This window comes from Pagrus major, chromosome 8 (genome assembly GCF_040436345.1).
Source record: "Pagrus major chromosome 8, Pma_NU_1.0".
NCBI classification, from domain to species: domain Eukaryota; kingdom Metazoa; phylum Chordata; class Actinopteri; order Spariformes; family Sparidae; genus Pagrus; species Pagrus major.
Window position 1 is genome coordinate 12,207,818 of NC_133222.1, and position 60,948 is coordinate 12,268,765.

General features: G+C 43.7%; 1 protein-coding gene across 1 annotated transcript; it reads left to right on the forward strand.

The window, feature by feature from the left end:
* Positions 1-35,097: 35,097 nt before the first annotated feature.
* Positions 35,098-54,864, forward strand: tle3a (TLE family member 3, transcriptional corepressor a). Its single transcript, XM_073472222.1, has 20 exons — positions 35,098-35,554; positions 36,059-36,211; positions 36,753-36,853; positions 37,035-37,098; positions 39,179-39,223; positions 43,323-43,385; positions 43,600-43,674; positions 47,299-47,529; positions 49,436-49,558; positions 49,869-49,919; positions 50,016-50,168; positions 50,635-50,767; positions 50,878-51,053; positions 51,388-51,461; positions 51,551-51,800; positions 52,170-52,417; positions 52,541-52,688; positions 52,776-52,926; positions 53,144-53,220; positions 53,511-54,864. The coding sequence occupies exons 2-20, from the start codon at positions 36,188-36,190 to the stop codon at positions 53,616-53,618; spliced, it is 2,295 nt and encodes a 764-aa protein (XP_073328323.1). The 5' UTR covers positions 35,098-35,554; positions 36,059-36,187; the 3' UTR covers positions 53,619-54,864.
* The last annotated feature ends 6,084 nt before the right edge of the window (positions 54,865-60,948 follow it).

A 60,948-nucleotide genomic window follows, 5' to 3' on the forward strand; every position in this document is an offset into this window, starting at 1 on the left:
TATTTTCTTTTCTTTCCTCCGACACAGGGGATCTGTCTCTGTGGTCCTTTGATAGCTACACAGTATTCCAGTCTGTCTTGGTGAGCTTTTAATGCTGTCTTCAGGGGTTTGTACCCAGCGATGGCTAATATAGTTAGTCCCAGTAGTTTGGAGGCAGTTGGGCTGTAAATTTGTACTTACTCTAAGGCATAACGGCTTAGAGTGACCGACCCCTGCTGCTTTGTTGGACATCAAGGCTTGTTTTTATCATCCTCTTACTCATCCATCATTACATGCTGCTGCTGCATATACAGTGGGCAGATTAATCTGCACAGTATCTGCACAGTGTTTCTCAGCTCTAGTGTGTCATGTAGTGTCCCCCCATTGCCCCGGTACTGCTGATGAAACTGGTTTGGATGGAACCATTATCAGATTTAGAGAGCTAATTTGTTCCAGCAGCAAAAAGGCTTTTCAGGCTGTTAAAGGGATCTCTTTTTTTTCACTTGGCCGTGCCGAGTATTTTTTTGTGCCCTTGAAACATTGCATCAATGTTGAGCTGTAGGACTTTTCAAATTGATCTCGGCTTAAATAATCTCTCTCAAATTCATGAATTCACACTGAGCAATCCCCTCGTCTGAGCATTCATCACTTTCAATAAACCCCGGAGAAGCTGTCATTATGCCTCAACCTCCTCATCCCGCTCTAAACTGCTGTTCAAGGGCTGCAAATTGGAAATGTGATTTAAATATTGCTTGAAATGGATAGCTCATATTCACCTAAGCCCCCCCGTGCCAGGCTCTGTCATGCGATGAAAGCCGAGGATGTCGGCTGATGATCACTGTAACTTCCTGCGCCATGAGTCGGAGACATTAATTGCTGCTAGCAGAAGGTTTAGCCCTGACCTTTCCATATCACAAGGCAAACAAAATTCTCAGTAGGCCTGCATACTCTGCACGCTTTTGTCACTTGTTCTTCATGGTTGGATTTCTCGGAGATGAGAAGGATTCTCTTTGCTTACACTTTTAATCGGCTATAGAGCAGTGAAATACTCCAGCTGGAATGAGAAGGAGATAAATGCCTTAACTCTAGACTGCAAATGAACTACAAATCCTTGAGCTGGATTGCTGTTCATTCTTCAATTATGTAAGCCCCCATCTGTTTTTTTTTCCCCCTACTCAACGGTGTCAGTGTGTATATACAAATATATTCTAGCCGGAGAAGATTTATAATCTCTTTCAACTTTCAAATACAAGCATTAATAAGAGCTTGAGTCCATTTTACCGAGGGTTTTTAAGCAATACAAACATTTAGTAAGCAATACATTCTCTGCTGATGATCTCCTCTCTGAATATTCATCGCCACTGATTGATTGGCTTCATATAGATTTGTGCAAGGCTGTCTTGCAAATACACTTTAGAAATTCCTCCTCAGCAGTGTGCTTGGATGTGGATTATGTGTTGAATCTCATCATTTTAAAAATGCTTGCCAAATGCCATTCATTCCAAACAATCCTCCGAGCCTGTAATGTATTCTGAACTCTTGAATCTGCATATTTGCATACTGTAACAGAGTTGCAGCTGTGGTCTCAGAAGAGTTTATCATTATTTCACATTTATTTTGTCTCCCTAATTACCTAATTAATTCTGTTGTTTTGATTGTGGTGTTTACCGTTTGCTTTGTGGAGGCGTAATCCTGTTCTATTTGTCTGTTTGAAGAAGGAGCAGTCTCACTGAATTATTCATGCTGCGCTCCAGCGACAGCACAGCCGTTTAAATGATGAAGGCATTCGTGAAATCCTCTCTCTTTCACACACACACACACACACACACACTCTCTCGTTCCCTCTTTCTCTTTCTCACTCTCGCCTCCCTTTCTCTGCGAGTGCCTGAGGCGGTGGAAGTGGGATGTAAGGAGGGGAGAGGATTTCATGAGGCTCACAAGCGCGCCTCAAATGAGGCGATGGGAAAACATGTCCCTCTAATGTGTCTGACCGAGCTCTGAGAGGGCCGGACTCAAAGCCATGTCTAATCTGACACCATAATGTGACCTTTCATCTCCACTTCTCACAGGAAACATTGCTCCACCCTGCACATTGTACGTGTGTGTGTGTGTCCCCAGGCCGAGCGCCCACTGAGCAGGAATGTGGACACTTGAGTCGACACAGGCCCTCTGGAGTGTTGCTGATGTGTCAAAACGATGTTCACTGATTGGATATCGCTGTGTCATGTGGTGGCTGGGTGTCCACTTCACACCTTCAGCTGTGACTTTTTCCAGCGTTGAGGACACTTGATAGAGCACAAGTCAGCAGAAGCAGCGGATCTATTCGAGGGTTACTGGCATCTGGTTTGACTTTTTTTAAGAAATGCTGTGTCTTCACCCTCGGCGTGGTCTTAATGGTGTTCCCTCTCGACGAGCTCTTCCTCGGAGACGCAGGGAGGCAGAGGAGGAGGAGGAGGAGGAGGAGGAGGAGGAGGAGGGAGGTGATGGGCCTCTCTGGAGATTGTCTATTTGTAGTGTTTACTGCCAAACCCTTAAGGACTTCAGGCACTTTCATCAGCACTAAGTAGTACATAGTACACTCTTCCCCGCCTGTGTTCCTCTGCTTTTAATGTCTTGTTTTCCTCTCACGCTTTTGTGCATTTTTTAAAAACTATTAATGACACCTTTGAGTCCCAGGCGTCACATATTTGTGCCTGTACGGGCTGATTGGCATCTCCTAGTGGCAACGCGCTCACATTATAAACTCATTTTCATGAAGAGCATCCTACACCAGCCGTCATTTGTTCACAGCCTCTTTCATGGTTTCCCCTCAGGACGGCATTGTCCTTAAAATGCACAAATCACAACCAGTAGCTGCGGTTCTCCGGATGTCTGTTTCTTTTGATGATAGCAGGCTTGATGGACGTTATCAGCCGCCTCGACTGCAGGCTCAGACAAAGCCTGGAGCATACAGTATGTATGGTTTTATTTAAAATCTTTTTTAATGTGTTGTTTTCTCTCTGTAGGCCGTGTGGATTCTGCATTCTATTTGATCTGCCCTAAACATACATCTTTAATCTTTGCTGCAGGCTGTGTGAGAGGGAGTGTGTCACTGCCTCCCCACAGAGGCTTCAGGTCTGGCTTTTTTAACAGTGCTGCAGCCCCTGTGGGAGGCCTGCAGAGGGCAGCATACGAAACACAGCACCACCTCCTACAGCTACAGCGGCTCGTTTTTACACCTGCACCAACACAACCATCTTTATTAACATACATCTTCATTAACTCACTAGAGGAAGTCAGGAGGAAAAAAAAAAAAAAAAAAAACACAACAGGCTGAGAATGAAACCATCATGGGCCCGCGGGGTGTTCTACTGTTTGTACTGACACAGAGGACGAGTTATGCTAATTGAGAGTTCTTTGCATAATTAGGGAGAAAAAACTTTATCATTATTATTAGTGGAGAATAGCCAGACAGAGAGTAATTTCAAGTTTCCCAGCAGGGTGCTGCCAGAGAATAGAAGAGAAAAGGACACACTCTCAATGTTATTCATGCTGTCTTTTGATGCAGGGAGCATAATTCATCTAAGATACTTAGCCTGAGTACGCTTTAATGATGATGACTTTTCCCAATGTGATTTTTCAAAGTGTTTTAATGTATTGTCTTCACAGCGGATGTGTTTGCCGTGCTAAATTCGAGGACTGCATATTAAGTTATTCACCTAAATGAGTTTTTTCTCTCATGTTTAATGAGCTTTCACTTTTTGCAGACGTCTTCATGCTGCTCCATGGTGGTGGCTCTACATGTCGTGCGTGTAGTGACGTCAGGTGTGATGCCACCGAGACATGGCCGGCCTCACAAAGCTGTCAGTAAGTGGGCACGCAGTCGCAACTGAATCCATTAGTCCCTCAGCAGGGTTTCAGCAGGTCATTAAAGTTCAATAAGCCTCTGTGATATCCTGTTATGCACTTTTCCTCTTCACCTAAATCTGATGAAGCCGCAGCCAGTGGATGCAGCTCGCAGGAAGTTCCACAGAGCCTCACATGCTTGCTTTAAGACTGTGAACGATAGTTTATGCCGCAGTAAGTATTCCTTTCAAAGGCTTTACAAGGCACTGGGGATTAAGAGACTGTACCACACTCATCTCATTTGTGTCAGGGCTGGGAAAAGGGAGCACTCTGAATACACGCTGCACCAGTATGGGGTGGAGTGGAGACGAGGGCTCTCAGATGCGAGGGAGAAACATTGCACCTGCCCCAGTTGTTCTCCACCAACATGGCCGTCTGTGCAGCGCCTGCTTCGCGAATGCAGGGAACATTCCCTCGCTTCAAAGGTTCCCCTGCCTTTTTTTCATCTCTGTGCTCCAGCCCACGGCCAGAACCACGGATTAATATTTCAAAACATGTTTCTTGCTTGCACCCCTCCCCTCCCCCCCTCTCCCTATACCTCCCCTCCCTCCTCCTTTGCCCCCATGATTCTCCTCCCCCTCCTCAACATCATCTCTCACACACAGCCCATTCCCTGTTCACCACTTATTCTCCCCCCACCACCATCCCCCCCCCAAACCTGCCTGCCTGCTTGCTCGCCGAAATGTGTGATGTTTTTCCATATCTCATGTTTTGCTGCTCCAGTGCTCCCTTCAATCCAATCACCAGTGCGGTATGTTTTATGGATTAATAAGAAATGATCCTGGAAGGTCCAGTCAGGCAGTTGAGGAGCCAAAAGCAGAAGGATGAAGCAATGAAACGGAGGGGGGGTAGGGGCAGGGTGCCGTCTGCAGTCGAATTTTAATGAGTACCAAGGGGAATATCCTATTTTTTTTTTCTTGGGGTATCCTTCTGGTGCATCGCTCTAAATCACTGTCACACAAACAAGGTATTTCCCATCATGCCTCTGGCTTGGCTTGGTAACTGTGTCATCCTGTGGCACAGGCGCCTTACCGGCACACCTGCTCTGCTATCCTAATTGAACAGATGATCTGCCAATTTGTCATGTTTATCTTCAGAGGCGTTCTGGCGTCAATGCCCTGCTCTGCTCAGCCCCCTCAGAACACCGTGCAGATGTTAGCAGAGCTTTTTTTTATGACAGATCTTGTAGTCATTACTGAATAATTCATCGCCGCATTCATGTCTTTAGATAGCATCTCCAGCATCTTGCTCCGCTTTTTTGGCTCCCTCTCTTTTTCTTCCTTCTGCAGCTCCTCACAAGGGAAAACTTTATTATTCTCTCCACTGACAGCAAAGTATACGGATAAAAGATAATTGCCTGGCTTGACTCAGCCATTGATATGAAAATAGGATTGAAATTATTCACTGTGGTTTAAAGGTTAGTTGAAGGTTATTATTCAGGGAGAGGCGTGGAGGAGAAGAGTCCCCGCGTACAGCCTGGTGGCAGGCCTGACAAGACGTCTCTGAAAGGCTAATATGCTGCGCATGCTGCAAAGGCCATTCAATGAATAAGCTGAAAGAGTCTCCTGAGATCTTAACATCGGAGAAGTCAATTATTTAGCAGCAAATTATGGCTCACTCTGCGCATAAACACAATTCGCTTCCAATAAGATTGTGAGCTTGATTTCCAGCACACTCAGTGTCTTTTATTCAGATTATTATTTGTCCCTTCATTCAGCCTGCCATGCATGGTGGAATGTAATATGAACACCATAATGAAGAGGGAGAGGGCTTTCTCAACCAGTTTAATGTATTCGATCCATTGCATGCTTATAGGCTTGTTATGGTTCGGATGGACTTTGAACATGGGCTTAATAAATCACCTCCACCAGCAGCCGTCTGATGTTTCTGCTTAAGAGCCGCTCTGATGTCTGTGGTTGGCCCGTCACTACTTACGCCGGTCTCTATTACCATGGCAACTGGGGGGGATGTATGCAGGTAGCGTGCTGTAAGCCGGGAGAAGTCATGGTGTGCTGTTTGATAGCAGCCATACAGCAGCAGACGGCTCTCACCGTCTGTCTGTCTGTCTGTCTGTCTGTCTGTCTGTCTGTCTGCAGGCGGACGGGCATATCTGCTTCTGCACCAATATGTTGAGGCAGCAGAGTAAATATTCACACAGATTCATAATTTAAGTGTCTCTTTACAAAGATTTACAGGCTTATTTTGTTTTCATGTGCTTCCTTTTATACTCAGTTGAATAAAACACATTCAATTTTTTGGGATTTAAGCTCAGGAATCATATTTTTTTCTCTAGTCGCCCTCCAAAATGTTCCTTTTCCTCTTTGTGAACAGATGTCTTGTTGGATATTAGCATATTAACAGTAAAGTAATGTAAAACAATAACTTCCTTAATCACTTATCAGAATTTAAACCTTCATTTGGAGATTCTGACTCTGCGTTGGTGATACTTTCATGTGAACACATCAAAGAGAAGGGAGATGAGAGGCAGAAGTGATCACACTCCTCCGGGGAGAATGCTATAGTTCACACCTCCTCTTCACCTGTTTCCTCACTCTCTCGCTCACACTCTCCTTTTTCTGTCCGTCGACGTTCAGTGTCTTCATCCAAAGATGCAGGTGTGATCACTCACCCGTTCGTTGTTAGTCAAAAACCACCTCTTCTTGCTCTCAAAATAGACAATTATTCAAATTTCCCTCATCAGAAAAAGCCTGTCAATTTTTCCGTCACTTTCCACAGACATTCGCAGTTTGTTGAAGCCGTTGAGCTGCACTGATCATTTTTTAATAAAAACGCATGAGTGCACATTCAGACTGCATTCTCTCTCTCTCTCTTTGGAAACAGGAGACCCAGAATTTCAGGAATGTGGCGTCTCATTCCTCCGGTTGGTTTTGATTTTTTCAGTGATCTCCGTCCTCTTTGATGCTCCCTATGAAAATACTCTGACATATTTTGGCATCGGGTACCAGTTCCTGAACAAAACCGATTTGGCAGCAGGAAACTGTAAGGATTGGTTATTTGACTGTGTGCTAAAGATTCAGTGGTGATGAGGTCTCGCACAAGTGTTTCCACTGGGTCAAACAGGGGCAGAGTCAGGCCTCCAGTGCTGATGATAGACAGCGTGCAGTCGATATCTGTCTGCTCTTCTGTTTGAGGCCCGTAGTAAAGATCACTGACACTGTATGTCTCTCCCTCCTTCCTCTCGTCCTCTCCTGCACTGGGCGAAGAAATTGGATCCTGTCCTTAAATCTAAGCTCTTCAGGATGAAGTTTTTCTGAAGCCCAAACTGCTCGTGTGATTACAGACAGATCGATACCTTGTGGTGTCCCCAGCCAGCTCACCCTGCTGGCACAGGAAATGATGCGATCCATGCGGCTCTGACATTGACAGGCCCCAGAGAGGCGACAGCTTCACTTACTAGAAAAATGCTCTCCATTAGTGTGGCTGGGTGGCTCTGCCCTGTCATTGTTATGCTAGCGAGGCTGTGACATTTGTGTTATGTGGACGGCAAATGCCTTTCTAATCATCTGCTCGCAGCACAATTTGAATTTTCATCAACTTTGATGGACAGCTCCTGAGGAATTATCATCAAGAAAATGAAATCTTCCCTGACCCTAAATGCCACGGCTGCTGCCACTCCCTGACGGTGTCCCACAGTGCTGGTGACAAAGGCTGTAGACGGCCGCACAGCGTCTCCCTCCGGGCTGCTGCCCTTTAGCTGTTGTGTTGCGGCTCAGAGGTTAAACCTCATGACTTTTCTCATAGTTGTGGAGAGGCCTGGTGATAGGCCACGTCCTTTCTCAGACCTCACAGGCCCTCTGCCCTCCCCTCTGCCCAGGAAGTGGTGCTTATATCCATGTCAGAGAGCAGCAGCACTTTAGGGCACGTGTTTTTTTTTTATGGCTGAGCCAGCGTCTCTTAAACCCAAGCACTTGTATTGACCCACCTCCCATCTCTCTCTCCTCTCTCCCTCTCATCCCCCACTGGTTCCTTGTTTGAAACAATATAGCCTGCCTGTTGTTATTGATTCCAGAAGATTGGGCCCCTGTAAGTGCTCCTTTGAGTCTGGTGTTATATTAAGCAATTGTTCCAACAGCAGATGACAGGGCTGGGAAGGTTTTGGCTGGCTCTAATAGGCCTGGTATTACCCGCGTGTTAATTGATTGGGCAGCAGAGGGAGGGAGAAATTGGCTGCACTGAGAATTCAAGGCTAAGCAGCTGATAAATAAACACTAACTCAGAACATTCACTTACATAATATGACAAAATAGCCCAAGCAGCTACACTATAAATATGCCTCATCCTGATAATCTTGAAAGCACAAGACTACAACAAGCATGCAAGTAAACAATGCAAATCTGAAAGTTTACTAGTCTTGGGACAAATCCATTGTTGGCATTAGTGAAGCCGAACGTGATGCGGCTGGCCCCGCAGAGCGTATTTGCTAAAGTGTCTGAGCTGCACAGTCAGTAGCCAGACAGTGTCAGCAGTACTAGGGCAGTATTGCATGGAGGGCTGTTTTTTATGGGAGCCACCAGAAGTAAATGCTCCATTCATCCTGTCTGTCTGCACTGGCTTCCATTTCCTCCTCTGTCACACGCATGATTAAGACCAGCTTGAAGCATTTATCACAAGGCCAGAACACGGGGGGTGAGGGGCAGGTGGTGTTGGAGTGGTGGAGTTCAAGCGAAGAGGAAACCGGGCCAACCTCGCTTTTTGTTTTTCTAACATCCAAACATGTCTCACTTCTCTGACTTGTCAGTAAAACGTCAACAGTGAGTGAAATCCCCTCCCTCGGCTCTCCGGTCGGTGCTGCACAATGATTCAGGATCAGCTCCATGTGATGACATTATTTTGATAGCCAGAATCCATTGTGCATCTAATTCCATTAGCAGTGAGTGGTCATCAGTTGTTTTTTAAATGAATTCAGTGTGTATGTGTGTGCGTGTCATTTTTTTTTTTTTCTGTTTTGGTCAAGTGAATCCCATTAGATTCCATTTCCAATAACAGCATGTTTAGCTGCGGTTGCATTTCAGTAGAGAGGTAATTTGCTAATGGCATGGCCCTTATTAGAAAGCAATTATTATTAATTACCAGTGGGTGATACAAGAGCTGATTTAGTCCTTAAAGCCCGCTGTTTTTCTGCCAGTGTGGCCAGTGTGTGTGTGTGTATATTTGTGTGTGTCTGCGCTGTCTTTCTCAGAGATGATTGCCAGCCCCACACCATCGCCCTCACCTCCCACTGGCCTGCTGCCAAGCAGCGACATTGTCATTATCAGTGTGCCAGAGGGCTGGGTAAATGTCATTATTGTAGCTGGTGGATTCCTCCAGGGAATCAGCAGCTACCCGATTAATTTCTCTAACAGCCCGGGAAATATTTGTTGCATCACCAGCCCGGTTCATGGCAAACATCTATCGCTGCTATGCAATTAACGACATAGATCATTTACATAGTCACAGAGCTAATTTTCATAATGTTCCCTTTATTATCAGAGGAAGAAATTAACCCAGGAATTTATTTACACACCCACTGCAAATGGTAACAGTGTGCTAATTGGCTGTTAGATGATTAATAAGCTTATAGCACATGCTAATGAATGGTGCACTCACTGTTTCAGAGGTGCTCCAGCACTGTGCTTGTGTTTTGGCAGCTTAATTAGACAGATAATTATGTACTTGTTGCTTTCGCTTTCAAGCAAATACCATCAAACATTAAAAAAGATTAAACTGGCTCACATTGCTATGAGCTTATGTTGGTTCTCTGTTTCATTATAAACAGCCACGTTACGCCAAGGCAATGTCTGTAAAGTAGCGTAGGCCTAACAGTGTTACTAAAGGCCACCATTCAGAAAACAGGCACAGTTTAATATATTGATCAATAGTACGTATACCGTGTGAGTATATATACATATATACTAAAAATGCTCCCTCCATACATATTGATATAAAAAGTATATTTAAAAAATGCTTTGCTATGACAGGCAATCATGCACCGCCGTCCGTTAGCAAATGTAATCATAACTAAATTAAACCAACTTCTATTATCAATACAACTATTACCACTAGTAACACTGTACTGTATTTCTATTTCATTATTTTCAAATGTATTTAAAAGTGGAAAACTTTGTAATATTAGTGTGACATGGGCTAGCTATCTAGCACACATTCTGTGTATTAGCAGGCAAACAGCACATTCTTCCACCACATCCTAAACGACTGACTGTCTGCGTGTCTCCAAAAGGACATATGTCACCGATCCCAAAAAACAACATGGCCGCTGCAGTGTAACTTCATCGTACAGTCGCAGTTTGGTTACATTTTGACAAGAAAAGTACTTGGTTAAGGTTTTAACAACAAAACAGCACGGTTTGGCCTTGAATCACAACATTACTACTGTAACTTCCGTCACAAACTACGTTACCTCGGTCACTTGTGTCATGTCATGTGTGTGACTTTACTTCACTACGTTGGTAAGTTAAAAGGACTCACTGTTGACTTCTGGTTTCACACTGGACAGGAACAGCGGCTTCCTGAGTGAAAGTCCTGTGCTCGCTTAATCTGTCCACAATCCATGACCCCCTTTCTACAAGACATTGTCTCTCTTTATTCTACTTCGCCTCACTTCCTCCTCTACAGCTGTAATAACTACTGCAGCCACTAGCTGCTGTAGAGTAAAATGTAAATATTGGTTGTATTGCATGTACTTTGCATATTCCACTCAGAGTTTGCTTAAGTTATCATTCTTTAATGTTCCGATCAGTTGTTGATGGGACGTGAATTGTTGTTTAACACCATACCAATGATGACACTTCACCTCAGCAAGGACATGCACGAAATGGTAATGCTAATATAAATACATGGTCATTTTGCACTGGAATACACTATTAGACATTATTGTTAAAAAATAAATAAAAAGAAGTTCATTGCCATGTTTTAGTTCATGTTTTAATATTTTAGAACGGCCAGAGATTAGTTTATAAATCCCTAGTTTTCTCTGTGGGGCCCCCTGGCAGATTTGGCCCCATTGAAGGTCGGCCCCATGGCTACGGCCTTGCAATAAATGAAACAGCCTTAAATGCCTCCTCAATTTGCTGATAGCACTTGAAGAACCAGCAGGAAACATCTACCGCTCTAATCCTGAAAACTTTCTCATTGTTACACTTTGGTAGTACGGTGATCATTTATAATTCATCGTTCTGTTGCACTTAAAAGACCGTCCACTGTAAAATTATGCCTCAGTTCTTTAGAGGGAATCACGAAGCAAAGACCAAACACAATCTGACGACAAGGCTGAGTCTGTCTCAGGAGACTGCTTTCATTGACTGTATAATGCTGTTGTGTAACCATGTTTAACATGGTGTTGACTCCCTATCCTGACGCTGGTTGCAGGGGGAGTAGGATGGCAAGGATGTTCTGTTTCCTTTAAACATAAAGCAGCACTTTGTAGATAATTACTGCAGTTTTCAACTCTCCTTACATAAGCCCCAATTTGGAGCAGCTCGGTCTTTACAGGGAATTCACTCACTGGTTTTGTTTTCCATCTGCTTTGTATAGAAAAGTCAGTGGTTGTCTGTGGTGGTGAATCCTCTGGGAACGCTGGCTATGAATATTTGATGTAAATCCTCCTTTTTATCACTGACACGGCTCAGAGCAGGAATCCTCATTGATCTGGTGTTATAATCACAGATTAAAAGAACTCTCCCCAAACAATTCCCTGATTAAAGCTCTGTTTATACGCTCCGCTCATGACCAAGTGAGATTCACACGCAGGCATTGAAGAAAAGCCCCTGTAGGATGAGCAGAGCTGCGAACACACAGTCTTTAATGTGGCTCCCACTGGCTATTGTGAACACCAAGTCTCTGGATCTGTTTCAACTCATTAGCTCCGAAACTTGGCCTGAATCTAACATGTCATGCTTATGAATCGAACCCACAGAGAGATGAGGAGATACGACAGAAAAGAAAAACTGAAAGAAGCGTTTTTCAGGGTTCAACAGATCTGTTTCCTGTGGATCTTTTTATGTTCATCTTTCACACGGCAAACTGCTCAACAGATGATACAAGATAGAGGCTGTGAATTAGCTTCTCTTTCACATGTGGCGTCTAATCTTACGGAAATGTACAACTGGGTTAATTTGTGGTATCTTTCCCTGCGCCGAATTTAAAATTCAATTACAGCAGACATGTTTTCTGGTTTCTCTGATGTGTTACTCTTTGACCTTTACTCAAAGGTTTAATCCTGAAGGCTGATTGAAGAAAACTCAAATACAGGCTCCTCCATCCTGCAGAGACAGATAAATACCTAAACTGCAAGCCAATGGTATTTCAATGGGCTCTTGGCCTCCCTTCAAACCTCCATTTGTGAGTTTAAATGATTGGTGAATTTCATCTTAATTACACCAAAGACGAGCCAAGCCCAGAGTTCATTCTCATCTTGTTCGCTTTGCCAATTATGGATGTGGCTGGCAACGCAGTGGCTTCCACCTCTCATTTCTCAAACTCATATTGTCCCCAGAGCAGAGAAGATTGCTACGTGCCCAGTCTCCCACTGCTGTGCTCAAAATGAAGCAGATGAGATTACTCTGTGTGCATGAAGATGGTTTCACCTAATATCAACTACGAGCCTGCCCCATGCATACTAATCATATGGATGTTCTTTCATACGCACTAGCTCTCACCTTCATTAGTGTCTAAAATGAAACATCGTTTTTTTTAACGTGATTGATATTCTGCAGAAGTTTAGTGAGAGACTTCTGAGACTGATAACTGTGACAAAGCCAGACTCACCAGCTTCTCCTTCACAGGTCTGTCAGTGCTGAGCTATAGAGCACATTAATATGAGGAATCAGGACAAAGGGAGGTATTTCTGTCCCTCCACCAATTGCTCTTAGAGGGACTATTAATTCATGTTTTCCCATATCAGATTAAATTTGCTTTCTTCATGCATGTGCTAAAGATAATCTGTTCCAGTGCTCAGAGTTATGATTATCCTGGTGGCAAGGACAGAAAGATAGAGAGGCTATAGCAGCCCCAAGTAATTAAATTAGCCTTGAATGGCTAATTGGATCAATTTGGAAGGCAGACACTGTCAAGGATAAGAGTAATCATCTATGCAGTAGCAATCTTTTATTGCTCAGACGCGTCTTGTAAAAAGACAAGGTGTGATCCCGAAGGTTAATGTAATTACTGTCCAATTCTCTCACTCACTGTGCACAATAATGCTAATTAATCTAAGATTTCTGGACTATAATGAAGCGCGACAAGCCAGGTAATGCTGATTATAGTATTTAGGACATGACTGAATATTCTGCGTTATTTCCTCATCCCAGGCTCACTGATGATGCTGCAATTAGCCCACTCGTTTCTCACACTTTTACAAGACTATTGGCTTCAAAGCGTTCGATCTCCTGCGAAGTGAGTATATTTTGTTCTCATCTGCATGGCGTTTTAGTATGATAGTCATGCATTTTACTCCAATAAAGCAGTGATTTACATTTCATCCAAGGCGAGCTCTCCGGGCTCAGCGAGGTGTAAAGCAATGTAATGAGAGAGAGACTTGGCTTATGAACAGAGCATTCATATTCATTAGCAGCAGGCATTAACATATGATGCCCGTGACAGATCTCTGATGCATGTTTTATGAATGCAGTTAATGGCACGCTGACAGCACGGCAGGCCATAAAGGACCAGAGCAATCCACCAAATGAAAGCCACAGAGTAGTGGGACGATTATTGATTCTCCCCTGTGTCCTATTGATCTCTGACGTTTTCATCTGGCACAGAGCTGCTAATCTGCTGTGTATCAGAGAGACACCCACAGTGCAGCCCATTGACTCTGCTATCAATAGCCACAAAGCTGGATATCATTAAATCCTCATCACTTTGTTTCCCCCGGCCAGCCGCCACAGACGACTGAGCACTCAGCGTGACCTCTGAATAACCACTGTCCACTGGCTTGTTTATGGCCCCGGCTCCCGGTGTGTGACATTTACTGCCTCTTTTTTAATAGGCCAGTGTAACAGCTCTGCTGTACACAGAGCTGATATTGACCACTGCTTCAAAGTGTGTGACTGGACCCGGTTTTATCCCATAAAGTGAGCAAATACAGTAGGTCACCCACCCTCAACATCAAGCTTTGTCAGCACACATGGGCTGTATCTTTTTATGTGTCATCAGGGTAAAAAATAATGAAAACTATTTGGCCCATTCTACAGGATTTGGCGGAATTTAAAGGGACAGTCCACTGGTTTTAAGATGAGTTTGCAGGTCGTAGTCTGCCTGTGAGAGCAGCTGAATAATGCCTTCTGTGGATGTGGAGCAAAGCTACCCAAAGCGGGGACCAAAGGCCAAAACTGGCCCGTCGTAAGGTTTCATTTGGCCCGCCAGACAAAAGCAAAACAAAAAATAAAAATAATATGAATGCTGTGTGTGCTGTTTTATTCTGTGTGAGGTAAAATGCTATTTAAATATGTAGGATCACTAATTATTAATAATTATTTTTCATAATTTGAGCATAGCGGGTGACACTTTGAGCAGGAAGTGAGTCAATTAAGAGAACTTGGGATCCCATGGAAGCCCTGAGAGGCAAGTGGGGGATATGATGATTTTCCTAAACCTAACCAAGTACTTTTGTTGCCTAAACTTACAACTGAGAACAAACAAAAATAATAAGTCGACTAAGTCTAAAAATAAGTCAATCATATGACTTTATGTTCCACATGGGACACAAACCCAAGTTTCTGAAAGTGCCGAACACATTCAACCACCAAGACCAGGCCCCAATGTGGACTTAATTGTCACTTTTTGGCCATTCATATTTTTATCTGTCTTTGACATGCCCCTACCTTTAACATGATGAGTAACCTTTAAGATATAAAGAGGAAAATTATGACTCCGTCTCGCTGGCTAACTTGGGTATGCTATGCATGAATATGTCAGAGGTCAGAGTTTGATGATACGCTCATCACTGTTTCCAGACTGCAGTTATCAGGGTGACGGTGGTTTCTAAAAGAACAGAGGAGAGACTCATCAGCAGGGCGACACCAATGAGAAACATATTTCAGTCCTGACAGTCCAGGAGGAGCCACCCTCCCCCAGAGAGTGTGGCACCAGGGAGCAAGGACGGGTGATGTGGGGATCGATGGTGCTTAAGGTGTGGTGGTGACAAGGACAGGTGCAGGGGAGCGCCGTACCATGGTCCATTAGAGACGGAGGCTCCCTGTTGAGAGCAGACAGCATGATAAACAGCTTCAGCTCTGATAATAGTCCAGCTGATCAATAGCCTGTCCGCCCGTCGTCCCTAAGGGACTAGCAGGAGCAGCAGCCACGACAGCTGACCCCCAGGTCATGTGTCTGTGTGTGTGTGTGAGGGGGAGGGAGGGAGGTCTGAGAGAAAACTATCACTGAATCAGATGGAGCATCGTATTGCCCTCTTGACCTTTCTGCCTAACCTTATCTTCATAGTGTAATAGAATCAACCAAGCATATCCAATTAGTATCTGCATGTCCTTCACTTAAACTCTAATGGTTTATTCATAGTGGTACATAGGAGACATTTTCACATCCTCCCCTGTCATTCTCACTGGTAGTACTTTCTTCCAGCTGCCTCTGTCCTGCACTCCTTATTCCCTTCAGGGCATTCATCCCAGTGAGCCCAGAGTGAACGGATGGGTGATTGTTACTCTTACGTATTACAACTAGAGCTGACATGTTAAGTAAAACAAAAAATGAATCTGCAACTATTTAAATAAACAATTCATAGTCTTGGTCATTTCTCAAGGTACACTATGCATGATTTTCCTAAATCAACATTTATTAGACCCATACAAAATAATCCCCTGAGTTCTGCCAGTATTTTCTTTTTTTTGTATTCTATCTTTCTTGCTTACTTCAGTTTGAATAGTGTCACTACCTTTAAGCAACAATGCTAAAAAAATGATCTTGTTCCAGCCTCTCAAACGTGAGGTTTGGCTGCTCTATTTTGTCTTTTGTGACAAAAATTAAATTAAATATCTTTTGGTTTTGGATAAAACAAAAAGCGAACGTGCTTTGTACTCATTTTTTAAGCAAAAAGAAAATTATCATCACGTTAAGTGAAGATGACAATTAGTTGCAACCCTAACAGAAGAACATGACACGTAGCAGCACTGATGACGAAGTTGCAACATGTGAGAGTTGGCCACCTTTTAAATTCATAGTCAAGAAATACTGGGCAGCATATCGCCAATGTAACTGCTATATGCAGAAAATTGTAGCTACTGTTAGCTGGTTAGCTCAGCAGCTGTGCAGCTAGTGGTACTGGCAGCTTGGAGCACCAGGCGAGTGTTGGTCTTTATATTGCTACAATTCAAAATACTTCATTTGTCCCCGGGGGGCAATTTAAGAGAGCAGAAGCTTTGGACCGGGATGGGCCGAGGCTAGCTGTTTAGCATGCTATCTTCAGTAGAAATCTCTGCAACACACAACATGGACGTCACAACTTCAAAACTATTATGTCTTCACATTCTGTTGATACCTTTAGTTAATTTGGATAGTTACTGAAAAAAAGTAATCCATTACACATTACTAGTTACTTTTTAAAAAAGTAATGCCTTACTTTACTTTGTTACTCGCTGCTTAAAGTAACTAGTTACACTACTAGTTACATTACTTTTGGATTACTCCATGACATCACCTGAGATGCACCATACCTTAATTGCCAATTAACACTATAAAATTAAACAAGATGCCTAAACCAGCATGAATCTTTCCTAATTTCTGCTCAAAGTCAAGCCTTGCCTGTGTTGTTGGTGTCGGACTCGGCAGCATCTTCTCTTCAGCGTCACTCTCGGTCCGATCTTTAGCAGCATGCTAGCATGAAGCTAGCATGCTGCCGCTGCAGGTGCTCGGTCAGGTTGGAGGTTGTGTTGGCAGCGGTGGATATCTGTTTCTGCCCCGGCACAGCCTACTTTTTTTATTTTCTCTCTACAAGTTCAAAGTTGTGGCCGAATTTCCATCTCTCAAATGATCATGTTTCCAGTCTGTCGCCTCCATGGACGTATTATATAACTACTCTCCTTCCGCGTCTTCTGCTCCTGCTCGAGTCACGTCTACATGTGACGTGACGTGACGTGACGTGACGTCAAACGAGCGTTGCGTAAGCACGCGTAGAAAGGGACGTTTGATTTGTGTTTTCAGTCCTCCCGTAAAGAAGCGCAAGTAACGAGATCATTTTTGATTCGTAACTGTAATGTGATTACTGACGTTATCAACAGTAATGCGTCACATTACTACGTTACAGACAAATGTAATCTGATTACAGTTACGCGTACTTTGTACTTTGTAACGCGTTACCTCACAACCCCCAACACTGTTTGTGAATGCTCAACGAGAAGTCTTATTATTATATTATTTTTATAGTCTTATTATTATTATATTATTATTATTAGATATATTTATTATATATATTATTATATATTATTATTATATTATTATAGTCTTATTATTTTATTATTATTATTATTATTATTATATATATATATTTATTATATATATTATTATATATTATTATAGTCTTATTATTGTTGCACCTTTGACGTGAACTGTGGCTAGCACTGCTAACATAGCCGATGTTATCATCACAACTCTCCACGTAATGTAGGTGCTAACCACAAATAAACTCATTACGTCATAACAATGTTATGTGTTGAAAACTTGTATGTTGAAGTAAACATGTATGTAACGCTGTGGTCCTGCCCTCTCACTGAAGTTACATAGTGATAGGGGGCAGAGTGGCTGAGGCAGAGACACCATTCATCCTAATTCAAGACACTGTACCATCAAAATGATTAAAGCTGTTATTTTAAGGTAAAAAAAAAAGTTACATAATGTTGCTTTCAGTTTATTTTTTATTCTTGGCTTTTGTAGCTTTGCTGCTTTTAAAAGTCAACCCTGAATGCTCCATCCACTGCCTATTTTTCTTTATGCTTTAACAAATAGTTTTTCTCGTACTGTCCATTAAGTGTGCTGTGGGCTGTAAGCTGTTAAGCAGTAGTTGTTTGTTTGATTGAGGGTCAATCTTGTGACTGAGAGGGAATCTGAGGGATTAGTCCCACAGTGCAACAATGAGGGATTACAGAAACATATCAGAGACAGGAGCAGTGGAAACACGGGGTGTCTGACAACCTTTGACCCATTGCGGTTGAAATACAACCACTCTAATCACTGAATCACTGATCGGAGCCAAGATTTTCAAGACATTATTGAATTTTAGAAATCAAAGGAGCTGTGTGGTTTGGTGGCCTTGTAGTGGAATATGAAAATGTCCCTCGTCTGTCACACAGAAACACAATTACATATCCATTTTTCTATTCATTATTCATTTTGTTTGTCTGAGTATAAATAGATTAATTTTGCTAGTTTGTCAGGGCTGCCTAAATTAATTTACTGTCACAATGAAAAAGGAGCATAAAAGTGTTTTGTCATGCAGGAACTTGGCAAGTGTATGTACTCGTAAAAAGTGGCGTGTTTTTGGATAAAAGGAAAGTATTTAAAAGTAGAAGAGGAAGCAATAGTGTTTCAGCAAGTGGTTGCAGCTCTGCATCCGTAGGCAGATGTGGAAAAACAACATGAACTGAGGCTCACACACACGCACACACTGTAGTGTTGTCACTCACTGAGTCAAGACCACATGTCTGCTCTGAAGTCCTTTCTTCTCAACGTGCCTGCGTTATCTCACAGCTACAGTTGTGGCTTCAATGGCGGTGAGACATCCTGACTTGGAAAGTGAGACTCCATATCTTGAGCAACCCCACAAGCCATAAACCACAGGCAGCAGCTTCTGCAGCCCAGCTTGCTGTGACTTCAAACACTAACAAGCTGGAATAACATTTTGCTTGGGGTGGCTTCCCTTGACGGCTCCCAGCTGCTGGCAAGCTGATGGAAGGAAGACAAGATTTATTACAGGCCTTGTCGCATTTGGATAAAACCTAACCACATCGTATAGAAACTGTGGGATCACAGAATGTGTCATTACGGCTTCTTTCTCTGTAGACCAGCACAAGATCCGGGGTGGAATCAATCCGTTGGAAAATCAATTTCCATGTCTGAGCTTGCATCCTGCTGTCAGTGGTTCTTGAAAGCTGTGTGTGGAATTAAATTGACATTTGAGGTTGATAGCGAATTGCTTTAAAAAACCTGCTTCAATTTAAATGAGACCATAAAGCCAGGATAAAATGCTTATGCATCAGCAGTTGAGTTAAATCTCCCCACTGTGAGATAAACTTCCATCCTACGTAGTTTCCGCTCTCATGGTTTGCTAAGATCTGCTTTACACTGTGTCGGGTGTCATGCTATTTCATAACAGGAAATGTGAGGTGATGATGAACCAACGATCTGACCCAAAAACACCCTCTCTGTGGGACTGCAGGAGTACAGATGGGATGACAAAGTGCAGATAATGTGGGAGTCTGGATTTGAAAGATTTATACATTTTGGCCCGAGGACAGCTGAATTGTCTCGTCTGAATCACCCTCTTAGGAGTGAGTGTTAAATACACGAAAAGGATACTTACCTTAACCCAACAAGTCTGAACAGAGTGGGCCGTCGCGGTTCACAGTGTTACTTCATACCTGCAAGACGAGGAAGTGAAAACGCAAGTGAGCAATGCTGTTGCACCACAGAAAAACGAGAAGTGGGTGGAAAGTATATGAGGAGATTTTCAGTTACTTAGCTGTCAACACTGCTGTTGAAAGGTCAAGTAGTGTGTGTGTGTGCGTGTGTGTATGTGTGTGCATATGCTAAGACATCAGCTCTCCTCAGCTGCAGCACAGCAAATCTATCACAGATCCACCAGCAGACAAGCAGCTCAGGGCTGTGGGATGATACGACCCTGTGACCCTGCCTCCATATTGTTTTCTACATGAATCTGTTCTACCTTCTCTCACCCTGCCTCGAATGTGTAATTCAATACAGCAGTGGATCAAATTACATTAGAGGCCATAGCTGCACATGTCTATTTTAAATAGCACGCTGGCTTGTTTCAATTTTAATGCAATTATAATTAGGCGGTTTGTTTAAAACAAAACACCGGGAGTTGATTGTTGTAGGATACGTGCTGTTTATCCTCCTGAGAAATGGAGATGAGAGGACGCTGAAGAAGACCACCCACCTCGAGTTGAATACGAGGGAGGCAGACTGTGGCCGCAAAGCAACGAGCCCTCTCTAACCAGATAAATCTCTGCTTTCATGAACCACATGAGAAGGCTGTACATCTGCAGAACATTTCAGACGACATTTGGACTTAGTGCAACGTACAATTTAAACATCAGAGAGCTGTGAAGAAGTGGAAATTAGGGATTTGGGTCTGCGTGATGGAAAGTTTTGTGGTTACAAAAACAGGATGAGTGAAGAGCGGTTATTCATCTGAGCTGGGTGGCTTAAACAGGACACCTGCCTGCCTTGGCATCCTGTCTGTCTGTTTGTCTGTCTGCCTCACTGAACAATTTTAGTCAGAGCTTGTCTTTGTCATCAATAACAGACACCTACAGTATGCAGAGTGCATTGGGGGTGAATCATCATCTCAGACAGGCTAAATGAAGTTAAGAAAAGGAAGTTGATGTTGCTGCTTTTTTTCTCTCTCTCTTTCCACATTAGTTTGATTTATAACTGCGAGTCAGACTGCGTTGCACTAAAAATAACAAAGGAGCAGAAGCAGCACTCGCGGTTCTGTGATTGTATTGATTTTGATAGCCGTAGCCCGAGTGTTTGTGTGGCTTGGGGCGTATTTTATCGAGAGCAGTAAAATAACAAAGGAGATGGGCTGGAAGTTCTCTATGTATACCAATCAGAATTTATAAATTGCTCCATTACCTTTATTTCCCTTGGTTACTCTGGGAACATTAGCAATTATTCTCTCATGGGCTTGGCTCATAAAACTAATAATCTGGTGATTTAGTGCCTCGTGGCACGGTGCACCCAGTCTAGCCCACTCTAATCCATTCATCTTGCCACCTATTAGTTTTATTTTGGAGGGACAAATTGCTTTCCAAGAGAAAATGGGTCAATAGGTGTCCTCTATTAGAAATTGCTAACAATGTAACTGTTTTTTTTTCTTTCTGAGCATATGTGTTTGGTAGAGAGTCACAGGCTGATTATCATTCTATTTGCATACTGGGAGGTTGCCTCAATTATCTTTCTTGGGCTGCATGACAAATTGCAAATAGCCAAGGTTATATATGCAACACTTAATTTATTCTGTATTTGCTTCTGTGCAAGTGTGCGTGTACATCGACGTGTGCTGCAAAATGAAGTCAACACTGTTCTATTTTTTCTTTCCTTTTGGTGTGTGTGATCATGGAGATGGATGTCAGGCCCTGTGAGCTGAGAGGACTCCTGCTGCATGGTGGCTCCGTCCCACTGTACCATTAGTGGCTCCCCAGGGAGAGAGAGACCTGGAATCTGGAGAGACAGACCCAGATTAGCTCATAAATCACTGCCCTGGGGACCGAGGCAAAACAGTGACATCATCACTCTGAGACCCTCTGTCCTGTGATCCGGCTGACGGTGCAGTCCAGCAACAGTCGCTTTCAGCTGATATGAGCTGGCAGCGGACTCTGGTACAACACATTCCTCCCAAAACTGCCGGGGTTGTTTAACATCTGTATCACCTCTAGTAAGTTTGTCATCTCAGTGACTAAATCTATTTATTTTAACCATGAAACAGCAACGTTTATTTTTATTTTTTCATGCAGCCATATATTCAAGTATCCATTCAAAACACCAGATAGTAGATATGTGTGTTTGTGATTGATAGGAACACACAAGCATACATTCCCATGCTGTCACAGAATAAATCCTGCAGTGTTTCTGCTGCTACTCAGTGGCTGCTGCTGGCTGTGAAGTAGCTGTTTGTGAGGCCCAGTGTGTAGTCGGGTCTGTAATAAGGCCTGTGGATCCCTCCCTCCCTCCCACATACACACACTCAGAGGTCTGTGGTCGCACAGCTGGCCCCGTCTGGCCAACCACTCCAACCTCACCACTTCCCCTCTCTGGGTGGGATGACAGACGCAGGGAGCAGGGAGAGACGAAGAAAAAAGGGGGACGGCCTTCCATTGGTCGCTCCCCAGATGTGGCCTGTCTGTCTCTTTGGCTGGAATGTGCTGTACATACAGTAGACGGATAGAGAGACATTTAGGCAAACAGGGAGGGTGTGTTTATGTATCCTAAAATGAACCTCTCACAGTCACATGGCACCTTTGTGGCCCCTGGACCGCAGAGGGCCTGTCCCACGTCAGCTGGTCGGCTCTTCTCCCGTCAGGACACACACCGTCACACAGCTGCAATACAGACGTTTATGCAAAGTGAGGCATGCTGTCCACTACTATCACTATCACTGCGAACAGTGTGCAGCAGCTGACAGTGAAAACAAATGCTACGGGGTGAACGTTTTGGACTAAATGGAAGTTGACAGTTTTAATTCCGGTTCCTTTGGGGACTCACTTTAACTGGCTGAGAGGAGTCGTCTCCCACAGTACACTCCGGTCCTGCTTTGTTAGTCCAGGAAGGGTGGAGGGGATGCATTTGTCGCATGAGGGGAGTCATCATGGTCCCCCAGCGGCCAACCTCTGTCCCCAACAGGCTCTGCTGATGTAATCTGCCAGACTAAAACTTACATTTACACAGGATCCAAAGATGAGATAAGAGGCCCCAAGGCCGGCTTATCTGCTGCTATCACAGGAGAGGAGCCGAGCCAACTTTCCTTCTCCTTCTCCCCCGGTGTCCTACAGCTCTGTTGCTCTGTCAGACTGCAGCAGATTTGTGTAATGACATCAGAGGGAGACTGAGGCCTGGCGACAGTGGCCCAAAGGCGCCCGAATCGTAAACCTAATTGGTGGCTGTCGCAAGTTAACTACATAGCAAATTTCCACATTCTCCCTGCGCTGCTTTAGTATTTGAATGGCTGTGAGCTGGGAATAGCTATTTTAAACAGCTTGTATCATTTGTAAGCAGCTTCTGTATATTGGGAAGTTGTATGTAAGGCAGAGATATTTTTTATGAGTAAGAATGCTGTTAAACCTTCATTTCTTTATGATCTGGAGCCTTAACGCAGCTTGTTGCATGGTTAACTTTGCCTTGTAGTGAAGTTTGGGGAGCATGAGGAAAGGTAACTAGGACATAATAAGGGAAATGATGTGCACATTTATGAAGGATCTTTGGCTTCGCAGCCTGAGGAGCCATTATAATGATGTGTAGGCTGCCTCGGTTACACAGCCATAGTCATTGCACGCAACCACAGTACCTCTGCCGGAGGCACCCACTACGCCACCACATTCAAAAATACTGCGTTTGTCCCAACCAATCGGCTGGCTCCACAGCCCAGGGTTAAGCGGCTTCCCGACCTCAAAGCAAGGGGTCAGTGTGGAGGAAAAACATCACACAAGAGCCACAATTGCAGCCCTCAAACATGAAAAGTCTCTTTTTATTTTTGACAGGCTTCCCACTTTTAATGGCCGGGTCTACGTGCTGCATAAACAAACAGTGAGGCTTGGTCTGCGCAGGCAGCCAACAGCGGTGGCTTTGGTGGTGAGCTGGATTACAGGCTACGATGGAGCTGTGGTCTAGATGGCACACACTGAGCTCCACTCAGACTCTGTGACAGTCAATCGAGCGCTCTCCCACTTTCTAACAGCTCAGTGGTGATTGCAGCATTTCCAGATGTCAGAGCTGTGGCTTCTGCAGGAGCCAATCCACACTGAAGGCTCAGTTAGGTGTAAAATACTTCCTGCATCTGCTGTTTAATAGAAGCTCTGTTGACTTTATGTGTTCAGGCACCTGATATACTGTTGTATGTCATATGTTTAAAGGTGCAACACATAAGAATTGACCACTTTGAATTAATTCTCCCAACAAGTAGAGGCAGCGTATCACCAGAGTAACTGCTGACTGCTGCTGACTGTGTTCTGTTTATACATCCATGACTGTAGCTACTGTTAGCTTGTTAGCTCAGCTAGCCATTCAGTTAGCGTGTTGGTGTTTACACCACTGGCACAGGAGCTTTGGACCACTGAGAGAAAGAGGGTTTCAGGCCTGGGGCTAGCTGGTTAGCATGCTAACTTCAGTAGATAACTCACACACACATAATGTCATAACTGTTATTTCTATACATCTGGTAATTATAGTTGTTTTTTGAATGTTTGAAGTACAATTCTTACACATTGCACCTTTAAATCCTACATCTCATATCACTGTTTTTTACTGTAGTAGTAGTAGATTTTATACTGTTAATCTTTTTATAAGAAAGCGGCCTCTGTTTTTTAGTTAGTCAGCTTTTAGGAGGATTTATATCACATAAAACTTTAATGCAAAGTCAGGAGTTCCCTGTTTACAATAAAGTTACATCAGATCTGCCTCATCATCACACATTCCTCCCATGTGTGCTCATGTTTGTGTGTTTGCTGCTCTGATTGATCTGCCTGTGTTTTCTCCTCCCACTCCTGCTGCAGCGCCTCCTCTTTCCAACACTGCTAATGACAGTAAGTTTAATTAGTGCCAGCAGGTTCCCCAACTAACTGTAACTTCATTAACCGCTGTCAACAGGCCAAGCTACGCTACACATAAACACAGCTCATTATGACTCTGCCCTGTCTTTTGTCTCCTCCCTGCTCCAGAATCCCACACTATTTATCTCTATCTATCTCGCTCCATGTATAAATATATAAATCTCACACCATAATGAGGGTCCTCCAGCTGGGATGGATAGGAAGCTGTGAGGTCATTTTTCACTCCCTGTGCCGACTGTGCAGCAGCAAAAGCATGCAGAACCGAGGCTTTTGTTTTAGTTTCCCATTAAAAGGTGGAAACAGCTGTGATGTGGTTAGTGTTTCGTGTGGAAAATCCAACATTTTGGGTTTATTATCCAAACGGTAAATGTGATGGTTCATATCAAATGAGTCACTCAATTAGAAACAATCAGGCTTTTGAAAACACGAAGGGACCCATGTGAAATCTATCTCATATTGATTTATTCTCTGACCCATAAATCTGAAGCATATCACTGTTAAGTTTACAGCTCACATCAGAATGCATTGATTGACCCCAGTGCAATCTTTAGCAACAAGATCAACATTCCCTAATAAGGATCTGTGATGTTCAGCGCAGGTTTTATGCATCCCTAGCAGTTGTTCTGGCAGTGTGTTAGCAACACTGTGCCAGTAAATCCAATCTTAGCCCACAGAGGAGTGATTTATGAGACTGCAGAGGGTAAGCTTTCATGACTTCACTCTCTTTTCCTGGAGAGCTGAGTTATATGACATGTAAATGCGATCATTTGCCTGGTCAATTATCCTCTGTCTTTTCTCTGTTTGGCTGGCATTGTGCAGCGTTTCAGCACTGTTTGGCTGCTGATAGAGAGATAACCCCAAGCCTTGTTAGATTCCTGACAGGCGCAGCTTGTCAGTCTGTGGTTCTGAAACCTCCATAATCAAAAAATCTCTTGGAGCGAGCCACTGGATTCTGCAGGCGTGAGCGTCATCAAAGCCTTTCATGTTCACCGGCTAAAAGGAGAGAGAGAGAGAGAGAGAGAGACAGAGAGAGAGAGAGAGAGAAGGGGAGAAAGCTTTAGCAGGTACACTGTGCTCTTTGTTTACCCTTTCTCTTACCAATCTGGTGCACAGATGGCCAACAATTATTTCTCTGTGTGCGCATTGCCGCTGGCGAGCCACCAGCTTTTCAGAGATTGGTGTAATCCTTTATTATTTATGATTGTCTGGGATTTTTGGATCAAGATTGAACACAATCTGTTGAATAACTGAGAGGAGCAGGAGGCAGCAGAGTGGAATGAAATGCAAACAAAGAGAGTGGAAATGGAGAAGTCAGGGCATCCATAATGAAGATGTGATGCTCACTGTTAGTAGAACTGCTCCTGAATCCAGCACACTTTAATCCCATTAACACTGACTAAATATACCATTTGTTTTAAGCTTGCCAGTGGTGGTGTTTATGCTAATAGGCTGGACGCTCCAGGCGATTTCTGAAGACTTTTGGAGGGCACCGGCTAATAATTAGATTTAATAAGGAAGTCAATTTCTATCCTCATTTGAAATAAAAATAAGAGGATTAGCCTCTCATAGGACAGGCATTAATTTGTTGATTTGGTCTCGCTTTCTCTCTCCGGGCTTCTGCCTACATAATTCTTTAACCCTTTTGTGTCCTTGTTTAGGAAACAAAAATACACTCATAGCAATATTCTGGGGGTTACGTGCATAAGATCAGTCACTGCTGATAACCAAACTGTTTTCTGTTAAAAAGGCTGCTGAATGGTGAACAGTGATGGAACAGAAATTATTCAAGGACGGTACTTGTACTGTACAAATGTAAGGTACTTGTACTTTCCTTGAGTAGTACCATTTCCTGCTGCTTTGTACCTTTTATTCTTCAACATGTGTTTGTCATAATAATACTTCCATAATAATAAGCTTTTCCATACACACCATCAGTTTCTAAGGGTATGATGTATTGTGACAGATTAAACAAACCAACTGCAAGAGCAAGATGCTGCTTCAAGTTTAATACATCACCTAATAATAATCCAACAATATTAATTAACACTCAAAGGGGCCATTTTTCTGCATTCAGCATTTTTTATTTGAAACAACGTAGGACTTTTTCATTGTAGTATTCATACTTTTATGTAGTGGTGGAAGAAGTATTCAGTTCTCCTCCTTAAGTAAAAGTAACAACACTAAAAATTAAAAATACCTTTTAAAAGTAAAAGTCCAACAATCAAAATTTAGCAGAAATGGAATAAAATGTTATTATTAGCATATGTTGTTATATTATTATCTATTTATTAGTTTATAATCACCTAAAACCAAGACTCCTTGTGTATTCGTTACCCAAGAATGAGCCTTTTAGTAAATGTAAAGATATTGTGTCAAAATATTACTTTGCTGATCATGAAAGTCACCCATACGAGTAATACTTGAGTAAAAGTCTTAAAGTATCTGATATTAAATATAATAAATAATACACATTTACATGAATGTATACTGTGAGTCAACAGATTATTATATCTTGCTGATAAAATAAGCTAATTTAAAAATGAGCTGCTTTGTCTCTGATGTAGCATATAGTCTTCAAAGTAACTATCAAATAAATGTAGCGGAGTAAAAATACAATATGAGCCTCCAAAATGTAGTGGTGTGGAAGTGTAAAGTAGCTGAAAATGGAAATACTCAAGTTAAGTACAAGTACATAAAAAGTGTTTACTCACTCCGTAAGAGAGGGCCTTTCTACGCTAAGCATGTTATAGAGGCTACCGGGAGGGTGATACGAGGAGGGTTCAGTTGGTTGCAATCTGCGAGCACGGCGCTAGATGCCACTAATTCCTACACACTGCTCCTTTAATTCTTAATCTGAAAGTACAATATTTCCATCTGACGTGTGGAGTGCAGTGGAGTAGGTATAAAGCAGTATAAAAACTTTCATTTGTAGTTATAGTACTTGTGTGAGTGTAATTAGTTACTTCTCACCACTGCTTAAGTAAATGATTTGAATACCACCGCTGATGGTGCCGTGCTGAGGTGTAGATGTGGAGTTGCTGCAGTTTAAAGGTGCTGCTGCTCATCATGTTGCTGGACTGCGGGGCTCTGCTCTGCCGGCCTCATGAGCAGGAGTTCCAGCTGGAGGAGCTCTCTGATCTGCTGTCAGACGGCACGCTCACTCTCCCCTGCCCTGATAACTTCCTCAGCTCTCTATTATTCTTCTCTACCCAGTCAAGCTTCTTTCTTTTTTTTTTTCTTCCTCTGAGTCCACCCCATCCCCTCGCTCTGTCTCTCTTTTTCAACTTAATAATGGAATCAAGTACCCCTCCAGAGCAAGCAGCAATGCTGGCTGCTGGTGAAGGAATCATTTTCAGCGAGCATGTGTCAGTCAGCAGGTATAGGAGCACTTGTGGAGTCAATTTGGCATGGAGGAGTGGAGCTATATTACTGTGTGCCAGGGAATATGAAATGCTCCTCAGTGAGGCAGAAGTGGTGAAATGCGGTATATGAGGACAGAAGCTCGCGGCCTCATGAGGAGATTTCTGAGATACTACACAGCTCACATTATCATTATGGCGCTAGTTAAAGGGCTCTGCTTACCATTCATTACACTCTGCGATGCATTCATCTCACACCGAGTCTACAAGGTTGCTTCATCACATTTCTGGCCGCTAAGGTTTCGCCCTGCCGTACACTGTTATATCTGAATATGTGAATATCGTGTTCACCCTCCTGAGACACTTAGCGAAACAATTTACAGTCTGACCTCAGTAGCAGTTGCACTTTTCGTGCATGAGCTGTTACCTTGACAACATATTTTCCTTTGCAAGACAGTCATGTGAAGTCATTCCCATGCCATGTGAATGTAATCATGAACCATAACTGAATTTAGGCCTAAAGAATCTTTTTAATCACATTAGCCATTTAGCAAACTGGATTAGAGGAACAGAATGGTTGTTGAGCAGCTCAAGGTCTTCTCAATCAACTGGTACCGCTTGATCCTCTGATCAGTTTAATGTCCAATCTTTTCTTAGTAATCGTGTCCTGATTCATGGAGCGAGTCCAGCAGGAGGGATAATTCAGTACAGAGCTTCATGACTAGCTTTGAGCCTGTAACTAGCTGTGATCTGCAGTTTGTTGTCAAAAATAGGAATAATACGGGTATGCATTTCCTGAGCTGAGGGTCTGTCCAACAAGCTCTCACTACGGCAATTCTGATTCTTGATTATGCAGTGTGAAGGGTGTGAGTGAAAATGAAGTTTTGAAGGGCCACCGCTGCGCCACCATCACCTCTCTGAAAGTAGGCTGCTGAATTTAAGTGGATAAGAATATAACTGGCGGCTCTCCAGCTCTGCTGTGTGTGGTGGACTCAGAACAATAACAACATACCAAGACTTTGTTTACAAGGATGAGGCAGTGCGAGGGAGGAGGTGTTCATGTATCAGCTGCTGTGTGAGTCCTGCTGGTTCAGCACTGAGACGTTTTACAGGCTGAACACAGGGGAACTTCAAGGCTTTCTGTGTTTTAGCGGCACATGTCAAACTTGTATGGACTCACAGACACAAATATTATGAACAGCTTGCTGACTTTATGTGACCAAACTTTAACTGAAAGATGATGACACGTACTATTTTAGCATTAAGAATTTAATTACTGCTAGTCAAGAAAATGTTGTGTATATGACAATATGTGTATATGACTTCATGATTGTTTACACTGTAGCTTACATTTAAAAATAACATTGATATTGTGTTAAAGGAGACATATTATGCTCACTTTCAGGTTCATGATTTTATTTTGGGTTTCTACTAGAAAAGGTTCACATGCTTTAATGCTCAAAAACACATCAGCTTTCTCATAATGTCCTTTGCTGCAGCTCTCTATTCCTCCTCTGTCTGAAACACTCTGTTTTAACTCCTGTCTCTTTAACCCCCCCCCCCCCCCCCCGCCCCCCCGAATACCCAGTCTGCTCTGATTGGTCAGCTCAAACACACCTGAGCCAGCACTGCTAACAACAACAGAGCAGCTGTGCTAAATCAATTCTTACGTGCCAAACTAGCCTACAGGCCATAAATTGTGTGAAGGTGTGACATGGTGACGTAGTATGATGTCACGAAGTCACGGAAACAAAGGCGGGACTACTGATGAGGCGTTTCAGGAGCAGTGTTTTCTGTGGGAGAGAGGAGCTTCTGTTGGTGCAGACAAGATCTTTTACATGCACAAGAACCTATATAACACACTGAACTGAAAAAGAAAAAAGCATTATAGTTGTACTTTAATAACACACACGATAATATTGTGTAAATAATCCAGCAACTCAAATTATTTCCGTTCTTGCTTTGTCATTGTAGGTGGTAGTAGAGCGCCTTTACACTAGTTGCCATAAAACGGAAAATTTCATCAGGGGTAATTGTCCTTTTCTTGTACAGTTACGGTTACAAACTCTCTTCACCTCCCTACACTTGCATGAGTGTAATTTGTTTGGCAAAAAAAAGGACAAAACACACAAGTTAAAGATGAAAATGACAGATTTTTTATTCATATTTTCCATAGATAACACAATAATATAGTTATCATGAATCCTTCAGGCTCCAATAATTGTGTTGTGAAAATCTGTTATCCTGGCAGCCCTAGCTCGTAACATGGAAAGATTAACAAACACAAGACAGTTTTATTGTTACTCCGAGCCTTTTGAAAAGTGTCACGTCAACTTTCTGGATGTTAATGCTGGATGATTATCTGATGGTTGTGTCCGATAAATGCACAAAGTTGTGTTGCATGTTTGTTAGCACTTTAAAACACTGACTGAGGTGTCTGTCCACGAACTAAATTAACCAAAAAACTAAAAGCTTGGGAGTGTTGGGAAATATTAACACGTGATAACCCTGGCAGATGAACTCAGGATTACAACGGCTTTCAGTCAGAATTTGGAAGACTGTGTACAATGTATGTCATTTTAGTGTCTTGTAATCTACATGGCAGAGTGCAATAAACTCTGAAGTTAACAATGGAACATGGAATATGTTTTGGAAAGGAAACCGTGACACATTCTTGAGACATAAGACCATTTTCTGCCATGGCAAGAAACTGGTGTAAAGCTGATCCTCCAGGAAAAGAGCACTGGCCTGAAATGGTTTAGGAAATTTATTTAAAGTCTTTCGAGAGTTAGAGGAAATATTTCTGACAAAAAATTGGGACGGGTCGATCATTTATATGAAACAAGATGCCAAAAAAGTAACTTAACTGTAGCCGTGTCCAGAATTGAAGTATAAAACTATGGCTCTCGTTGCAGATGTTTAATTTGAAACTGTTCAGTATTATCTCTGCTTGATCTCAAAGGGAAATCACCATCCAAACTCATGCACAATTATATGTATTGTTATTAATGTCTGTATTTATGTTTATCAGTGTGGGACCGTTGATAGCAGAAAATATTCATTTCAGAGCAGGTTTTGGCTCTGTGTCGTCCCCAGCCGAGGGCTAAGTACAGCTCCAGGATTCCTGCCAAACACCTCATCTTTTTGTTGGGAGACACTCTTCATGTCTACATTTTTCTCCTTTGATAAGGACTTTCATCCTGTTTTCATTGATTACTGTCTGATGAGTCACCCTGATTATACAGTACAGGCAATTCATCTTTCCAGCACACACTGTAGGCCCTTTGTTGCAAGGAATGTGTGCGCGTTCCTGTGTGTGTTTTTGTGAACTTCTGCCTCCTGCCTGTGAATGACGCGGCTGCGACAGTGTGTGTTTGTTTGTGAATGTGCAGTATGTCTGTGTGCGTCTCCGTATAAACAGCATGCCGGTACCCCGAAGTGTAAGTCACTGCATACAAACCCGAGCCTTTGCAGTAACAGGGCCCTCATTTTCTGCCTCATGAACAGGAAAGTAAGCCTGCATGAGAGAGAAAAATGGCCGAGTCATTTATTAACTGCGAGTCACATTAATGAGCCAATACTGTGTAATCTCCAAATACATCCAATATAAGTTCATGATAAATGGCTCCACCAGGTCGTTGATCTTTGCCTTGTTCGGCGGCCATGATTTCAAAACAGTAGCTGAGTGGAATAAAACCAGTTTTCCCTCAGAAATACATGCAGAGTGTGAGAGTTATGGTTATCTTCTGACAATAAATTGTGAAAAAAAGGCTAAATAATTCTTCAGTAGCTGTATCTGAGGTATGTGGAGTGTCAGTTGAAAGTGGCAGGAGTGAGGACAATCCCTACTCTGTCAAGAATTAGAGCCACCTCTGCAAATAGGCCAGTGTGTAATGCCTGAGGGTGGGAGTTTCACCGAGGCTGGGGTTTCCGTGTAAATAAACAGTGTGGGGGTCTCAGTGGGCGGAGGGCCCCCCTCTCCCTGGGGTTTGGCCCAGCCTTTTGTTGCCTTTAATCCAAGCACTCTCTATTGAAAAGCATGAGGGGGTGCCTGGCTGAGATTAGCCCGCCAGCTCTTGTGTGTGCTTGAGTTTCTCACAGACTGCCTCCATATACTTTTGGAAATAACACAGTTATCCCACATCCTCAAGGTGGCTGACAAGAATGACAAGTAAGACGACCGCTGGGCAAGCTCAGACCTTAACATGACAAAATGACCTCAGCATTCCCGAAAAGCCTCTGCTAGACTCCGTGTGAAACATGCACTGACGGCACGTAACTTAGTATATTTACTCAAGTTCTTTACTTAAGTACCATTTTGAGGTACTTGTACTTGAGTATTTCCATATTCTGCTACTTTAAACCTCTACTCCACTACACGTTGGAGGCAAATATTGTACTTTAAACTTCATTACGTGTATTTGTTTACTTTAGTTACTAGTTACTTTGCAGATTGCAGGCTGCATCAGAGCTGAGGTAGCTCATTTTTCAGTTGAATTATTTTAATTGGATAAAAAAGTCAGATTAAAAAAGTAATTCCACTAATCAGAGGAATGCTAAATATTGGATCCAATAATCGATCAACCCCTACAGCATATGCAGAAATTTAAATAAACTTGTACTTTTGATATGTAAGTACAAGTTAACCTTTTACTCAGATACTATTCGTATGGGTGACTTTCACTTTTACCAAAGTAATATTTTAATTTACCATCTTTACTTTAAAGGGGCACTATGTGGTGTTGGAGAAGAAATTCAAACTGAATTTTAATATTCACAATATTAATGAGGTAATAATACAAACTCAGAAATATTCATTTTTTCCATAACTGAGTAAACAAGCTGTTCTCAGAGGAAAATAAGGTCCCCAGAACACTGTTTGAAGCTAGAGAGGTGGCAGGGTCCGCCAAATATAAACAAGGTAAAACAGTTTCTTTCTTTCTCTTCTGATTAGCGCACCTTTAACCCAAGTATGACTTTCAGGTGCTTGTACAACACTGGAACATGGCTGGATGTTTTGTAGTTCAGTCACTTAATGTATGTGTTATGTTTATGTACAAGCCTTATATGAAATGTCTCTATTGGCACGACCATATTGACAGTTCCATATTGTGTAGGATTACATGTCCTCCATGTGTAAAGAACCCACATGTCTCCTCTCTTGCTAATTTAGCAGCTTTGAAAGTTGTGTTCTGGAGATAATATAATTAGTCTGCCATTTTTATGCATCTGCTGTTGTTTTTCTTCATCTCACCAGCTTGTTATCACTGATTTAAGTAGCTTCTTTCGTATCCATCATAGGAAAAAAAACAACACGAGGACAAATGTCTTATTTGTGGTCTTTTGATTGCGGAAGCGCTACACAGCATAACATTAATATCAGGTTGTCACTCACGTTTAACGTTGGAGCAGGTCGATCGGCCTTTTGTGTTGGAGGCAAACAAGAGCTCTTTGACTGCTCGTCACAAAAAATCCTACACAAGATGGAACAATGTTTGAGGCTAGATAGGTGGCAGGGTCCGCCGAATATAAACAAAGTAAGACAGTATGAAATTGTGTTGTCATTTATTGTCTGTTTGTTTATTCCGTCATGAAAAAAAAAAAGAGTTTGTTTCATTCTTTTCTGGTTAAAATGTTTTCCCCAAAACTACATAGTGCACCTTTAACTCAGATATGACTTTAAGGTGCTTTTTGCAACACTGGAACAGTAATTTAGTCACTTTATGTATGTGTTATGTTTATGTGCGAGCCTCATATGACATTTCTTCACCGGCACGACTGTAATTAAGCTCCATATTGTGTAGGATTACATGTCCTCCATGTGTAAAGAACCCACATGTCTCCTCTCTTGCTAATTTAGCAGCTTTGAAAGTTGTGTTCTACATTAAAAGACTGGAGATAATATAATTAGTCTGGCATTTTTATGCATCTGGTGTTGTTTTTCTTCATCTCACCAGCTTGTTATCGCTGATTTAAGTAGCTTCTTTTGTATCCATCATTAAAAAAAAATTTTTTTAAAAAAAACACAAGAGGACAAACGTCTTATTTGTGGTCTTTTGATTGCGGAAGCACTACTACACAGCATAACATTAATATCAGGTTGTCACTCACGTTTAATGTTAGAGCAGGTCGATTGGCCTTTTGTGTTGGAGGCAAACGAGAGCTCTTTGACTGCTCGTCGCATAGGCCCACATATGTAAAGGAAAACTACAGGTTGTGATGTTACAACTGTTTGCATGCTTCCTTTCTTCCTTTGTTTAATGTAGGCTCTCATTACCACGTGGTGGTAACAGATTGTTTGAACTGGAGAGAAAAGCCATTCGAAGCTAATTAAGCAGCCATTCCGGGCTCTATTCACAGGCAGAGGACCGAGGAGCACAGGCATTTGTCAGCGCTTGACCCCGCGTGGTATTGATTGACAACGCGGCTCCGTGAATGACAGGCTCGACGCGGCTCGGCCAATGGGAAGCCGGCGAGTAAGTGCGCCGCGCTGCCATTGGACGACGGGCCTTAAAGCCGCAGCCGGAGTCCCACGTGGGGCTTGAGTCGAGCCTTCAAAACAAGGCGTCGAGGCTGCGCTCAGACATGGCTGATGTTCATATCAGACAAAGGCAATCGCCTCCTCTTCTCCCCGCAGTGCAACTATTACACGAACGCTGATAGGCGCGTTGTGCAAGATGACATTAAAGACTAAAAAACGCGCCTGTAGTCGCTGCAGTTTGGTGGACACCGTCGATCGATTGGTCATTATTGTGTCCTTCAGGGTGTAGCGTGCGCAGGGGGGGGGGGTATTCACCCGCGCATTTCTGATGTGGGTCCTCACTTTGAATACTTCGCAGCAACATCGCTTCCCGTTTTATCACCGTGTTGCACTAACAAGCTCCCGTATCTCTCTCTGCCCCAACCCCCCCTCGCTCTTCCTTGTATGGGGATAAAAATTCAAGAATGCTTGTTGCACCTCACACCTCCCTCCCTCCCTCCCTCCCCGTCCCGCTGGCGGTGGTCTCACCCAAAAATATTCATCAACTTTATTTGGGAGGCAACAACAACAACAACAAAATAATAATAATAATAACACAAGAAAGAAAGCAAACACACATAATGAAGCGCGGCTGTGGAATTTGTGCTGTCTCTGTCAAATTTGGATATCATCGTCGGCACATCAATGCTGCTGCTGCTGCTGCTGCTGCTGTTGTTGTTGTACATGGTGGGACGGACGGATGATGCCTTGTGGATCCGCGGGATGATGTCATGTATCGTTGCACCCCACGTGGGGGCCGTCGCTCTCCGATAGGCAGATGTGGCCGTATTCCTTCCGAGTAATCCGATTGGACAGATAGGCGCTTTCACGGCAGTTCAGCCCTGCTGCCTGTGTGTGGCAACCGGGGTAAGCTGGACAACTGGGGGAAATGCGAGATTGTGGAGAGTACCATGTTACGCTTTTAAAGAATCTCCAGCCTCTTCGAGTCGGAAGACAGATTTTGGAAGCGTATTTATTATTTTTTTTTCTTCCTTCTTTTCCTGGGATTAACCAGCCACAAAAGGCGCACATTCCTCGGAGGTTCGCGGCTGAGAATAAAGTAGTTTAATCGAGCCCGACCGCACCAAATTTTCTCCCAACTGCTCCCCCAGTCTGGCTGGGTGCGCTCCGGAGAGAGAGAGGGGGAGAGAGAGGATGCTTGTCGAGATCTGCGTCCACCACGCTTACATTAGGAGGGATTAAACGCATGAATTACAGCCTGCGCTGTTTCTTCTTCAGGAACAAAAGTCGGACGGACGGCTAGGACGCACGTACGGGTATGTATTTACGAGAGCTCGTGGTTTCTTTTTGAGTTTTTCGGGGCGTTACGCTCAACAGCGCGCCGCTTCCATCGCCTTTCCGCGGAGTCAAACAGGAGGTGGGAGCCAGCTGCTGTCGGCTGTAGCCGGCCTGTAGACGTCCTACAGCGGCGGGGTTCTGGTCATTTGACGAACACCAGTCAAAAGATTAGAGTCACAAACAAACGAACCTGGTGCGAGTATTTAAATTTTTACGCGCAGAAAGTCGCCGCTTTATCGAGTCTGCGTTGTGTTTGCATCAGTTTAAATTGTACATTTTGTTTGGATATCGCTGACCACTGACCGAATAAGGTCATCAAGAAGACAGAAGCGCACGACTGGTGCCGCTTTCTGACGTTTACTCTCTCCGCCTGCAACGATTGCAACTATTTTTGACGTCCTGACCACTTATTACCAAACAACGTGCGCTGTATTGTGTTGTTTTCTCGTCTGTAGATTAAACCGCGTCATTTTTCAACACAGGGATTTTCACGACCTCCCCCCCCTACCCCCCACCCCTGTCTGCTGAGACTGGTGTGGCTGTGAGCACATTTCGACCATTTTGCCAAAGGACCTGAACACTGGAGAGATAAACAAAGGATACATTTCAAGATGTATCCACAAGGCCGACATCCGGTAAGAAGCGCTTCCTCTCTCCACTTACTACAGCTTACATATGTATCTGACAACACTGATGTTGACATGGCTCCTGACTGTGCTGGTTCCCTGCAAAGCACAGCGAAAGCAAAGCGTTTTCCAGCCTCAACGCAGCTCATCAGATTTCTATATGGTTCTATTATAATGCATTTAAGCTGCACCAGAAAATGCACTTAGTGGTAAATGGATGCAGATGGTTTGCATGCCTGGAGATGTTTACTCAGCCATACACTAACATATGATTCTGCTGCACAGGAGGACAGGTGGTGGTTTTGATCATCTTTTGGGGAAATGTAATTTTCAGTGTGAAAGCCTTTTCATGTTGTGTTATTAGCTGCTGGAGGTGTGAAGCAGACCCACGTCTTTTGGTGTGGTAATGTCTTACTGAACTGCAGAGGAGATATTATTTTGTGAGAACTGTTCAGCTCCCCGGGACACAATGCAGAAAATGATGGATAAAACTTTCTGTCACTGGACTAATGTGGTTTTCTTTTCTTTCATTTTTTTCTCCTTCTTTCAGGCTCCACATCAGCCCGGCCAGCCTGGCTTCAAATTCACCGTAGCAGAGTCTTGTGACAGGATTAAAGATGAATTTCAGTTCCTGCAAGCCCAGTATCACAGGTAATGATTACAGAGTGTTTCACTGAAGTATGGCTTGTGTCAACATTGACTCTCTGCTGAATACTAAAGGTTGAGGCTAATATTTGGTTGTTGACTTCTGCAGGAATGAAAGAAAAAGACAGTGAGTGAGTTATTGAAGTGATGGAGACGCCTGAAATTGACACCTTGTTTTCTATTTTAGTCTTAAGGTGGAGTACGACAAACTGGCCAATGAGAAGACGGAGATGCAGCGCCACTATGTCATGGTAAGATTACGTTACAATAGGGAGCAATTATGGTTCCAAATTGCAAGGCTTGTTGAAGATCTAGTCGGGGTGGAGTGAGACAGGCTATTGTGATCACCTGTGCGGTGGTTAGGGCGGGTTGAGTGTCAGGTACAGGCCTGTGAAAGCCCCCGGGGGGGTTCGCTGTAGCTGGTGGTTACGGAGGAGCTCTTCCTGACAGGCAGGCGGCGGTGGGCTGAGGCTCCATTATAGCGCGCCCCTGATCTCCAAGGGTCGACTGCAGCGTTGCCCTCTGTGTGTGCTGATCTGATTATTCTCCTAGGAGACTCCACGCTCAGACATATGCATGGCCATAAATTAGGTGTGAGCTGATGGTGGAGAGGGCCAGAGCAGCGTGTGGGAAAAATGCACCACAGCAAACAAAATGGAGGATGTGCTGCAGCTTATTTTGCGCCTGAGTTTCAGTGCAAACCAAAAATTATTAGCTTTTGTTTATAAAGCAGCCCTTTAGAAAAACATAGGTGTGCTTATGACGCAGGAATTCAGCTCAGACATGATGCAATCAGTGTGTTCCTTCTGTGGAAGTGTACTCTGTTGTCCCAGGTAAACACACCAGGGATGACTTAAACCAATACACGCAGGCTTAAGTTAAACATTCTTTTCACAGGAAAACAACATGTCAGCCTGACAGGGAGGAGGTTAGGTAAACATGTAGGGAAGTATCCCACAGCCAGCACCGGGTGTCGGGTTACGCTACGGCTGTGGGGCTCTGATCTCAGACAGAATGGCTCTCTTGTTTGAGAGTAATTTTCGAAGAAGCTAATGGACTGAATAATGCATTGGCCTCATCAAATAGACGCTGACTGGAAAGCCATTTCTGCCCTGGCTGCCACTTGTGGGCTCCCCGGATTACATTTCAGCCAGACAGACTGACCTGGCTCGAAATATCAAGAGTGTTGAGCAATCGTGTTACGCTAAGTAAATAGACATCCTGGAGATCTGAGGGCTTAAGATGATGATCAATAAATCTGACCCCTTTCTTCTCTGTGCCCGCACTATAAACAACACAATATGGATTTATTGGCTATTTGCTGACAGCTGCTCAAATAACTCCCTTTTTTTTCTGTCTGATCTTAGTTTATCACATTTGCTCCAAATAAGCTGGATTGTATTTAGATTTCAGTCATAATGTTAAAAATCATTTAGTGGTGAAATTACCGTAGCGATCAATCAAATTAGATGTGTGGCTATATACAAAGGCTGTCAAAAGTGTCAATATGTTTTTGATAGCACACGTTTAAAAAAATACTGTATATGATACGGTATTCGATAGAGAAGTATCAAACATAGTACCGTACAGAAGTAGAGAAGTATTATAAAAAAGTAGATTTACAATTAGATTTTTTAAGCCAAGGCTGCACACAGGTCAGAACAAAATATGCATCAAAATATTTTTAACAGGCACCAACAGGGTGTGTAGACAGTTGCCTTTGAGCAAATATTAGCGTATAAACATATTTTCTGTAGATTATTTTGTTGGGGTATAGTGTGGTTTTATGTACATGTCGCACATGTGTGAAAGCACTTTTTAACTTTTACTTTTTTAAACAGTTGAGGCAACATTTTTTTTTGTTGCCTGTACTGAGATTTAAATGAGGAATAATATCATTTATTCCTGTTTGCAATTATTTACTTATTTGAAGTAAATGTATTACTGGGTGGACCTATATTTGTACTGGTGCACCTAAATAAAAGGCACACCAGTGCAGCCAGTGTAACAATGTAGTCTGGAGCCCTGCTGCACAGATATTAACATTATTATATATGTGTTTGAATGGGTTCAGTGTCATTTTCTGTACCGACACTGCGTGCATTTGTGTGCCTAGGACTTTTTATTTCCTTTTTGCCATTATATCGAAAGAATTGTCTTTTCGAAGGTTAAAATTCTCGTATTGTGTCGACCTTACTATACACAGTATGTGAGTTACATATAAGTATTTTAAAGTAAATGCTTGAGTATAGAAAATGTTCACACAACTTAATTACAAATGTGACTTTTTTGACCTCATTAATTCTAATTAAATCTTTGCTTTCATTTCAGTATTATGAGATGTCATACGGGCTGAACATAGAGATGCACAAACAGGTAGGTACCATCACGTTCCTCATATTTTGCAGCTCAGTGGTTTTCCACAGCGTCAGGGGAAGTGAGACCCAGGAGGAGCAGCTCATAGGCCGTGAACTGAACTGAGCATTGGTAATAGGCTGTAAACAGACGGATCTGCTGCACACAAACCACGCAATACAATTGCAAACTTGTACCACCACTTGTACAATCAGTGTCCCTTTTTTTGAGTTGTGTAAATCCTGGATTTGTCTCAGCCTTTTGATAAGATTAAAGGTAGACTTTGGCAGGCTCGGCCTTTGACTTAATGATTAAAGGGAGAGGATTGCTGATGGGCCAGTATTTCTTTTAAGATGAACAGTAATTACAAGAGGGGGGTAAAAGTCCTTTAGTCACTTATTGTGCCCTTATCTTTATCCAAAGATCCTATCTTGTATTGCTCCACAGATCAATCACACTGATGCTTGGAGAGATAAAGATTGTATGAATGAGTAACCCTGAGATTCCCATGCATGCTGCTCTTAAGCCAGTGAGGTTGTCCCCTCTCCTGCAACAGCCTAGCCTGGATAATGACAGCGTTGGAGGCATGGCGGATTGGTGTGGTAGGGTGATCCATCAGTGTCTGGGCCGTGTGTCACACTGCCACATGTCTGTCAGGGCTCGAGCCGCTCTGATAGCTTCTGTCAGGCACTTATCGCCAACCAGAGGAAAGAGGAGGGGGATGGGAGCCGGAGAGACACGTTGGAGAATAGAGCTGGGGGAGGGGCAACAGCCCCGGCTCTGTGTAAACAGGTTAATCGACTGATCCATTTTAGCGCCTGACTTTTATCAGGAACCTCAACAGAGCTGATGGAAGTGCTTGAATAATTCATCAGTGGGGCCCTAACCTGCTGAACGGCGTGTTTGTGAGCAAACAGTGTGGGCCCCGTCCATGCAGCTCCCCCAGCTTACTGCTCAGGCAGGGGAGGAGGAGAAGATGGGGAGTGGTTAACAGGCAGGGATGGGATGGATTATTGGATGCACATAGGCATATTATTTTCCTGCCAGGAGATTTATTCCACGGTGAGGAAATCCATTCCTCTAACTGTGCCTTTTTCATTACTGTGCAGGGACATAATTCACATTTCAGAATGCACACACCGGCACAGCTCAGATGGACTGATGTGGCAGTGTTATCTGATCCCTCTCTATCAGCCGTGACAGTATGTAGATACAAACGGCTAATTTCTGCCCTGTGATGTCAGCCAGTAATTACCATCATCTGGTGCTTGTTTCCAAGAGCTGCACAGAGTTAAGGGCTTGGACGTTTGTGAGGCTCAGTCAGATTTGGCTGTTACCTGCAGTCGTAACGCTGACATGAGACCCCCGGCTGCTGGAATCATTTGCTAAGTAGCAAACTATCTGTCATACCCAGCGCCAAAACAAACATGGTCAGCCAGTGGACTGTCTGCAGTGTTCATACAAAAGAGGCGTGTTGTGAAAAGTGGTCAGAGAAACTGTGGCTCCCCAGTCTGTTATGTGGGACTGCACTGGAGTGTAATAATTACAGGGTGTGAACTGTTGGGTGTCAGCTCCACTTATACAAACAGAAAGTTATTGTATTTTAGCATACGGCATAACGAAAAAATAATAAGTTTATTATTTTATGATCACAGTTCTTCCCAAGAAAAGCAGCTGACTTACTGCCGTGGCTGACAAGGTTAATCATAGTAATGAGTCATGCATCCATTTAGGCAGGCTTTTAGCCTTAGCCAGATCAATACAGATAACTTCAAATGCCAATTAGAAATGTGTTCTGGACTTGCTTCACATTAACCAATGCTCCGAGGCTTTGTGCAACATCATTTTCTGGCTTAGATGAGCCCCTAGTGAAGTACTAGTCTAATTTTCTTCCTACTAGAAAAATCAGGAAAGGGGCAACGCTGTCATCTTGGACAAATTGGAGGCCCTCTAAATCTGACTAGTCAAGTATTGTTTATAGATGGATCATGTGACCAGAGCCACCAGTGGTTTTTCTCTCTGTATTTAATACTCATCAGTGTCTCGACTCCATTTTCTCACTGCTGATAGCAACAGGCGAATACCTTTCTGCACACCATTGACAAGCCAGCCTGAGAGTGCTCTTAAAGTGGTGCTACACAGGTCCGAGTACCTGTAATTGTGTAGCAGCAGCGCAAAGCTGGCCTCTCAAGGGCCAAGCTGTCATCTACTTAAAGTGACAACAGCCCCATTTTTATCTGCCAGCAGAACAAAAAAAAAATCCTCCCGGCACTGCACTGTATCTATTTTGACAGCGGTGGCGAGCTGAGTTGATGCCTTTTCCATGTATTTGCATGTTGTGTTGTGAGAGTGTGGAGGCTGCCAGTTGTGTAGGGCACAGTAGATCAGCCACCTCCTGACCTCTCTCAGCCAGCTGTCACCATGACACTAAGCTACAGAGGAATGGACTGTGCGCTCAAGGCCTTTTCACAAATCCTGTCAAATGTTCGACTGCTATTGACATGGCTTATCTCAGCAAACATGGATTATAAAGGCTCTGTAGCTTTTCAACCATTTCTGAGGGCGTTCTTGAGCTCTTGCTCGAGCACTTACTGCATTGTATTAATACTAATGCTCATAAAACCTCTATCCAACCCTCTCATTGCTTTATTGGTTGTAGGTCACATTTATTGCATGTCAGAGGAGTTCAGTATCTGCAGACGGTAATCAAGTTATAATCAGTGTTATCTCATGGACTATTGTACTTTCTGTAACACATGCTACCATATATTTGTTCCACATTATTGCCTCTGATCCGAGGCTTTACTTTGTTTCATACCATATTTCATCTTCGGCTTGTTGTTTGTGCTGCTGGCGTGCCCGGCTAAGTGGCTATCCATGTTGCAGCTTGGGTCAGCAGGTCTCGTTCTGTTGGACATTATTCTCCAATCTCTCTGGCTCTGCTCAGAGGTAATATGTCTGGCTGCCAAAACTGCCTGGCATTTCTGCCATGTGTAATAAATAAGCTGGCGGTCTGCAAAGTACATTGTGTGTGCTGCTCCAAATGAAAAATCGGAGAAAATCCCTGTGATGTGTTTGTGTTCCGCAGTGGCCTTGGGTTGAACTGCAGCTCATAAATTCCATAGATGATGTAGCTTTGGCACTGTTATTTTTTTCTGCTCCCAGCGCAGAGCTTGAACCTGAGTGTCTCATCTCCCATCATTGGAAGGAGAAGGAGGAGGAGGCAGAACAAGCTGGCTGTGCAGTGTTTTTACAGGGGAGAGGGGGTGTATCGCACCTCCTCCCATTGCTCTTTTTATCCACCATTCATTTGCGACGTTCATGTGAGCGACAGGCTGAAAATTCAATTTAATGACCTGCCTCCAAGCACGTAATATGATTTTAAAGCCTGTTACGGTCAAGCAGAGGTGCCATTTGCATAATGATCCCAGCAAGATAGGGCTGCAGCCGTTGCCATGGCAGTTGGTAGACAAGCAGAAGAATGGAGGCAGGGCTCAGTGGATGGATGGAAGGTTGGGAGAGTGGAGGGCTGGCAGCTGATTGCAGTGAGAAATGGCCCAGGCTTCATTCTTGGAAAGGCAGCGCCTTAGCACACTGTGCTCTTAACGTTGTCTTCTAATGGTATTGATCATAGATTCGAGGCCCTCCTAGGTCATTACGGTTTGTAAACTCTGCTCAAACTGCAGTTATATCCTGTAATGTAAATTGCCTACACTGTCACATGTAAGTAAACAGTGCAGTCTGGTTAGTGGGCCTCTCTTCCTGGGGTGTGGTTGTGTGGTTTAACTCTGAGGTTAACTGCAAGACACCGCAGTTGCAGATGAGGGGAAGGAGGGCAGAGCGAGAGAGGATCCTCTCAACACAGCAGCACTCTGCCTGCTCATATCCGTTTAGCATGGAGTGCACTCTCAGCACAGCTGTGCTCCATCCCCCTGGGCTCTCCTAATGTTTTAAATATTTCAAATGTCAATATCACGCTGTTTAGAGGATGTTGAGTCAAGCAGTTCTGATTGCCGCAGTAATTGACTTAATCGGTGTAAACATTAAAGGCGGGGTTATGTGGAGTCACTGTCTGTTTCATACTTTACCGTCTCATTTTGCTCCTCTTTTGTTTTTCCAGACGGAGATTGCCAAACGGCTCAACGCAATTTTAGCTCAAATTATGCCTTTCCTGTCACAAGAGGTGAGTTCTGAATGTGGCTCTGAAACGGTGTCACAGTTTAGCAGTAAAATAAAGTCGCCTATTGTAGCTACATTGTACAGTGTGTGGCATTTGCCCTCACTTATTAAATTGCAGCAGCACTATGAAAATCAAGTGTGAAATTCACAGATAAGTGAGTGTGGGTGTGTTATAGATGCTGGCATGCCCCAATCATCTTTTGTATGTCTTCCCACAGCACCAACAGCAGGTCGCTCAGGCAGTGGAGCGGGCTAAGCAGGTGACTATGACTGAGCTGAATGCTATCATCGGGGTACGTGGACTTCCCAATCTGCCTCTCACCGTGTGTATACCCCCTTTTATTCTTTCATATGACCTTGGTTAGAGAAGATAATCACTCTAGAGTAGATTGTACTTTTCTGTATTTCTTTGTTAATTAAGTAGCCTGAAATGCTAAGTGAATTGAATGATACACCACCCGCTTAAGTTATAGTACAGATTTGTCTTTTCTTGCATCAAATGTGTTTATGTTTATGTTTTTTTTCTCCAATTTAGTGCTATATTCTTTACCAAATTGTTCAAAGTATATCCACAACAAGTGTAGCTCTCTAGAGCTAGTCTGTTGCTCCAGCGTTGGTCTCTGTGGTGTCTTCACTGCCTTGTTGTGTGTTTATAAATGCGAGCCTGAGAGCTCTTGAGATCCCCTCCGCAGCCTGTATTGCTTTAATTGGCTAAGGTTTTAACGAGGAGCCTCATCCCTCACTGCTGACCTGGATAGCTGTGGGAATAAAAAGGCAGAGGGTGAGCAGAACACAGCCAGCGCTGCAAGCTAGCTCAGACAGTACAGACAGCAGTCAGCCATCACAGCTTCGCGGCGCCGTTCTCTTTGCTCACCGCAGCACCGAGCGGTAATGTACGGCGTTCATCGCGGCTTCAAAACACCATCTGCTCCTCATTGATCAGCTGTACTCACTCCGGCCTCCTAAAGGAGAAGTGATTGGTGTCACCCTCAATACACAGCCCAGGCTATCAGTGATCTTATTACTACAGTTGAATCTCGTAGAGTCTTTAGCATGCAGAAGAGGCCGGCCCAAAAGGCTGACTTGATGACTGGAGGCACATATTGGAATTCAATTAATGCCCCCTTGGTGACCTTTTGTTCCAGGATAATTGCTCCCTAGAATTTGTCTGAGTAGGTGTCTTAGCAGGTGATGGAGAGCCGTTTGTTTTTATCTGTTGAACTGAAGCAGATGCGTTATTAGACTTTAATCAAAGCGGAGCAGCTGCTAGCACAAGTTGTTCCTAAGAAAAGCAGATTTGATTTGTGTCTCCTTCCTGTGTAATTTGGAACAATACAGTTCTGAAATATTGCTGTACTTTCGAATTTGTAGCTGTGATCCTTTCACTGTAGCTCTCTGTTGGTCTTTGGCTATTATTTCAAATTAGCAGCATTAAAAAAAATCTTGATTTTATAAAACATATAGCCCATTCATGATTTTAGTTTATGGCCCTGTTTGACACCCAGTCCGTTTTATGAAGCCTCCACCCAAGTCCCGCTGGTTGCTCATGTAGGAGGAAGTGGAAATGTAGCTACTGTATGTTTTACGAATACCTCTCCATTAGTTATTCATTGAGGAGAAGCTCTGTAGGCATGCCAAAATCCTCATGCATATTGTAAAGCAAGGTGGGGTGAAAGAGCGTGCCAGGCAGACAGGCAGCATCCAGGAGCCAGCTGCATGCCTTATTGATGGGGCTGAGGGCCATTAATAGGATGCAACTAGGGCAGCTGCTTGCGTGGAGATGAACCTGACAGGTGGTGCTTCCTGTTTGATTGGAAAACACACAAAATAGTGACGACAGCCAAGGAATAGTTCAGATAAGCCCACCTTTCTCCCAGTGAGTGGCCACCTGGATAAACCCCATTAATGGGTTTGTATTAAACGTAGATATTTATTTTGTCTGTAATCCCTTCATTTGTCGTTTATAATAATTCAGAGAGGACGTGTAGAGCAGCTGCAGCCCTGACTGTTTTCTGTCCTCCTTTTCAGCAGCAGCAGGCTGCCTACCCTGCTCTCATGGTCAGTGGCATCCACAAATATGTGTATGTGCCATGCTGTCGTTTGGTGTGTGCACACATCTGGGCTTGAAGGGCTTGTGCATGTTGCATGGCACTTTTTTCTGTGCCTCACTATAGCAAGTGTATTTAGTACACTTGAGAATACTATAATACATTTGCTCAATTTTGCCTGTGTGTGTGTTTTTTTTTAGTAGCCTCACTTGGTCTGAAAAAAAGGGGCAAAGAGTAGGTCTTTATCTTGGAATATTAAATTAGAGGAAATAGGCCAGACTCCTTTCTTTATTTATTATTGTCTTCATTTATGGCCTTCTAATGAGGGCTCTTTCTGATCAACCATGCATATTACCCATCAGTGCCTCATTAAACACAATGAGCAAGGATGGCTCTCCCCTGCCAATGAACTGGCTCCTTAATTTCCCTCATGGACACAATATTATAACACACTCGCTCTCTCTCTCGTTCTCCTTCTCTCTCTCCCTCTGTGTCCTGCACATTTTGTAATTGGATTGACATCTGCACCATGGAGCAAAGGACAAGGTTGCAAGTTAAAAACCTCACAATTTTCCAATCTTCTGTATCTTCAGGGCGGATACGGTAGAGGGCAATAAGCAATTAAAAAGACCCTCCAGATAAGATTTTTCAGGATATATTTTTAGTAGACTATGCCCTTTGTAAGATCTGAACTAAACGTCTGTTTTTAAAATGAGATAAGAAAGAAATCAAGAGCAAGTTCCTCCTGATTTAATGTATTTTTAACTCTGCGTTAGGCAGGTCGACCACATTGTTCTATATGTTGTACCCCCTCCCCAGTCATTACAAAGTGCCTAATAATCCTGAAATGGCCATAAATGGTCACTGATTGATGTCTGTCTTGTAAAAGAAAGAAGGTGCATGCTGTAACAGCAGCTGAATAATTCAGCTGGCTCGTAGACGGGTAATAAATTGCTGATGTTTTTATTGGTGTCTCAGCTAAGTATTATTTAACCTTGCTTTAAACTGCTTACTTCCATGCTGAGTGCCTTTTAACTCCCATCCATTTCCCTGTGCCTTTCAAATATTGATGGTGAATATTGGAGGGTTGACTGAGTGCCAGCATGGGACCCCTGGTCCTGGCTCCCGGAGCAGTCTTCCAGACGCACACACACACGCGCGCACAAACACACACTCAAATACTCAGAGTGAGAGGGAAGGAGTGCCAGCTTCTGGCACTTAGTGTTCCCTCGGTCTCTGAAAGTTTGGGTGTGCAAATGATTCATGTTCTGTTAATCCAGGAACATGAATATGAGAGGAGTAAATAGACGCTGCTCGTATTTTCCAAAGTGTTTAAAAAGCAGGTAGTTGTTTAGCCCACAGGCTGACAGATTCCTACACAGCTTCATGTTCCTTAAGAGAATTGCTCAACTCACGGATGGCATAGGAGTGCTGTGGTGCTGCAATATGAAACGCGTTAGTTTACCTGATGGGAAATGATTTCCTGGTTGAATCAAACTTCACTTTGCTGTTTTGATATTGATGTAGAGTGAAAAATATTTCTGTGTTGTTGTTTTTTTTTTTCATCTCATCATGCACTGCTAACGCTGTGTGATTGTGCATCTCATGCGTTAGATGTGTTGAGCAGTTGATCGTTAGTCATAACGTCTGCTCTCCTCAGCACAGATCTGGGGCTTATGCCACCCTGGCCCGGTATGGAAATAGCACTGAGGGGGATTGCTGTCTGATCCTGACAGTAATAGATGTGTGAATGCGCTAATATCATCCAGGGTTTAACTGATCAGCCTCACGTTTAGTGTGTGGTTTCTCCTTGCCTTTTCCCTCTGACCCACTTGGTCTCTATCTGTCTATCTCCCTTTCTACTTACAGCAGCAGCAGCTCCAGGCACAGCACCTCTCCCATGCTGCTCACGGGCCTCCGGTCCAACTGCCACCTCACCCCTCGGGTCTGCAGCCGCCTGGCATCCCCCCTGTGACGGGCTCTGGGTCAGGCTTGTTGGCACTGGGTGCGCTGGGAAGCCAAGCCCACCTCCCAGTGAAGGACGAGAAGAACCACCACGATCTGGAACACAGAGGTGAGGAGTCATTGATGCCCAATTGGGCGTTAGCTGCTTAACCAGTTTATTATGAAGAATTGAAATGTGTATTAATTTTAACATTATTGCATAGATGTTAAACAGGGAAAAACCAATTTAGTGCGGAGTGCTTCTCACTCTCTAGAGCAGAATGGTAGGGCCCTTAGGTGAGGAGCACATCCTGTCTGTTCACATTCTGTCTGGGTAATGAGCTGGTACATTCCCAGCCCATGACTGCATAAGCTATTCAACAGCTCCAACACACGGTGATAAGAGGGGCCTTGTGCCCTGCAGTTGATTCTCACACGTTCAGCCAGAAGCATCTGTTATGATATGCTAACTGACTTGTTTTTCTCTTTGCTCCACTTGGTTTCATCACCACCTCGGCCGCCATCGCGATGTCTGCGATACAGAGAACGCGGTGAGTGTCTAAAACCGGCAACTATTTTTCCTTGCAGGGCTTGTTGGTTTTGTAATTCATCACATTTTCAGCTCCACTGTGAATGTCAAGTAAAAATTCCTGCTAACAGCGTGCTCCCGCTGATTTCATGCACTGTTGTAATCTGCTTTCAATAAAATGATTAATTGGAAATGAGGTTTGGAATATAAGTCCTGTGCTTTTAATCCAGAAGGGAAATGACTGGTATCATGCTGGAGAGATTAGAAGCCTTGTAATTTCATCACAATTAAAGAAAGACTTGGACTTCCCCTTCTTAAGGGATTTATTTGATCCCTTCTACTGTTACTGTCTCCCTTGTTTACCAGCTCACTCTTTCTCCTCCTTGGCATGTGATGAATATTTATGAACACAAATGGAGAATTGTTTTGTTTTCTTTTTCTCCACCCCGTCTGGCTGGACCTGCTAAAGCGTTTTATTTGAATGGCTGCGATCTCTGATGGCTTGTGATGGGCCTGTGAGATTACGTTTCTGCAGGCTGGGCCAGCTGAATGGGTGCAGTCATGTCTGAAGAAATGGAACTCCTGGGGCGATTAGCAGGCCTGTTTTGTTTCTGTGCTGTTGTCCCAGGTCATCTGATAGCAGAGTGGTGACTTTGGTTAATGAGTCACGCTAAGCATCTCTTTAAAGGTCAGCCATTATGCAGACAGTGGCCCTTTGCCCAGACTGCTAGTCCATCGGCCATTGTTCGCTTCTCTGGGCCGCCACTGACTTAGTCCATGTTGTTGCTTTGGTCTTCAGAGAAAGGGACAGAGGGAATCAGGAGAACTTGGCAGTTTGCAGGCAAATGGCAAACTCCTGTGAAAGCCGCTGGACACCTGCCTAGTTCCTCCCATTCTGTTGGTGTTTGGAGTGAGCTGTCCCAGCTTGTGTGGGCAGGCAGGCTCCATGAAGAAGCACCAGTCAGTCCCACGCTGCCGTGCCCACTGGCAGGATATAGATTCTCTTTCTTTATCAGAGCTCAAAGCCTGAGCTGACATGGTGCCCAAGCGCGCTGCAGCAATCAATGCCCAATGCCCACAACATACAGTCTCTCTCCCTCTTTCTCTCTCGCTCTCTCTCTCTCTTGTGCGCTTAGCCTGACTGCCTCCAGAGAAAAGGCCCTCTGTTCAGCCACAACACACTGCTCATGTCCCTGTGAGGCTGTTTGTTGTCCAGTTATGAGGAGGAGGGAGCCCAGCTCAGAAAACAAGCCCTCCTCCTTTCAGTTCAGATAACGGCCCATTCTGTTGTTTGGCGAGGGACAGGCTTGTGTGCGAGATTGGGCTTGGCTGGTGTCAGGGTACTGCTTGGAGCTGGCCTACAGCTGCATTTTAAGAGTCTGCAGCATCCATAATTGTGTGAATGAGGCATTTTTAGTGTTTGGATTGGCGCAGCATGCTCACTGTAAATTTGTAACCGATGAGTGACTCACTGCTCCGTTTTACGATGGAAGATGAAATGGTAATAAAGTTTGTTTGGTTTTCTCTTTGCAGAATAACTCCATATCCCCATCAGAAAGCTTACGCACATCCAGTGAGAAGCACCGCAGCTCCTCTGACTACAGTTTGGACTCTAAGAAACGCAAAGTAGAGGAGAAGGACAGCATGAGCAGATATGTAAGTTATTAAAGGAATTGTTCACTTATTCACCTTCTTGCTGAGAGGAAGACTGGACTCAGGATGGAAACAGCTAGCCTGGCTAGCACTATATAATATCTTATATGGGTTTTTTTTTATGGGGGGTTATATGCAGGACACTTTCTGGCTCCAGGTTCATCCAACTCTCAGCAACAATGTGAATATTTCCCAAAATTAAAATAAAAGCAGTATTATTTAGGCCCTCCTGTGGTCAGAGATGCAATTCTAAGGTTTCACTGGGGAAAAAAGGACTTTTTTAAGTTGACTAATTTGCTTATTATCCTCACAGGACAGTGATGGAGAGAAAAGCGATGATCTGGTGGTAGATGTGTCTAATGAGGTGAGCAGAGCAGCATGTAACTCTAAATGGCGTATTGACGCGCACTGAGATGAAGCTATGACACAAACGTCAAAATCTATTGCTGTCTTTCTCCAGGACCCTGCCACTCCGCGGGCAAGCCCAGTGCACTCGCCACCTGAAAATGGCATCGATAAGCCCCGCCCTCCAAAGAAGGACACCCCCAACAGCCCGGCGTCGGTGGCGTCCTCTGGAAGCACCCCATCCTCAAAGGCCAAGGAGCTCAGTCATGTAAGACACCAAGAGTTACGAACAAACTAGGACAGAAAGGGTTTAAATGAGAATTGCAGAGAGAGCAAAGGGATATGTGCAAATAAATCTAGGACGTTTTCTGTAGTGGATTAGGAATGGCTGTCGGTGCTTTAAGTGCATGACTAAACGTCAGGGATAATATTGTCCCGCATCAGGATCAGTCAGGTCTTCTCTGTTAATAGCTCAATGTATTTAACTATTCCAGGATTTTTTCCCCTCTGCCTCACTAAAAGATTAAAGCCAAAGCAGTAAGGGGATAAAAACGGCCCCATCTCCATTGTGGCCATAATAGGTTTTAGAATAAATAGCAGTTTATGGCTCCGCAGGACTATGAGGGTTGTCAGAATTAGATTGGATTAAGTTCAGTTTGCTCTCAAATTGTCAGTCTGCACAGTGCCTGCTTTCCGGGATTGTGAATGTGCTTGCTCTCTCGTTCCCTCGACAGAATGACAAATCCTCCACGCCTGGCCTCAAGTCCAACACCCCCACTCCCCGCAACGACGCCCCCACCCCTGGCACCAGCTCCACTCCCGGGCTCAGACCCATCCTGGGCAAACCACCAGGCATGGAGGCTCTTGGTTGGTACCACTCTCTTTCCTCTCTAGCAACTGAGATAATCTTTTCTCCATCCTCTCCCAATGAACCGTTATGTCACATACCAATATCCCTCTCTTGTCTTTGTCCGTAGCAGCCCCAGCTTTGCGTACCCCTCTGTCCATCGCTGGCTCCTACCCAACCCCCTTTGCTATGATGGGTCATCATGAAATGAACGGAGGCCTGACTAGTCCTGGTGTGTATGCTGGTCTGCACATCTCCCCTCAGATGAGTGCTGCAGCAGCTGCAGCCTACGGACGCTCCCCCATGGTAACGCCATTTGCTTTCCTTATGTAGCTATATTAACCTAAAAGCACTGCACATAGTTAAAAGAACAGTTTGACATTCTGGGAAATACTCATTCACTTTCTTGCAGAGAAATGAAAAGATCGATGTTTCTCTGTCTGTTAAAGACTCCCCGTAGAGTTTTAGACCTCTAGTAACCTATGGAGTTGTTTTTCTATGAGAGGCTCCCTGCAAGAAAGCAAATAAGTGAATTTCCCAAAATGTCGACATTTTCCCTTGTAGAATAACAACATGTGGATTTTACAACAGGTCAGTAACAGATCTCTTATCTGAAGGTGTCCATTTTGTTGTTTTTCAGGGCTTTGATCCTCACACCCACATGAGAGCTCCAGGCCTTCCAGCCAGCCTCACATCCATTTCTGGAGGCAAACCGTAAGTGTCTCACTAAATGTGTTACAGTCACACATTTTAAAAAACAACAGTGATGCAAAACACTAACACGTGTCTGTCTTTTCTATCAGGGCCTACTCCTTTCATGTCAGCGCAGACGGTCAGATGCAGCCCGTGCCCTTCCCTCCCGACGCCCTGATCGGCCCAGGTATTCCTCGCCACGCCCGTCAGATCAACACGCTGAGCCACGGCGAGGTGGTGTGCGCCGTTACCATCAGCAACCCCACACGTCACGTCTATACCGGCGGCAAAGGCTGTGTCAAAATCTGGGACATCAGCCAACCCGGCAGCAAGAGTCCTGTGTCCCAACTGGATTGTCTGGTGAGGACCGCTGCCAATTCACATTTCAATCAACATCAACAACTTTTTTTCACAGCGTATTTTTTTTGCGCAATTGTTTCGTTAGGTGACAATTTTGCAGTAGATGCACTGATGATGCTTTTACCTAGTGTTTAACCAAGGTAGAAAATGATAAACCTCACACAACATTTACAGATAAATTATAGTTTCCTTGAAATGTGAATATCACCGGATTAATATGAAACAAGCTGAAAACCTGTCCACTAGTTTTGAGAAAAGCCTTAGGTTGGTTTATTATTTCATCCTCTTTCCCACCAGCTTGTTCCTAAATCTCTCACTTGCTCCACTGCCCTGAACATGTATTGATTGGCTTTGTCCTCTGTGCAACAGAACAGGGATAACTACATCCGCTCCTGTAAGCTGCTGCCTGATGGCCGCACATTGATTGTTGGAGGTGAGGCCAGCACATTGACCATCTGGGATCTGGCTTCTCAGACACCCCGCATCAAGGCTGAGCTCACCTCCTCAGCCCCGGCGTGCTACGCCTTGGCCATCAGCCCCGATGCCAAAGTCTGCTTCTCCTGCTGCAGCGATGGAAACATCGCCGTCTGGGACCTGCACAACCAGACTCTCGTTAGGTTGGAAGAAAACACCTATTCACACTATGTGGGCTTTGGCCCCACAACAGGATTACGGTTGTGCGAGTCATTTTGAAAGGAGATGTCAATAAATGTTTGTATGCCCTGTGACTTTGATTGTAGGCAGTTCCAGGGTCACACGGATGGCGCCAGCTGTATCGACATATCCCATGATGGCACTAAGCTTTGGACAGGCGGTCTTGACAACACTGTTCGCTCCTGGGATCTGAGGGAGGGTCGACAGCTGCAGCAGCATGACTTCACATCGCAGGTACATAGAAGAGAGATAACATACAGCCACAGACTTACTGTAGTGGACAGCTTCCTTTTAGTAATTACTGCTCTGTCCCGTTTCCAGATCTTCTCCTTAGGCTACTGTCCGACTGGAGAGTGGCTCGCTGTGGGCATGGAGAGCAGCAACGTGGAGGTGCTCCACCACTCAAAGCCTGACAAGTATCAGCTCCACCTGCACGAGAGCTGTGTCCTCTCCCTCAAGTTCGCCTACTGTGGTATGAACACACACATATAACGAAAGAGAGATAATGCTGACTGCTCAGCCTTAGCCTGTCCTATTTTCTGTGCTGCTAAAACTACTGTGCCTTTTTTACAGTCTGAATGCCTGTGTGTGCTTTCAAAATTACAGACCCAATAACTGTTCATTTGTAGGTATTTTTCCACCACTTCTCAGTCCTTAGAGGCCTGATTGCACTGTTGTTTTCTTCGCAGGTAAATGGTTCGTAAGCACTGGGAAGGACAATCTGTTGAATGCTTGGAGGACTCCTTATGGCGCCAGCATATTCCAGGTATGCAGATCAATACACTCTGTCTGCAGCCAGTCCAAAAGTATGCACAGTTGTCTCTGAGAGGAAGGGCACAGCGACCGCTGTCTGACAGGACTCTCCTATCAGTGAAAACTGAACCTGAATTATTGACCTGACAAAGAAGTCTTTTTGAGGGGCATGAGGCCAGAACTTGATGTCATTGCAATCTAATCTTGCCCTGTAGTCAGCTAATCCTCTCCACTTAACTTCAGATGTAGTTGAAAATGTTAACTGCCCTCAAGACTAAAAGGTTTTTTTTTTATCTTCTTCAGTCCAAGGAATCCTCATCTGTCCTGAGCTGTGACATCTCAACAGACGACAAGTATATTGTGACAGGCTCTGGTGACAAGAAGGCCACTGTATATGAAGTGATCTACTAGAACTGACTGCTATGGACGGGAGCATGCTCATGCTCAGGAACAGTAGACTCTTCCTCCATCTACCTTCCCTCACACAGACAGCATGGATGTTGCCTGCAGCCCCCGGGGTGGATGGCCAGGAAGTTTGGCAGTGCCAGACTGAAATGGACGTTGGCGCTGTTGTGGCCCTGGATGCTGTGACCTTCGGCTCTGCCCTTCCTCACTCATACAACTAACACTTGTACAGCAAGTGCAGTTCCCCAAGGCACTAAGAAGAAAATAATGTCTTGCTGTTTTTCTGTTTGTTGGATATTTCTTTTTTATTCGTCCTTTTTAATGTGGAGATAAAGTTCCATGACACAACTAGAAGCGGCGCTTCGCTCTGGAGCTTCTCCTTGGAGGTCCTGTGAAAAGTGTACATAATGGAGTAATAAAAGGCCTTTTATAGATTTATATTTTGGTGTCCAGTTACGCTTGTGATGGTTCTTTCTTGTTCTCTCCGTGATTTTCTCTCCCCTCTGGGGATGGAAATTAGATTAGGACTTTGTAAGAGGATATTCTATTTCAGTTTTTTTCCCTCCTCTGCTTTTTTTTCATGTTCGTTGTCCAGAATGACCTTTTCGGAAATCTAATTTGGATTTTTTTTCTCCCTGACAACGGCATCTTTTTTTCTTCGCTATTTGCTGTAACACAGAACACAGACGCTTGTCTCATGGATTTTAGCAGTGGAGAATTCTGGAAAAGGAGAAAATCATGGTTTCCAGTTACTATACCCTTTGGCCCCAGACAGCCGAAATTCAACATTGAAATGAAGATCTATCACTGACCGCTGGCTGCTTTCAGTGACGTTAAAATGGATAACTATCAACTGGAGGACTGATGGATTTTACGGAGAAGCAGCTGTGACTTGAGTTCATCTGTTGACTCAACTATTGAATAAATCTTCATTTCTCCACTCAGCAAAGTTTAGTCATCAGTCAGGAGTTAATTATTGCCTCTCTCGTTTGACTCTCTGTGACTGATATGCAAGACTTACATGGTTACTCATAAAGGTGGCAGGCAAAGCCATTACCACATCTGACATTTTGGGTATGCTCCGTTTGCTTTCTTCAGTATTTCATGATATTCGGCTACAATCTTCTCATAGACAGGAATGGTCTCTGCATAAACACAAGTTAGACTGTGTAGCATACATGTTTCATCATCCCTAAGGATTGTACAGTTGGCAGTTGTTGATAAATCAATAAACTGTTTTTATATAAAATCATCTTGACTGAATTTCTATAGTGCTGGCACCTTGCTACTGTTGTACATTTTAGAGGAATTATCTGATATTTTGGGAAATGCGGTTATTTGCTTTCTTGCCAAGAGTTAAAATGAGAAGATTGTCACTAATCCCATGGGTCATGTTCGGTAAATATGAAGCTACAGCCAGCAGCCAGTTAGCTTAGCATAAATATGGAAACTAAAGGGAAACTTTGCCACATTCTGTCTGAAAGTAACAAAATCTCATCAGCAGAAACTCTAAAGCTCAGTAATATTACTGGAATCTCTGAGGGCAGGACCGCTCCTGGCCAATAAACAGTCCAGGACATAAACTAGCCGGTGTTGTTTTTACACTTCAGTTTTTGGACTAAACAAACAAGGTAGGCTCTGTTAATTGGTGATCTTTAAAGGTGTTGGTAGGCCAACTTTGTTACCTTTGGACAGAGCCAAGCTAGCTGTTCCCTCCCATTTCCACTCTTAATGCTAAGCTAAGCTAACTAGCTGATGACTGGCTTCATTTTTACCACACAAGCTATGGGAACGGTATCAATCATCTCATCTAACATCCTGCAAGAAAACAAATATGCATGTTTCCAGAAATGTCAAACTATTCCTTTGAGTAAGGCAGTTTTAGATTTATAGACACAGATAATTATTTGCTTTTGTGGGACAGGGAGTGTAAAGCAGCTGTGGACTGCACCAGTAACTGAGGGAAATACACTGCACGTATTGACATGCTGAATGTTTCTTGGCTCTGTAAACCAGAAATGTGTCCTCAAAGTGCTGATTGCCCCGTGCACTGCTGCTAGTGAGGGCGCTCCCTCTCTTTAGTCAGCATCTGCAGGACATACTGACTTACTCACAGGCTCTCCCTGACAGTAAATGGAAGTACATCAGTAAGTGGCTGTAAATGCATCCAGATAGGAGCTGACAACTGTCTCAGGAGAACCGCAGACATGAGAGGAAGACATTGTGGGTGTTGTTAGGGAGGCTGCTAGGGACCTCTGGCAGCAGCTTTAACTCAGAAAATTACTGAGCTTGCATTAATATTTGAGGAACAAACTTTCAAAGTCACAGTGTACTGTAACCAACTGTGGTCCCCGTCAGCTGCCACTGTTTGTTGGGTTGCATCCATGTATGGTGGCAGTGCTGAAACCGCGCAGCCACCTCAGAGTAATACAATAAGGCAGCGTTTTTATGCAGTGCCACTTCAGAAGTATGACGCAAACACTGCTCTCGAGTTCTCTTGAGTGGTCTTTAGGTAGTTGAGTACTTTTGGGAAGGATGAGGTGAATGGCCCAGTCCTTCCACTCCAGAGCAAGGCTCTTCTAGGACTCTGTGCGTGAAGCTGTGAGCCCTTCATATGGCTGCCTCTTCAGAGATGTTATTGTTAGATTATAAAAGCAGGGCCGGATGCTTTCAGCATGGAGCCAGCCGCCATGCTCTGCTCTCACGGGCTCATTTGTTAAAGGCTATAGTCTTTCTTTTCCCACATCGCTCAAGTGTGTACTTCCTGTGTGCATTTGTAGCTTAAGCTCCTTGCTCAAGTAGAATTTTCTTCCTCACTTAATCAAACAGTGGAATATCTGCAGATGAAAGGTTGTACCTCCTGAGTGCCTATTGCTGGACACTAAGGGGGTCATTGTCTTGCCTTCCGCTGATCTACCTCTCAATGGAGGGCTTTCAGTAGGTTCTCATGCAAAAGCCCATGCTGCCCTGTTCTATTTCGAGGGCTACAGTGCAGAATGGCTGAGTGATTTACAGCAGCTCTAAACATAAGAACATAGTCCAATTCTCTACTTCTGCTTGGATTGTTAGAGCCAAGACTCAAAGACCCTACAGAAAAACAGGGGGGGTCCGCAATGCCAATATGTGGGCCTGCACATGCAAACCACTGTGTGAATGGGTTTTTTTTTTGTTTTGTAGATTTACTTGCCAGGCATTGATCACAGTCCACCAGAATTCTGGCTGGTCCTTTTGGCTGGCATTCTGTTTTCCACCCTCCCCTATCCATCACACAGAGAATCAGGGTTTTTCTCTTTTTTTTTTCTTTTTCTCAACAGTGAGGGACTGGCACCGTGCTGAAATGCAGAATAATAATCCCCTAATCACCTGAGTATTGCCAGTCCTAGGTTTTATCTGCAATGGATGTGAAAGCCCCCAGTGCCTAGTGATTACAGCATTTGATCTGGGTAATAATGTCTTCACTGTTGCCCTGCTTAGGGCCCGAAGGCAGTGCAGCTTTAATCCACAGTGCATTCTAGTGGAATCGCATTACACAAAGACCACCAGGGTTCTCCTCTAGAGGGGAGGGGGGTGTGTGTGTGTGGGGAGGGGGGTTAAAGGAGGAGGTTGCCATGGAAACAAGCTTCTCTCTCTCTCTCTCTCTCTCTCTGTGCATCTCTCTCTCCCTCACATAGACACACATGCACGCACACGATACACACACTCTCTCTCCTGGGATAGATAAGCAAAGGACAGGTTCTCTGTTTACTTTCCATGGGCCCTCCAATCCCTGAGCAGGCTGAGCCCTGATAACACGAGGCCTGTACAGCCGCCGACCACTGACAGCAGATAAGCACCCCAGCAGAGCAGAGCAGTCATCACCCTCCAACCAGGATGAACAAACCTGGGAGACCCGGATTCATTTGGATTAGGCTGGATTGCTGCTGCTGCCGCCGCCGCCACAGCTGCTTTCGCTGCTGTGTTCAGACTACTGATGTTCACAGGACTTTCTACATGAGAACTTGATGTTGCACTTCACCCCGTGGACTCTTAGAGCTTAGTGAGGGGACACAGGCACAGTAATGGACTGGATGCTATTTTAGATATTGAGGTCAAGGCACTGTCTGCACTGGGCAGGTTTGTGTCACCGCAGCTGGTGGGCCGTGAAGGTAGAAAAACGAAATTCCTCCTGATGTGTCCCGAGGAACAGGCGACCACACGTTATCAGTATGTCGTTTCGCCATCTTCTCACAGCTGCCCTTTCTGTAACGGCCGTTTTTCACTGGAAGGCGAGACTACTGTCGAGACATTTCTTTGTACTTGTTCCAAGTATCCACTAAAATCCAGTAATTCAATACAAGGAGTAATTAGATTCTTATGATAGTAATGCCCTGAGAAGGAACCAACATGGTCTTTGATGTTGAGATCAACTCAGCTACAAGTACTTCTTTATTATATGCATTATGCTAACATGCTAATTATATTTCCACACATATTCTTTGATTAAGGCACAGCTGGAGGTGTATAAACAACAAGACTAATTACAGAGGAAATGGTGGTACTGAGCTAAAGTGGTGGGAGCTGTGTTTCCCCTTGGCCTCTTCCTCTGCCTGTGTTTACTTGTAAGACATCTTTTTTTAATATACGGTAAATCTGATTAACAGCTTGATCACATACTCAGACGAATTAAAAGAGGGGGATTAATAGTTAATATGGATTTATCTTTGTTTATGTCGATAATCATTTGAGTTGCTTGTTATTTGTTAAAACACCATGTAGTAAATTATGTTTAGGGCAAAATACTACTTACTGTACACTTCCTAAACTGCATGGGGCCTTCTGTCTGTTGTTCTCTCTGATATGAAAGCCATGTTTCATCTATATCTTCAGTGAATTTAAAGTACTCCAGGGATGCCTAACAGCATTATGGTTTTGTTCAAGTACTGCAGGACAAACAGTCCTAACAGTTTGAGTGAAAAGTTGAGTGAGAAATGTCCATGAGGTTCAGAGTATTTTAGCATTTGGTATGCCCCCCTTTTGCTTCCACGACAGCATGCACTTGACATGGCATGGACGCTTATATTTCTCATTTGCAATGGAAAAAAAATAGTATTACATTCAAAACAATGCAAAATATAAGTATTTTGACTAGTGATCTCTGACTTTTTGACCCTACTGTATTTATGGCATACTATGTGGTGGTTTGAACGTTTCAGTCAACAATTCAGAAAGTGCAACCATTACTTATTAATGTTTTCTACTCGAGCTAAACTACGCGTGGCACTATAATATGCCACTTCCCATTTCAATTTTTACGACTTTACATTTTGCTGTGTGGCTTGTATAAAGTACTAGTACTGCAAAAACTCCTGCCATACAGTCCCATACGGTAGTAACTTACACTTATAAACTCACATAAAAACACCTTTTTATACCCTTTAAATTGCTTAAATTTTAGTAGCATCATGATCCTTTTGTTTGATAAGAATGTAAGACAAAGGATTTGGTGTTTTAGTGACACAGCCATAGTATATAGCCGCCTACCAGTGGTGGGAGAAGTACTCAGATCTTGTACTTAAGCAGAAGTACTAATACCAGAGTCCAGAAATACTCTATCACAATTTATTTCTTACATTATTTATCTGACTCTGTGAAATAACTAGTAGCTAGTTGTCAAATACTCTGTACAAGTACCCCCAAACTGTACTTAAGTAGGCTACAGTAGGCCTACTTGAGTAAATTTACTCCATTACTTCTATCCACCGACACACACTTGCTCTAAAAACAAACCGCCTAACAATAGCTTACATTTAACATTTCAGTCAGTAAGGTATGGCTGCTAGCTGAGATTTGAGCTCTGTATACTATAATGTTACTTACCTGTCTTGTCTTGTAAATACACTCGAGCAAATGTTCCCGGTATGGATTAGCATGTCGCGCTAACCGCTAGCCGTCTCCACCGGAAGTGTTGAATAATTTAGCCGTATTCTGTCCAAACAACCGCCCGTAGCATCTTACTGCTCGTACAGGTGACCAGCAGAGATGTGGATGGTGTTGGAGGGGGAGGTGGGAGGGTTATACATATCTGTGGACGTTTTGTTTTTATTGCTGTCAAGAGAAGTGACCACTACCGGAATCCAGTCCAACTGACATGAAGTCAAGCTAATGTTAGCCACAGCTGCTGTAAAGGAAACCTCACAGCAGCCGCCTGTGAAGGCTTCAGTCGGTGAGTGTTTGATATAAGTTGATGTGATAACGGCTCCAGAAACATTTTAAATCAACTTTGAAGAACTGAAGGTGTGCAGAATAGAGTCGTTACTGTGTTCCCGGAGTGCTAGTTCCCCCAGATTTATGATACACATAATGAGAGTACAATAGGAGGGTTAATGTGTGTTAACAGAATATTGAACTTGGGACCATAGGACCCTGGAAACATAGGACCATGGGAACTTAGGACCATGGGAACATAGGGCCATGGGAACATAGGACCATGGGAACTTAGGACCATGGGAACTTAGGACCATGGGAACTTAGGGCCTTGGACATAAGGCCCTTGGAACATGGGCCATGGAAACATAGAGACTTGAATTTAAGGCCCTGGGAACATAGCACCTTGGGAACTAAAGGCCTTGGGAACATAGGATGTTGGGAACTTAAAGGTGTTATTGATAACATTCAGCAACTAAATGTGATATTCCATCTCTCCCCTTCCTTTGCATTCACGTCACAATACCGCTGTTGCTTGAATCATCGGCCACCTCAAGTGGTTGCCTGTTTGTGACACTAGGTAACATTGCTAACGCTAGCTAATGTTAATATTGCTAATGCTCGCTAGCTAATGTTAGGGCAGTACAGTTCAGCCATTTTCATGTTTTGTTTCCCACAAATTGGCAACTACTAAGACTGTTGCTTGCTGACGAAACACACATACCGCATGCTATAACAGCATTATACTATTGGCTGACAAACCTTGCTAGAAGCTGGAACCAACTGTCAGAATTCTTACACAGACATTAACAAAACAATCATTTTGGGCCTGACAATTTTTTAAATTATTAATTCACAATCATAATAATCTTTTTAAGGAAAAGAGATCTTTCATTCTGCGCCTTTGTACAAGCTCTATCAATATGACCTTTAAGGCCCTGGGAACATAGGACCCTGGGAACATAGATAGGCTATGCTCCCATCTAGACTCGTGTCAAATCAACAATCAAATCAAGCTAACTGAGTTAGCTACCTCAGCTTGATTTGACTGGAAGAACAGGCCTCTGAAGGTAAATACTCACGACATTATTTTGAGTTTTAAAAGAGGTTGTTGTCCAGGTTGATACTTCATTGGATTCCTCTTATCAGTCTA

Coding starts and splice junctions, on each gene's coding strand:
- tle3a (XM_073472222.1), top strand. CDS start 36,188: ATGTATCCACAAGGCCGACATCCG. Junction 43,675..47,298: donor AGCTGAATGCTATCATCGGG/GTACGTGGACTT, acceptor TTCTACTTACAG/CAGCAGCAGCTCCAGGCACA. Junction 47,530..49,435: donor AGTCATTGATGCCCAATTGG/GCGTTAGCTGCT, acceptor TTCTCTTTGCAG/AATAACTCCATATCCCCATC.